The sequence below is a fragment of the Bombina bombina genome, chromosome 5, assembly GCF_027579735.1.
Source record: "Bombina bombina isolate aBomBom1 chromosome 5, aBomBom1.pri, whole genome shotgun sequence".
In the NCBI taxonomy this organism is placed as follows: domain Eukaryota; kingdom Metazoa; phylum Chordata; class Amphibia; order Anura; family Bombinatoridae; genus Bombina; species Bombina bombina.
In genome coordinates this window covers 326,166,058-326,238,146 of record NC_069503.1, presented here as the reverse complement: position 1 = coordinate 326,238,146, position 72,089 = coordinate 326,166,058, and positions in this window count along the sequence as shown.

Here is a 72,089-nt window from a genome sequence, read left to right as displayed (position 1 = left end):
GAGATTACCCATTAAGTCCTTAATTACATTACAAGGTTGTGATCAATAATATTCAAAGTATTTTAATGTATCCCACTGTATAACATAACTTTATATGTGTCATAATCCTTATTTCTGAGAATTTTAACTCTTATTATGTAAATCACTATATATTGTTTTAGTTGTCCATTTTCCATCAATATACTTATGATCATGTCTTTTAAACATATACTGAAAAATTGTTATAATCGTTCATACCATATGGTTTAACACAATTTAGTAGATGTATCCATCTACATTCCATGTGTAATAGAACTTTCTCAATGTCACCGCCTCTTATCCCTAAATAGGCTTATTGAAGTACTGCAAATTTTAGATTGGAATCATTACCATTATGTTTGTGTACAAAATGTTTGGCTACACTCGTAATAGTTTTGCATTTATCCAATTCCTTTTTGGCATTGCGGATGTTTCTACAATGTTCAGAAATCCGTACTCTGACCTGTCTAGTAGTCATGCCAACATAGAAAAGATTACATGAACATTTAATTACATATATTACTCCTGTTGAAGAACAGGAGAAATATGTAGGGATTACATGAGTCCAATCATATCTGTCTTCAATTGATTTTATTTTCCATACTTTATTGCAGGAATTGCAAGTGCCACATGGGTACATTCCTTTTGTTGTAGGTTCTTTCTTAGATTTGTGAACGTACTGACTCTGTCTTAACCAGTAAGTCTCTTAAGTTTTTAGGTCTTCTATAACCAACCGACACTCTTGTGTCGATTTGACTGGATAGGAGAGGTTCATTTTGTAATATGTGCCAATTTTTGTTGATTACCTCTGTGATTTTATGCATTTGTGGATTGTAGGTGGTAATCAAATGTTTGTAACAGAGTTTCCCGTTCTGTTTTCAAGGCAAAAGTTTGTGTTCTTTTTATTGATTTGCTACTATATCCTCTTTCCCGTAGTCTCGATGATAAATGTATGGATTCTTTTTTGAATCTATGAAGATCTGAACAGTTTCATCTTAGGCAAATAAATTTGCCTTTGGGGATAGCTTTTAAGGTATTGTAGGCATGAGCACTGTTATGGTGAAGAAGGGTATTGGTTGCAGTCTCCTTTCTGTAGATATTGGTGGATATGGATCCATCTGATTCTTTCATGAATTTTAAGTCTAAGAAATGAATCATAGTTTTGCTATATTCATAGGTTAACTTGATGTTAAAGTCATTATTATTAATGATCCCCATGAATTGATCCAGTTTTTCTACTGACTCCTCCCATATGAATAATACATCATCGATGTATCTTATTCATAGAGGTATGTGTTGTATGAATTCATCATTTTCATCATTGAATACCCTTTTCCATTCCCACCATCCCAGAAAGAGATTCGCATACGTAGGAGCTCATGCTGTGCCCATTGCTGTCCCCTGGGTTTGCAAGTAGAATTGGTCATTGAAGGTAAAAAATTGAAATGAAGCACAAAATGTAATAGTTTTAAAATAAAGATATCATGTTCTTTATTATCCGATTGGTTGGTAGATAGAAAGTATGCTACAGCTTTTTCACCTAGATGATGTTGGATGCTGGTGTACAGAGATTCTACATCTGCAGTCACCAGAAGGGCATTTTGAGTTAGAGAGATGTTATCCAGTTTTTTTAAAACCTCCATGGTATCTTTGACATACGATGGCAAAGTGTATAAGTATTCTCGTAAACTAAAGTCTACGTACTGGCTTGCTCTTTCTGTTAAGCCTTTGTTGCCTGATACTATAGGTCTCCCAGATGGTTTCTGAATGTTTTTGTGTATTTTGGGAATCAAATATAACGTGGGTACTTTGGGATGTGTCTGAGTTAGATATTTTTTTTCTACTTCTGTGATGATATTGTCTCTGAAGGCATTGACAATGATTTTATTGTAAATCTCTAAGTAATTCTGCATAGGATTACCTAGGAGTTTTTTTTATAGCATTCAGTGTTGTACAACGGCTTCATTATTTCTTCCAAATACATATTTTTAGGCCACAGGACTACATTACCACCCTTGTCTGATTGTTTGATGATGGTATCATCCCAAGTTTGAATCTCTTTAAGTGCTTTTTCTTCTCTTTTACTCATATTTCTATTTAGCCCTTCTTTGGGTATTTTTTCTATCTGTTGGCATACAATTTGATTAAAGACAGAAATTTCAGGGGATAGGTTAGTAGGGGGAATATATTTGGATTTAATTCTCAAGTTGGTTCTCCAACTGTCCTGATAAAGTATTTGTGGTTCATTTTCTTGCAGTAATTCTTGTAAATCATCCAAGATGGTTTGATCAGCTATCGTCCAGTCCTCTCCAAATTCCTTCTTTAGATACAATTTTTTTTAAAGCAATTTTCTCGTGAATAGATTGATGTCCTTAATTATTTCAAATTTGTCAAGATTGTTGGTAGTACAAAAACTAAGTCCTTTGGAAAATACAATGATATGTTCACAATTTAAATTATGTGTAGTTAAATTGATAACTTTTAAGTTCCCATTCTGAACTTCGAGAATGGTCTGGGCTGTCTCCTTCTGGTTTGTCTGGATGGAGGCATGGGGTCCTTCCTTTTGTTCTGTCTCGATTTGTATTGTGGCCGTGTTGTTGATTCCACTGCCTGTGGCCTGATCTAAAAAAGGCGATTGAATAGCTGATTATGTAGAAGGATTAACATTATCACCCACAGCTAGAATTTGAGATCTAGTGTATGCTCTAGGTAATGTAGTGCTTTCTGAGCTGATGTTACTAAAGGAAGCTTCCATGTCTGATAGTTCAGATTTACTATTAGAGGGAATATTGGTGGTATTTGGAGTATTTTTGGAAGTTATTCTATTTCTATATCTTTGTTGCCACCTATAAACTCTTTTATTAAGATAATATCTTGGTCTCTCTGAATTTTTTTTTTTTTATTTGGATTAGTTCATTTTCATTTTTCTATCTGTTCCAGAGTTTGTAAGCTCTCATTTTGCAATTTTATTTGTGCTTCTAAAGTTGCAATTTCCTCTTCATCAGATTCAATCAAGATTTGTATTAAAGTTAAGGAGCATGTAGTTAAGGCATTTTCCCATCTCTCAATATGCTCCTGTTTTTTTAAATCATAAGCTGGGAACATCTTGATTCTCAAACCTCTCGGGATGATTTTATCCTGCTGATATTTTTTAAAGAAATGCAGATTCCACCATCTATTGGAATGTTTGTACAGGGTTTTATGAGATTGTCTGAAAAAAGAAACACAGAGGCGCCCAATGGCCTAATACCACAATACCAAGGGACAAGTGAAATATGTAAGACTAATACTCACAAATGAATAGCACCAAAAAGCAGACTGGAACCTCACAGTTGCCCAGCAAACTGAACAGACGCAGAGATAATTCTGTAGTACTTCTTCACCAGTGAGGTCCTCCTGGTTCCTAAAGGGGAGGATATAGAGCCAACATAGCCCAGTACAGTTTGTACAAATATATGTGTATCCAGGGAATATGCACACTAACATGTAGCCAGGGTGGATTCATGGAATAAACTTCCATTTGAGGTGGTAAACACAAAAACTGTAAAGGAATTTAAAAATGCCTGGGACATGCATAAGGCTATCCTAAGGAAAAAGTAACATGTAATATGGGTAGACTTGATGGGCCTTTTTGGTTCTTATCTACCGTCAAATTCTATGTTTCTATGTTTCTATGTTTCTATGTAGCAAAACACCTCCAGGTGCAATATACACAGACTGGGACTTCTCAGCCGTCCAGCTGACTGTTTCAAAGGTTTCAGCAAATAAGATAGCTCCCAAAACTGATGCAGGAGTATAGATGGATTCCCAGATAAAATCCAGCAGCAAGTGTATAAGTTAAAAAGAATATTTTTATTTTAAAAGCAACATGTTTCTCAGCCTACAACTGGCTGTTTCCTCAGGCTATGATACATACAATTGAAATACACTTGCTATATAAAGGGTAACAGACATTCTCTGATAGGTCTAATAATTAATTAATTCCACCTGTATGTGTTCACAAATAATTGGTGTTCATAGAAACAAAGATAAACAATGACCTCACAGAAAGCATATGGCTTACAACATAGTCAGTTGACATGGCAACCAAAATAAACTATGGCTTAGCATATATAGATATCATCAAAATATACAACTAACAGGATAGAAAAAAATGCAATTAAAAATATAAACAAATATATAAAAAAATATATATAAAAATATATAAAGAGCGTTAAAGCTGATCTAGGTGAGGAGGAATCACGTGTTTGGCTATGACTCTAATACAAGTCTAACTTACTGCGCTTCCGTTGCATGATTGTGTTGTAGCCCTGGAATAATATAGGGTGATGTTGTGGTTTTTTTGGCAGCTTCCTGCAAGTAACAAAGACAAAAGCTCAGCTGAGAATAACATTTTGATATCAAGATATCAGTGGAAATCTAAGAGGCTCTTGTAGTACATCTGATTGCAGCGAACAAAGCGACTTTCTTTGTGTATTACTATTTGTGGAAAGTTAGCAGACCACCATTTCTTGTGATCATGGAAGAGGATTTCTGTGCCACAGTACTGACCCAATTTGCTGGATTTGAGCGGCAGATCCTTGATAGATTCGATGGTCTACTGAACAGGATTGAAGCCGGATGCATAAAAGGGAGGATTCCTCTGATCGATGGGGAGAGAGAGATAGATGATGGCGCGAGGCCAGGAGCCGTACAACTGAATGCTGAAAACTCTCACATCGCACCCGTTCTCCCTGAGGTGCAGCTGCTATGGTCCGGTAATGTGGGAGGTCTTGGTGAGGCTTGTGGATCATTGGCCCTGCTGGGTGGCAACTTACAGGCTCCTGTGATCAATGCCTGTGTGTCCAAGGGGCTTTCTACCAGTGGCTATGAAGTGGTGAGAATTACGGACATTTGCCCCTGGGGGGATTATTGATTGCTGCCGCTGGATTGATTGCTGAGGGGCAGGAGGCCAACTTCAGTGGTTATGGCCTTGCTGTTATGAGTGGATTGTTGTTGGCCCCCTGTAACTACATCGCCCCAGAGATTTTCATGGTCTGGGGTATTGAGGAGTGCAGTGTAAAGATATTGCTTACAGGCGCTGCCTTTCGCGTGAGGATCTTGCAATGTGATGATTCTTGGCTCTCTGAAGCTAACATAAAAGCCGGAGTGGGGTGATACATTTTACTGCTACAATAGATCCTGGACACTTGGACTCACGAAACCATTTGGCCTATTGTATATGCTCCTAACTTGCTATGGTCCCTGGACCCAGTAGATGACTGTATAAGAGTTGAAGCTATAGTAATGAAGATTAATATCTAATAATGTGTGGATTTTATGACAGAATCACCTCTGTGTTTCTCTTATGTGTAGAACTAAAGGGGATTTCTGTGTGTATTATATTCTGCCCTTTCTTATGTTTTTATACCTGTTTTATAGGAAACTATTTGTTTTATATGTATGGGCTATCTCTCTAACATTTCTGGTGAAGTCTGAATGCATTTTTACTGGTCAATGTGTGGTTTTGTGTTGTGAACTGTTAACTTGAGTGTTTTAACTTGTTCTTTATGTTTGGCTCTGACAATTTATAAATGTACGACAGGGAGAGGTGTTTATAGCAAAGCAATGCCAACTTGAGCCAGGCCCCACTACATATAGTTGTGAGTCTAATATAGCAGTTGTTTTATAGTATAGTTTTAGCCTGGGTTTAGCCGTTATCCTGTTCCTTTATGTTCTTTAGCGATAGGCGGAGCCTCAGAGAAGTTAAGAGCTGGGTTCATAAATATGTTGTTTAGGAAGTCATAACTCCAGCGCCATATTTTCTTATCAGGAGGTCCCAAGTCTTGAACTGTTCTAGTGCTTTGTGTGGTATTTGATTAATTACCCCAATATGTGTGCGGACCCCCCAGGACTGTGGGGATTTTTGTGGGGTTGTGTCTCAACGTCCATACACTTATAAGAAAACTAGCACGGGTTGACTCTCCTTGCCCCCCACTAGCTACTCTAGTAAAATGCTATTTCTCAGTCTATGGCAGCACTAGAGAGACTTAGCTATTGGTAGTTATATTATGTTTCTTACCATTTCTAATATCTCGCTTAGAGGTCATACAAGCATAAATCTATTGTGACTATATCCCTTAGATAGGCAATATGTGCTGAAGTCAGTCTATATTATCTTGGAATTTGTGCAATTGGATACATATGCCACAAATACCTTTTGAATGCTTATTTATTTTAAATCACTAGATATGTAATTTAGAGCTGCAATATGTATATTTTAAGCATTATATTGATAGATGCTGGGAGGTTCTGTTCTTCTTTATACATATATAGGTCTAGTGACAGATGACCCCATATAAGCCTGATATGCGATTCTAGCGAGCACATGTAATAGGCTTTAACAATGTATTGTAGCGACTGTCTGGACCTTTTAATTGAATATAGCACTAGCTATTCATACTATACTTCTGTAGTGGGGAGAGGATCATTTTATCCCATCAAGACTACTTTATATTATACCATATTCTCGTACAGCCATCTATTGAGAGGTGTGGTTCCTTGCATAAGTTGGGGCTCAAATTTGACCTGTCCAGAAGTCCTGTAGCCTTATGAATCTCTTCTTGCTAGGTTACAACAAAGGTATATTTGAAAAAACTGTATAAGGCTAATATGTCAACCTTTAGGCGGCCTCCCATGTAGTATGCACTAACTATTTAATGCTCTAATTTACTTCTACCAGGAATGAGTTACCCCTTTTGTTCTTATGGAGCCCTTATATAATTCACTAGTATGTTATATCTGAAGAAGTTCCCAGCATTACTGCTCTATCTCACTCTCTCAAATTTTATTAGAGATCAGCATTATAGATATTCCCAGTCCCCGTGCGGTAAAGATTATGTAAATTATTCCCTGCATTATCCCCTCATTCCCCTTTTGGCAGAGTTACGTAGCCTCTGCCCTGTCCAAGGAGTCTTAGTTGCTCTTTGGGCCCTAACATAGATAATTTAGCTGTGTTTACATGTATACTCTTTACTACATATAGTTTGTCAGTTGTTGTATTTTTCTTTTCTACTTAACCTTTAACCTAAAGATTGCTTAAAATGAGAATGTTTTCCAGTTTTCTTTATGTGACTTAAATTGAAACTGTTGTTTTATGTGCCCTCCTCTAGCCAACAAAGTATTTGGACCCATCTGTGGTTCGGGTAGCCATTGACGGCACAACAAATATTCTTGTCTAGAGTGATAGTTTTGCTAATATATATGTTACTGCAAATGTTTTACAATGTATACACGTTGTTCATATAAGCTTAGTCTAAGCTTGTAACCCTATTGGTTTTCCTAACATATAATAAAGAATCTTTGAATTCTTGGAAGATGTCTTCAGATAGGCCCAGTCTCCAGATCCCATGAGTTGATCTCTATTATATTGAAGACGCCAGAGTGTTTAATCATTACAAAAAAGAGGCATTAATGAAGGGTGATACTTTGCCTCAATTAACGTCTTGCTCAATTATATATTACTGTATGAGACTATAGACCTACATTATTGTTATGGAGATGTTACCCTTCATTCTTTGATTGTTATATCTGTTTGTTTGCCTTAATAAAAACATTTTTGGGAAAAAAAACCCCATATAAAACCTAAAGTCACTCCCTCCCTCCCCTAATATTTTATGAAGCATTACCTTGAAGGGACGTTAAAGTATACAAATACATTGCTTATATGTGTTAAAATGCTTTAGTACTGCACTATTAATTCCATATAACTGCACAGATTTCCGCAGTTCTAGAGCAGCTATGCGCCACTGGGAGCTAGCTTAATTCAATTGTGAGAGAATGACAAGAGGCATATGTGTACCAATTAGCAGCTAGCTCACAGTAGTGCATTGCTGCTCATAAGCCTACCTAGGTATGCTTTTCAACAAGGATACTAGGAGAACAAAGTTAATTTAATGACAAACCTAAATTAAAAAATCCTAGAATTAAATATGGTAGCTTATACATGAAAGTTAAAAAGAAATAAAAGGGTAATAACAGTCAGTAATTCTAACTGTGTATAACTATCTTTGTGACGTATTAGGAGACTAAACAGCTAAAAGTGACTACTACATAATAAATAAATACCCATTTGAAAATAAGTTTTTAAATAGGATTTGTGTACAAAGTGATCTAGTCAATATAATAATAATCTGAGATAGACCTAGTTAAGGTCTACTCTAACGGGATATTCACATATGAATAAGAGGTGTGTGTCTGTAGATCCAAACCTCCTATCTTATGCCCCAAAAAAGAAATGAATGCTAGTGCCTAAGTGCATAAGGTGTAAAACACTAAATATAGTGTATGTACTAGAAAAGGGGGGCAGACTAGCCGTGGTGTACTACATAAATAAGTGAACTATAAGGTATGCTATAGTGGTGGCTATAAAATGCTAAAAAAAAAGAAGAAAAAAAGTATGTGATACTGGTAATATCACACATGTATATACTAGTGTACAGACAATAATCATGATATAATGGTGTCTCTAATAACTAATATAAATCAAATGATAAAATTAATATTCTATAAATCAATCAAAGTTTATTGATGGTATAAACTAAGATGTGTATACTAAATATGTGAATGTGATAACCTAATGTATGAAACATACTTGGTTGTGATGATAAGGTAGTGAATCGGAGGTGTGTAATGTGAAAACACCAGCTAAAATAAAAACTATACAGGTGCTAAATATTGCGACTGAGAAGACACAGTAATGTCAAGAACTGAAATTATGTATGATGAGGGAAGTTCAGAAGAGAACCATGATATAACCAATATGGTGAGTACTTATACAAAAGCAGTCATATCCAAGTTCTCATTTAGTCCTTCAGGTTGAAGGGTTCTCAACTTGGTAATCCAAAAGGATTCCCTATGTCTAAGGGTAAGAAAGGCATCCGGTTGTGATCTACTTATTTGCTCTATGGGAATAATTTTCATTGTGTTAATATTGTTATTATTATTATTAATACCATTGTGTACATGAACACAATGGTGGGGCACACTATGAGATTTGCTCTTTTTCTTGATATTGTAAGAATGTTCACTCCACCTCCTTTTAACCTTTCTGCAGGTATGCCCTATATATTGGATCCCACACTGGCAATTGAGTAGAAAGACCATGAAAGTTGATTTGCATGTCATATTACTCTTGATGGGAAAAGTTTCATTCGTTGTGTGTGATCTAAATGATGTTCCATGAGCTATATATTTGCAAATTCCACATCGTTTTTTAAAAACATTTAGATACTTTGTTTCTATGAGGATGTTTATTTAAATTCTTGAAATGAGATGATATCATGTTGGGTTTTTTGTCCCTCACTATCTTACTTGGAGCGAGTGTAGTTTTTAGTGTGGGTGCCCTTCTATATACCATTTTGGGCTTAGTGCCAACAATCTCCCGAAGTATGGGATCACTTGTTAGTACTGCCCAATGTTTACAAAGGATCTTACGAATTTCCCTATGATTAGAATTATATTTGGTAATAATCAAGAAATTATTAATCTTTTTGAATTTATCTAGTGTGGCCTTATCTTTATTATTGGTAAAATATCTGTCTCAGTCTTCCTCTCTAACTTTTTTATAGTTCTTATCAATCAGACTGGCAGGATAACCCTTCTCTAGGAACCTATTGCTGATTACTTTGACCTGCTCGTCATAGTCATGGATGGTGGAGCAGTTTCTTCTAATTCTCCTAAATTGTCCATAGGGGACATTATCTTTCCAACAGCTATAATGATTGCTCTCATAGTGCAAAAAACTATTGAAATCAACGCTTTTAAAGTAGGTTTTATAAGAGACTGCTCCACCAACTACCCTTCTCAATGAAAGGTCTAAGATTTGTTTCTCTGGTATTCTGCTGTTTATTTTTAGTGTTGTTTTATACATTATTATTGTTCTTATTACATTGTGTTACATTTGTTTTGATTGAGAGCACCCCCTTAAGGATTGGTGTGCTTCCACACACCATATGTATATATTTTGTTTTATGAGATTGGCTTAATATGTTTGTAGGTGTATCAGTTGAAGGGTTAAATAACAGAAATCAGCTAAACATTTTTGCTGTCTAGCAAGTAAATCATTTTGTAGATTCATTTTAAGATTATTTAAAGAAATAGTATATTTGACGCCACAGAAACCTAAACTTACTAGGTATAAATAGATTAATTATATGATGAAGTGTAGCTGGGTAGTGTATATAGCCACTCAGGAGCCTTGTCCAAAACAACAATTTCTTAATAATGGGCTAACCTAAATGGTTGTGTATAGGCATGTATTGTCAATTCTTAACAAAAAACCATCCCTAGAGTGGGATGGAAGAGAAAGTATGTCTCTAAACACAAATTATATGAGTATAAAGAGATGAATAAAATTAAAATGTAACTTTTTATATGAACTAGTAAAAAGACAGCCACATGTTGGTTACCTGGTTAGCTGCCCGCACAATAACTAATAAAAACACTTAAATTCTGGTGAAATTCTATATGCTGAAAAGCAGTATTAATGTTCCATCTTTACATGTGTGTGGGAGAATGCTTGGTGTTTACTTGTTGGGATAACTATCCCCCAATATGGGCCCCGGAAAGAGGTCAACCGGCTTATATCAAGTTAAATTCAAAAGGAAGAAACAATTGTAGATGTCAATATTGTTGATTGTATTTAACTAATAGTGTACACAATATTTTTTTCTGGAACAAACTGACAGATTAAACTCCCAAAATTTGTTTAGCAATGTTATTTAGATTATACAAAAATCCAGGGTTCAGATACATAGTAACGACATAGGCAGTGCTGTATCAACACATTTATTGATGGTATTTTCTACATGTTTAACTTAAGTTTAATTGTGAACAGCTGAATTATGCCCTGAGGGTTAATACCCCAACACTACTGAAATATCTTGTACCCACACTTTAAAAATAATATTCTAGGATTGGGTCAAGTGACCTTCTGCGGTTAAATCCGCTGTATCATAAAACACAATCAAGTAAGCCTAATTATATCTGTATTCAACAGTTCGATTAAGTTTGTAGATTGAGTAGCACTATTTATTGGCTTGCTGATTGTAACAGCAACATACAACACTTAAAAGTTAATATGATGATTCTAGACAACCCAGATTTCGTTGTCAGATTTTCTTATTGATAAATGTTATAAACAACGTAAGTTAACTAGCGCAATTCTGAACTTAACAGAGTATAATAAATGACATTGTTTGTATATCGAGAGCTGTTGTTCTAGGTCTAATATAGGCTGTGATTACTAAATATCTCTAGCGGTGTAGATATTTGTGTACATCAGTTGTCTGGCATAATCAAATTGCCACCAGTAAGTAAGGCAGTATACTGCTATATGATAGTTAGATACAATGAATATATCAACCTATATGAATGTCTTATAAATCTCTAAGACCCAACATACAAAGTCTTTGTGTCAAGACTTTGTTTGTTTTTATTTTTACATTTTTTTTTCTAAATACTGCAGAGGAAATGCAGAGTTTTACATTTCCGTCCAAAGAGTTTAATTAGTCTTATTTGTAAGTATATTTTTTTCTTAATATATGGTAGACTATATTCTATTAGTAATTATATTTATAAAACAGATGTCAAGAAACTTTTGAGCCTATTAGAAATTAATTGTGAAAGATATACTAGGTTTACTTACGCAAAATAAAGTCAAGAAAGAGATCCTAATATTATGAGGAAGATATTATTCCTAAAAATAGTCCTAAAGCCAATATAACATATAGCATTCCATTTCTCTCCAAATAATGATGAATGTTAATAAGAGATACATCCAGTGGATATCCGTACTGTCAAAACCTTCTTCTTACCAACTTATTGTAGAGCTATCAATTTGTACTGTATACTTTAGATCTGTAGTATATATTTGTGTATATATATATATATATATATATATATATATATATATATATATATATTTATATATATACTGTATATATATATATATATATATATATTTATATGTGTAAAATAAGTAGTATCCTGGCATGCAGATTATAGTTGGTATCAATAAAGATTAAAGAAAAATATTTAAATTTGCTACACAAAAAAATAATGATTAATTATTATTACCATATCTTTATGGTAAGCACTGGTATAATGGTGTGACTAGCATCTCATGGAAATACATAGGCATTTTTTCCTGGTCTTTGGGTGTTAATGTCATCCAAAATAGTAAAACATAAAAACATTTTTCATGCAGAAATGGTGTTTAAAATAAATGATTATTCTGTGTGCCACTAGTAATGAAGAAGGTTAAAAAAACTTGTACATTTGACTAGTATTCAAGGGGGTAGACAAAACTCTTTTCTGTATAAATGACAATGAATTTCTATGGTTAAAGGGACATAATACTCATATGCTAAATCACTTGAAACTGATGCAGTATAACTGTAAAAAGCTGACAGGAAAATATCACCTGAGCATCTCTATGTAAAAAAGGAATATATTTTACCTCACAATCTCCTCAGCCCAGCAGAGTAAGTTCTGTGTAAAAAGTTATACTCAGCTGCTCCCAGCTGCAGGTAAAAAAAAAATAAAAAAATGAAGAAATGAACAGCAGCCAATCAGCATCAGCAGTGCTGAGGTCATGAACTCTTTTAGATCTCATGAGATTTAACTTAACTCTCATGAGATTTCATAGTAAGCTTCCTTTAACCTGAATAGGGAAATAATACGAGAGTGCACGAGGCTCATCCCCTTAGCTGTCCCAGGACAGACATATTAATATGCTGCTTAGAAATCCTTTACAATGGGATGTGGCTACTGAGGAACTTTTGAGGTAAAATATCTTTCTTTTTTACATAGAGATGTTCAGGTGATATTTTCTAGTCAGCTTTTTACAGCTATACTGCATCACTTTCAAGTGTTTAAACATTTGGGTATTATGGCCCTTTAATCATTACTTCAGTGTGTTACTGGTACCTATGTAGCTTAACAAAAATGGGTTACTGACATGCTGTTTTGACAAATAAAAACACATTTCTGTGTCTGTTACCGGCAGCACAAGGATAAAATCCCTACTTTGTGTAGATTATTGGTAGTCAGGAAAAGGAAAGTCATTGCATATTTGTGAGAAAGACAGATGTCAGGCATTGAAGCTGAACTGGGGCTAGACAAAAAGCAAGTTTGGTTATTTTTAGTATAATTTCATTGGCAAAAAATGCTTTTGAGAAAAGCTATCACACATTCATCGCTAGAATACATAATTCTGCCTGTCTGACCTGTCCAGGTAATGTTTCTGCTGCTGAGAGAGACCTCTGACTTTAACTAATAGATATCAGAAGTTTAAAAAGATACAAAACTAATTATGTTCATTAAGTTACTTAGTCTAGATGTCCTAAATGTTAACTTTATTGTTGAACACAAATAATATGTATCATGTGGTGTTTGCAGGTCAACTCACATGGTCCAAGGAATTCACACTGATGCCCATAAAGGGTAATGAGCAATACAGCATCCTGTTTATCCAAGCCTCCTGTTCATCAGTGGATGAAATAGCAAGTCGGCTTAGCTTATTGCTAGGCACGAAGAAATGCAGCTTCTTCCAAACAGTAAGAAACAAAATGATCAACTTGTGTTTGATGTCTCAGTAATAATGTAGTCATTGCAAAGTTGTTATTATGATGTCATAATATGGACACTTCAATGAGTACTTGGATTCTATTGTGATGATTTAATAATAAAGCTTGCAAGTATGGAAAGTCTTGCAATTAAGACATCTTAGCTTAAATATTATCTTAGGTGGGCATTATAAATAATGAATCATAATAATATATATTTTATTTTTTAATTATAAACATTAAGGAATTGTTCTTTAATATTAAACTGAATGAAAAAATAATGAGTGTACACATGTGGTAGAGTAGTGCACATGTTAAGCAGTGTCTATGATAAGTAACATACGCCTAGATTTAGAGTTTTGCGGCCAAAGGTGTGCGTTAGCTACGCTGGCTTTTTTCTGGCCGCACCTTTTAAATATCGCTGGTATTTAGAGTTCACAGAATGGCTGCGTTAGGCTCCAAAAAAAGAGCGTATAGCATATTTACCGCAACTTCAACTCTCGATACCAGCGGTGCTTACGGACGCGGCCAGCTTCAAAAACGTGCTCGTGCGCGATTTCCCCATAGAAAACAATGGGGCTGTTTGAGCTGAAAAAAACCCTAACACCTGCAAAAAAGCCACGTTCAGCTCCTAACGCAGCCCCATTGTTTGCTATGGGGAAACACTTCCTACGTCTGCACCTAACACTCTAACATGTACCCCGAGTCTAAACACCCCTAACCTTACACTTATTAACCCCTAATCTGCCGACCCCGCTATCGCTGACCCTTGCATATTTTTTTAACCCCTAATCTGCCGCTCCGTAAACCGCCGCTACTTACATTATCCCTATGTACCCCTAATCTGCTGCCCCTAACACCGCCGACCCCTATATTATATTTATTAACCCCTAATCTGCCCCCCACAACGTCGCCTCCACCTGCCTACACTTATTAACCCCTAATCTGCCGAGCGGACCGCACCGCTATTATAATAAAGTTATTAACCCCTAATTCGCCTCACTCCCGCCTCAATAACCCTATAATAAATAGTATTAACCACTATTCTAATAAATGTATTAACCCCTAAAGCTAAGTCTAACCCTAACACTAACACCCCCCTAAGTTAAATATAATTTAAATCTAACTAAATAAATTAACTCTTATTAAATAAATTATTCCTATTTAAAGCTAAATACTTACCTGTAAAATAAATCCTAATATAGCTACAATATAAATTATAATTATATTATAGCTATTTTAGGATTTATATTTATTTTACAGGTAACTTTGTATTTATTTTAACCAGGTACAATAGCTATTAAATAGTTAAGAACTATTTAATAGCTAAAATAGTTAAAATAATTACAAATTTACCTGTAAAATAAATCCTAACCTAAGTTACAATTAAACCTAACACTACACTATCAATAAATAAATTAAATAAAATACCTACAATTACCTACAATTAAACCTAACACTACACTATCAATAAATGAATTAAATACAATACCTACAAATAACTACAATTAAATAAACTAACTAAAGTACAAAAAATAAAAAAGAACTAAGTTACAAAAAATAAAAAAATATTTACAAACATTAGAAAAATATTACAACAATTTTAAACTTATAACACCTACTCTAAGCCCCCTAATAAAATAACAAAGCCCCTTAAAAAAAAAAAAATGCCCTACCCTATTCTAAATTAAAAAAGTTCAAAGCTCTTTTACCTTACCAGCCCTGAACAGGGCCCTTTGCGGGGCATGCCCCAAGAAATTCAGCTCTTTTGCCTGTAAAAAAACACATACAATACCCCCCCCCCAACATTACAACCCACCACCCACATACCCCTAATCTAACCCAAACCCCCCTTAAATAAATCTAACACTAAGCCCCTGAAGATCTTCCTACCTTATCTTCACCTCACCGGGTATCATCGATCGGTCCTGGCTTCAAAATCTTCATCCAACCTAAGCGGGGGCTGGCGATCCATAATCCTGCGGCTGAAGAGGTCCAGAAGAGGCTCCAAAGTCTTCATCCTATCCGGGAAGAAGAGGCAATCCAGACCGACAACCATCTTGATCCAAGCGGCATCTTCTATCTTCATCCGATGAGGAACGGCTCCATCTTGAAGACCTCCAGCGCGGACCAATCTTCTTCCGACGACGTCCAACTGAAGAATGACGGTTCCTTTAAGGGACGTCATCCAAGATGGCGTCCCTCGAATTCCGATTGGCTGATAAGATTCTATCAGCCAATCGGAATTAAGGTAGGAAAATTCTGATTGGCTGATGGAATCAGCCAATCAGAATCAAGTTCAATCCGATTGGCCGATCCTATCAGCCAATCAGATTGAGCTCACATTCTATTGGCTGATCGGAACAGCCAATAGAATGCGAGCTCAATCTGATTGGCTGATCGGATCAGCCAATCGGATTGAACTTGATTCTGATTGGCTGATTCCATCAGCCAATCAGAATTTTCCTACCTTAATTCCGATTGGCTGATAGAATCCAATCAGCCAATCAGAATTCGAGGGAACCGTCATTCTTCAGTTGGACGTCGTCGGAAGAATATTGATCCGCGCTGGAGGTCTTCACGATGGAGCCGTTCCTCATCGGATGAAGATAGAAGATGCCGCTTGGATAAAGATGGTTGCCGGTCTGGATCGCCTCTTCTTCCCGGATAGGATGAAGACTTTGGAGCCTCTTCTGGACCTCTTCAGCGGCAGGATTATGGATCGCCAGCCCCCTCTTGGGTTGGATGAAGATTTTGGAGCCAGGACCGATCGGTGCCGATCGGTGATACCCGGTGAGGTGAAGATAAGGTAGGAAGATCTTCAGGGGCTTAGTGTTAGGTTTATTTAAGGGGGGTTTGGGTTTAGATTAGGGGTATGTGGGTGGTGGGTTGTAATGTTGGGGGGGGGTCTTGTATGTGTTTTTTTACAGGCAAAAGAGCTGAATTTCTTGGGGCATGCCCCGCAAAGGGCCCTGTTCAGGGCTGGTAAGGTAAAAGAGCTTTGAACTTTTTTAATTTAGAATAGGGTAGGGCATTTTTTTATTTTGGGGGGCTTTGTTATTTTATTAGGGGGCTTAGAGTAGGTGTAATTAGTTTAAAATTGTTGTAATATTTTTCTAATGTTTGTAAATATTTTTTTATTTTTTGTAACTTAGTTCTTTTTTATTTTTTGTACTTTAGTTAGTTTATTTAATTGTAGTTATTTGTAGGTATTGTATTTAATTCATTTATTGATAGTGTAGTGTTAGGTTTAATTGTAGGTAATTGTAGGTATTTTATTTATTTATTGATAGTGTAGTGTTAGGTTTAATTGTAACTTAGGTTAGGATTTATTTTACAGGTAAATTTGTAATTATTTTAACTATTTTAGCTATTAAATAGTTCTTAACTATTTAATAGCTATTGTACCTAGTTAAAATAACTACAAAGTTACCTGTAAAATAAATATAAATCCTAAAATAGCTATAATATAATTATAATTTATATTGTAGCTATATTAGGGTTTATTTTACAGGTAAGTATTTAGCTTTAAATAGGAATAATTTATTTAATAAGAGTTAATTTATTTCGTTAGATTTAAATTATATTTAACTTAGGGGGTTGTTAGTGTTAGGGTTAGACTTAGCTTTAGGGGTTAATACATTTATTACAGTAGCGGCGAGATTAGGTCGGCAGATTAGGGGTTAATAATTGAAGTTAGGTGTCGGCGATGTTAGGGAGGGCAGATTAGGAGTTAATACTATTTATTATAGGGTTATTGAGGCAGGAGTGAGGCGGATTAGGGGTTAATAACTGTATTATAGTAGCGGTGCGTTCCGCTCGGCAGATTAGGGGTTAATAAGTGTAGGCAGGTGGAGGCAACGTTGAGGGGGCAGATTAGGGGTTAATAAATATAATATAGGGGTCGGCGGTGTTAGGGGCAGCAGATTAGGGGTACATAGCTATAATGTAGGTGGCGGTGGTGTACGGAGCGGCAGATTAGGGGTTAATAATAATATGCAGGGGTCAGCGATAGCGGGGGCGGCAGATTAGGGGTTAATAAATATAATATAGGGGTCGGCGGTGTTAGGGGCAGCAGATTAGGGGTACATAGGGATAACGTAGTTGGCGGCAGTGTACGGAGCGGAAGATTAGGGGTTAAAAAATTGAAATATAGTGGCGGCGATGTGGGGGGACCTCGGTTTAGGGGTACATAGGTAGTTTATGGGTGTTAGTGTACTTTAGAGCACAGTAGTTAAGAGCTTTATAAACCGGCGTTAGCCCAGAAAGCTCTTAACTACTGACTTTTTTCTGCGGCTGGAGTTTTGTCGTTAGATTTCTAACGCTCACTTCAGCCACGACTCTAAATACCGGCGTTAGAAAGATCCCATTGAAAAGATAGGATACGCAAATTACGTAAGGGGATCTGCGGTATGGAAAAGTCGCGGCTGGAAAGTGAGCGTTAGACCCTTTCCTGACTGACTCCAAATACCGGCGGTAGCCTAAAACCAGCGTTAGGAGCCTCTAACGCTGGTTTTGATGGCTACCGCCCAACTCTAAATCTAGGCCATAGTCTAGAAGCTTCAGACATGGGGAATTCACTGGTTCTTTTCCAAAACCTCAGCCTAGTCTCTGAAACCCATCCTAGAGTTTTTCCCCAATTATAATATATATATATATATATATATATATATATATATATATACATATATACATACATAGAAGAAAATTTTCTTTTTACTTTTAAATATACTGTATATTTCTATATACATGATTAATTTTCTGTAATATATTTATCTATACCCATATATGTATATGAATATATACAGGTATATATATATATATATATATATATATATATATATATATATATATATATATACACACAAACAGTATATATACAGTATATGTGTGTGTGTGTATGTATATATATATTTATACCTGTATATATTTATATAGATATATAGGTATAGATACATTTTTTACAGAAAATTAATCATGTATGTAGAAATATATATTTAAAAGTAAAAAGAACATTTTCTGTAAAGTAAATAATATTGGATTGTGAAATATTTACATTAAAGAGACAGTGTACACCACTTTTCATATAACTGCATGTTATAGACACTATTATAAAGAAGAATATGCACAGATACTGACCTAAGAATTCAATATAAAAGCTTTTAAAAACTGATTTAGAAGCTCTCAGTTTAGCATTGTTGATGAGGTTAGCCTCGGACACCCACTGAAAGAGGCTGGGAAATCAGGAAGAGCAGACTCTCCCCACTCCCCCTTCCATGCATATGAAAAAACATATTATAAAATAGGAGCAGCAGGAATTTGAAGACTTCAGTCTACATCTGATACTTTGGGGCTTAAAATCAGCACAATGTTATTAAAAAATAAGCAAACTGGACATTGTTACAAAAACACTCCCAGATGAGCTATATAAATGGATCATCTACAAAACATTTATGCAAATAAAGATCTAGTGTACAATGTCCCTTTAAAAACACAGTTAATCACATTATTAATGATTAAAATTGATTAAAATTATTTTTAGTTTTAAGGTATTTTTAAGGTAACATAGATCTAAGCCTTTGAGCAGTCTACTATAAGTTTAAAAATCGTCATTTCACTTCTTTCACTCCCCCTGAGAATGCTGGTTGGCTAGAAAATGTCATAGACTTCCACTGACAGGCTGAGAGAAAATGTTAATCTATTCTGCTGCTCCTTCCTGGGGCGAGATTACAAAACTCGGCGTCAACAATTTTTACTCGAATCGATAAATCACTTATATGGCGCAGCATACAAGTTACGTGCGTATATTTTACCCTTCGCCCGCAGCTTTTAGTGCCATAAACTAATATAGAACCAACGTCGCTATTTGGTATCACATATTCAGCGCAAGGACTCACGCGCAAAGAATGGAGAAATTTTACTCCAATTCCACCTCCCACACATAGGCAGGCGCCACAAGCCTTGCACTGACTATGAAAGTACCGTAACTCCCAAACACCTAACGCATGCACAATATCAACCTTTAAACCTCCACCCCTCCCACACTGCAATAACTAATACAAGTATTAACCCCTAATCCGCCAACCCCCATATCTCAAACTACCTAATAAACATATTAACCATTTTTAGTATAATATCATTGGCAAAAAAAGCTTCTGAGAAGAGTTAGCACACATTCTGTGATTAGCTTTCTTGTATAAATGGCATCTCTAGAATACATTATTCAGCCTTTTTTGATCAGTCCAGGTAATGTTTCTGCTGCTGAGAGAGACCTCTGACTTTAACTAATAGATATCAGAAGTTTAAAAAGATACAAAACTAATTATGCTTATTAAGTTACTTAGTCTAGATGTCCTAAATGTTAACTTTATTGTTGGACACAAATACTATGTAACATAACCTCATGTGATGTTTGCAGGTCTACTCACATGGTCCAAGGAATTCACACTGATGTCCATAAAGGGTAATGAGCAATACAGCAAGTATCCAAAGCATCCTGATCATCGGTGGATGATAGAGCAAGTCCGCTTATCTTATTGCTAGACACAAAGAAAAACCAGCTTCTTCCAAACAGTAAGAAACAAAATGATCAACTTGTTTGTTGTCTCAGTAATAATGTAGTCATTGAAAAGTTGTTATTATGATGTCATAATATGGACACTCCAATGAGTAATTGGATTCTATTGTGATGATTTTATAATAAAGCTTGCATGCTGTATGGAAAATCTTGCAAGTCTTGCAATTAAGGCATCTTACCTTTAATATTATCTAAGGTGGGCATTATAAATAATGAATTATAATAATAGTTTTTTTACATTACAAACATTAAATGAATTATTCTTTAATATTAAACTGAATAAAAAAATGTATGTTTGTACACATCTGATAGAGTAGGGCACATGTTAAGCAGTGTCTATAATTAGTAACATAACGTATAGAGGCATCAGACCATGGCGAATTCGCTGGTTCCTTTCCAAAACCTCAGCCTAGTCTCTTAAACCCACCCTAGAGTTTTTCTCTAACTATAAAATATATATATACTGTATATATATATATATATATATATATATATATATATATACACATAGAAGAAAATTTTCTTTTTACTTTTAAATATACTGTATATTTCTATATACATAAATAATTTTCTGTAAAATATTTATCTATACTTATATATCTATATGAATATATACAGGTATATATTCCGTATTGTTCTGAGTATAGGCCGCACTTTTCCCCCCTTATGTAAGTCTTGAAATCAGGGGTGTGGCCTATAATTGGGATGCTACCTTGAATAGTCTGGTTGGGGTTGGGCGGAAGCGCTGTTATTAGAGGGAGTGGTTTGGGCAAACACACAGCAACTTCCTATTTGAATGTATGGAGTGCGAGTGACGTCAGATGCCGTTCCTGATAACCTGTTCCCGGAAGAAATGAGGAGGACACTTGCCTTGGTCAGATAGAGCTAGGACCGTTGTGGTTAATCACCAGGAGCAGGGAACTAAGACAAGTGTGATTCGTGGTTAAGAGCTATCTGGGGTAGATGCTATACGTAGCGGCACTTGATGGAAGAGTTAACCGCTGTACTGCTAAGGACCGGGCACGATCAGAGGCGGTGTAGACAGGGTAAGTCACTCATTGAGTCCCTAACAAAAATACAGTATAAGGTATGTGCATTGATATGAAATGAAACACTGGCAGAATGTTTGAGATACACATGTTCTGTACTACTTTTTTGGTTATCTTGCACACCGACTTGGAAACATTTTTATTTTGGTATTTCACCAGCAACATCGATGTGCTCAGGATGGGAATGGCAGGGGTTTAAGATAAGAGTGGGAGCTTCTGTGAATTATAAGCTGTGATGGGAGGGTGAGTCAAGATTGGTGAGGAGGGGGTTGTGTGAGGAAGAAGGGGGCTAAGAGGGTGAGGAAGGCTGAGGGGAGGCTTGTGTAGGGTAGGTAGTTAATAGGGTGAGTAGTGGGCACTGTGTGAGGGAAGGAGGCAGCCTGTGAGGGTTATGAGGGGGCTGTGTGTGTGTGAGGGGGGAGGGTAAGGAAACTTATCTATCAGAGAGGGAGTCTAAGAGTTAAAAATGTAATTTCTTTAAAATGGCACCAAACTTTAAGGGTGCGGCTTATAATCAGGAGCAGCCTACAATACGGTATAGATATATATATAAATATATATATACACATTCACAGACACACAGTATATATATATATATATATATATATATATATATATATATATATATATACACACACACACAGTATATATACAGTATATATATATATATATATATATATATACCTGTATATATTCATATAGATATATAGGTATAGATAAATATTTTACAGAAAACATCATGTATATAGAAATGTATATCTAAAAGTAAAAAGAACATTTTTTTAAAAGTGAAGAATATCGGATTGTGAAATATTTACATTAAAGGGACTGTTATAGACACTACTATACAGAAGAATATGCACAGATACTGATCTAAAAATCCAATATACAGTAAAAGCTTTTAACAATATGCAGTATTTAGAATCTCTAACTTTAGCACTTTTGATGAGGTTAGTCTGGGACACCCACTGAAAGAGGCTGGGAAATCAGGAAGAGCAGACACTCCCCACTCCCGCTTCCCTGCATATGAAAAGACAGATTATACAAATAGGAGCAGCAGGAGTCTGTACACGTGTGTATACATCTGACACCATGGGTCTTGGTTAGGAGTCTTAAAATATTAAAATATAATCAAAAATACTGCTAGATTAGCTATATAATTGGATCATCTACAAAACATTTATGTAAAAAAAAAACTAGTGTACAATGTCCCTTTAAAAACACAATATTAATTATTAAAACTGATTAAACGTCACAGACTTCCACTAACTGAGAAACTGCACTCATTTGATTTTTTCTTTTTTTTCAGTCGGTTTAGTTTTTAGTAAAGCAAGGAATATAACAAAAAGGCTATTTTTGTTATTTTCTTTGATTCTTCTAAAAACGAATGCAGATGTCTACATTTCAATATTATTCTCAACTATGATATAGACATAATGACCAATAAGAAGCTACATCTACAATTGCTAACAATTAATATTTTAGCACAGGTACAGTGTAGACCTTTAATGCTGACCATTTTATAAAAGGTTTGGCCTTCTTTAGCCCCTCAGTGAAAATATTAAAATGTTTAAATGACTCCTTTGTAAGAGATGTATTTTCTGACTGAACAGAATTGCATTTCTAAGCACAAGTTAAATACTGGTAACAATATCACAAGATGGGTATTTATTTAAGGCTACAGATATGTGAGATGATTCCAGAATAACTGTGAAAATAATGAAAATGTGATTAGAACTCCATGTACTAATCCATGCCTTCACTACATACGGGCAGCATATCTGTTTGTCCGCTGGCCCATATGTATTATTACACACTCATCGCAGTGTGTAATGCCCATCCCTTCTTTCGCACAACCAATTGTGTGACTGAAGGGGCTGTCAATCACAGAGAGCAAGTGTGCTCTCAGTGATTTTCTCTCGCCACCTCAGAGGTGGCGCAAGGTGTAAGAAGCAGCGGTATAAAGACTGCTGCTTCTTACATTGCTGAAAGCAGGCTTGCATATACAAAACTGCCCTGCAAGGGCTCCAGAGCAGCTCTCGCTGCTTCGTACATGGACCTCTAAATTCTTATCATCTTTTGTGTTTTTCAAAGTCAGGTGTAATATGAGGTTTCTATTATAGGGCTCCATTTATTACCACTTCTTGACCAATATGCAACTTCAAGGGTGTTGGAGTTTAATCATCCTAGTCAGGACATTCAGGGAAGATTGTCAAGAACTGCTCTTGTATGATTGCAGATGAAATAGGAAAAAGAAAGAAGGCGCTCCAATGGCGTATTATCTCAGGAGAATGGTCCCTCTCACCACACACAATGGCCCCAACAGGAGATATACTCACAAGCTTCAAACATTTATCACAAAGTGCAATAGAACACGGTCTGGGAAATTAGGAACTTCCCAGCTAGCTTATATACAGGATCAGTGATGTCAGGGGATTCACAATGCCAAAGATTACCAAACAGGAATCCCAATACAAAAATGTGATAAACTTCGGAATTGCATAGGTATAGAATACAAAATTTTTCAAAAAGTGCAACAAAGCACAATAAAAACAAGCTGACTTTTTTGAAGAAACTCTTGGATATTAACTGGCCACTTGGATCCCATTTAAGTGATACATCCAGAAATTCTATATGATCGAATACAAATACATGAGAAAAAGAAATGCCCCATGTATTGGAATTTAAATGATCCATAAATTCTAAAGCCAATTCTCTAGTACCCTCCCAAATGAACAGCAAGTCGTCTATAAAACGGCCATAGAAGACAATGCAAGCCCAGAACGTTATAAATATTATCCTGCTCAAAATACCCCATAAAGAGGTTTGCAAAGCTCGGGGCAAAGCATGTCCCCATGGCCATTCTACAAATCTGTAAATATAACTTATCCAAATAAACAAAATAATTATGAGTGAGAATAAACTTAATAGCATTAATCAAAACATCACGCTGTCTGGCTGGGAGATAACAATCACCATTCAAAAAATATTTCACTGCCCATATATCCATTTCATGTTAAATATTGGAGTATAATGCTATAACATCACAACTGATCCAAAATTAATCAGTCTTACTAATAGGTATTTTCCCAACCTTATCCAGCAAGTCAGTAGTGTCCCTAATATAAGAATCCAGATTTGAAACATATCTCTTAAGTGTTCCTAATATAAGAATCCAGATTTAAAACATATCTCTTAAAGTACCAATCTTTATACATCGAAAGGTTGCTCGTGAGGCAATCCACACCAGGTGGGTGGGACAAACTCTTATGTATTTTCAGAAGATGGTAATAGTAGGCTACCCCAGGTTTCTCAAGAAGGAGAAAATTCCTTTCCTTTTTGGTCAAAATATTGGAGTAGCCCACCATCAACCAATCTAATTAATTCTTTAGTGAATTTCAAAGTGGGATTCTGGTCCAAAACTTTATAATAAGTTATATCTTGTAATATCCGATTGGCTTCCATAATATAGTCTTACCTTATTTTGACCAAAAAGGAAAGGAAATTTCTCCTTCCTGAGAAACCTGGGGTAGCCTACTATTATCATCTCCCGAAAATACATAAGAGTTTGTCCCACCCACCTGGGAGACCTATAATTTCTGGTGTGGACTGCCTCACGAGCAACCTTTTTATGTATATAGATTGGTACCTTAAGAGATATGTTTTAAATCTATATTAATAATTTATACTCCAATATTAAACATGAATTGGGTATAGGGGCAGTGAAATAATTTTATGATGGTGATTGTTATCTCCCAGTCAGACTTTTTGATTAGTGCTATTAAGTTTTTTCTCACTCATAATTATTTTGTTTATTTGGATAAGTTTTATTTACAGATTTGTGGAACGGCCATGGGGACATGCTTTGCTCCGAGCTTTGCAAACCTCTTTATGGGGTATTTTGAGCAGGATTATATTTAAAAATCCAAGTTCTGAGATAGCCTTGCTGTTCATTTGGGAGGGTACTAGAGAATTGGCTTTAGAATTTATGGATCATTTAAATTCCAATACATGGTGTATTTCTTTTTCTCATTTATTTGGATTTGATCATATAGAATTTCTGGATGCATCACTTAAATGGGATCCAAGTGGCCAGTTAATATCCAAGAGTTTCTTCAAAAAAGTCAGCTTGTTTTTATTGTGCTTTATTGCACTTTTTAATAAATTTTGTATTCTATACCTATACAATTGCAAAGTTTATCTCATGTTTTTATTGGGATTCCTGTTTGGTGATCATTGGCACTGTGAATCCCCTCACATCATTGATCTTGTGTATGAGCTAGCTGGGAAGCTCCTAATTTCCCAGACTGTGTTAAATTGCACTATGTGATAAGTGCTTGAAGCTTGTGAGTATATCTCCTATTGGGGCTATTGTGTGTTGTGAGAGGCACCATACTCCTGAGATAATACACCATTGGAGGACTTTTTTTCTTTTTCCTTTTTCATCTAGAATCATCTTTCCTTTGAAGAGCTGCCTTTTGGTGGGACTACCAGAATCATCCATTTATCAGCCTTGGGTGGCGCCTCAAAGATTCTTATTAACACTGTCTTTGCGGTGTGAACTGAGTTTCTACATTCTTGCATGATTGGTTGCACAACAGCAGGAGATGCAGTTGCATGAGTCTTTGCTCATGTAATGATAACTGTGAACACTGAATTCTGCCTGGTTGCCATGGGATCATGGGAGAACAGGTTTTGACAGTGAATCTTGTTCACTTGGCATTTGATAAATTCAGCCCATAGTGTTGAGAGCAAATAAAACTATTAAAATAATAATTATCAGTATTGGGGCAACTTTTTGATGTGTTTTACAGTCTACTTGGAGGAATGAGTATATATAAGCATCTTTGTCTTTGTTGATAATACTAGACTGTTTAAGGTGATCAGGTCAAAGTAGGAGATAATTGCTAATAAATGAGATTTGCAAAACATTGAAGAATTGCTGGTGCAATGTTAAATGAGGACAACGTATGCTGTCCACTCGAAGCAAGGTCTGTTGAATTATGTCTGCCCGACCAATAGTAAATGGAGCCCAAATGTGGAAAAGTATTCAGGGGATTCTAAGGCAAATAAGTTCTTATGATGTATACAAACTGATATGGTAGCAAAAAATAAATAAACTCAATTCAACCTCTGTATAAATCCTTGGAAATATATTATGGGCTAGATTACAAGTGGAGCACAAAATATAGCTTTCACAAAAGCAACATTTGTGCTCTACTTAGTAACACCAGCACATCAAATGTGTACTGGTATTATAAATTGAGCACAATGCGAACGCAACCTTGCATTCACATTGCAGGGAAGCATTTCACTCATGAGAATGCTTTTCAATAGGCTCCAATGGGAGCCCTATTCTCATGCCATGAGAACCTAGCGCAGCAAAGGTTGTAGTTCACTCAGCAATTGGCAGCAAATGTTAAATATATACATGTTTATGAATATATACATATATATTTATGTGTTTATATGTGTGTATACACATACAGTATTAACACATAAGTATATATGTACTGTATATAAGCATATACATATATATTTACAGGGAACAGACAGTTCCCTATAGACCGCAATGTAAAGGCACCCCCACACCGCCAAATTAAACCCCTAAAAACTGCTTAGTGCAGTTGTTTTTTATTTTTAAAAAATGCAAACACTCTAATATTCTAAAATGTGGGTCCAATTGGGGCACAGCTGCTCAGGGATTCTGCAGGCCCTGCACACTGACAAAAGAAGTCCTTGCGTTATAGGGCAAGGGAGGTATTTCAATACTCTTCATGCCAAAAGTGCACTCAATCACTGACAGCACAGAAGGCTGGTGGGAAGGTCAGCAGCAACAGTGGAACTTCACAGGGAAACTACAAACATAGGAACAGACATTGGCAAACCTTAAAGGGACACTCAGGTTTTATTACATTTTCATGATTCAGATACAGCATGTAATTTTAAACAACTTTCCAATTTACTTCCATTAAAAAAAATGTGCACAGTCTTTTATATTTACACTTTTTTTGAGACACCAGCTCCTACTGAGCATGTGCAAGAACTCAGACTATACGTATATGCATTTGTGATTGGCTGATTGCTATCACATGGTACAGGGGGAGTGGAAATATACAGAACTTTAAAATGTGTTAAAAAAGAATCTACTACTCATTTGAAATTCAGAGTAAAAGCTATTGCATTGTCTTGTTATCTTGCATTTGTTGATTATGCAAATCTGCTGTGTTTACTGGTCCTTTAAGAGTGTTGACTTTATCTTCAGGAACCAAAAACCTTCAGACTGTAAGCATTCTCTATTTATGTGTTTCACATACATGATACTGTGTTTGTGACATAATAGAGGCAGACATTTGGACAGAGGAATTGAGCCCAGTATTTTAGGGAATTGGTACTTTGTATTGGAAGATTTTGTCATACATTAATTTTTACATGTACATGTCTTACTTTTTAATTAAGCCTTTGTTGGAAATATAATCACTGGGATCATCTGCAATGGATCATATTACTAAATGAGATGTATCAAGCAGATGTGGGTGAAATTTGGAAAACATCTTTTGGGACAAATAAAAGGTATATGACTTGGTATAATGACAGAATGTAAATGTAGCCTTGCACAACCCAGTGACTTATATGTACAGCTAGCACAAGAGAAAACGCAAGTGACAGGCCGCTGTAAAATTAAAATGTGGTGCAGGACATAAGTCACTTTAAAGAAAGCATTTTTACTAAAGTGCTTGAAGCATGGCAATTTATATATATATATATATATATATATATATATATATATATATATATATATATATATATATGGTATAGCACTCACAATGTTCATCCTTCGACCGGGGTGCTCAGCACATACAGCACAGTCCCCAACAAAAGCAAGCACTCACCGGATTTAAACAGCAGAATTTTTAATCCCAAAATGTGACGTTTCGGGGTTTAAATCCAATGAGTGCCTGATTTTGTTGGGGACTGTATATATATATATATATATATATATATATATATATTATATATATATCTATTTATTTATTTTTAAACTCATAGTTCTACATAAAAACATTTTCTAAAAGGAAGAAATCTACTGCAAGTCGACCATAAACATCCTTTTTTTAATGAGTGCCCTGAAGGATTGCTCAGTATCAAATGCATGTTGAAGTAACTGAATTTGCATACTTTGATCTTTAAGGATTATCTTGAAATTATTATGCACACATTTCCTTAAGTGGTACAAATCTGTAAAACTTAGTTCAGTTTCTGTACACACATCAGAGTTTGTAGGCTCAGCTTGAACATCCCTTTCCTCAAACTCTGCAAATGTTAAAAAATGGGTTAATGTAATTTATGTATTAATTAAAAGACTTTTTATAGTCTTTAAAATTACCTTTCACAGCAGAAACTTGTACATAGTCAAAAGGTTGTTCTTCATCTATTAATTTACAGATTTTTTTAAAAAATAAAATCTGAATGATTATCGGAAATTATATATTTATATATTTTTTATTTTAGTTTTTAGCAAACAATTACGAACAACATTTGCTGTGTCAGAATACAAGGAATTTCTAACACAAAGACAGATTTCAGAACAGGTTAACAAAATTATAAAATTAGGATGAAATTCCCCCATCTCCACTCTCTGGGGGATTCAAGGGGCGGAGTCAATCACTGAGTTTCACTTGCAGTGTATGCCGGAGGATCAATGGTGCTTTGTAACAATCCTCTGGCATCCACCCCCAGTGAATCTTGTGGATTAATGCTTCACCTCCCTTAAATCCACCAGAGAGTGGAGATGGGGGAATTTCAGCTTCTATAGTACAAAAACGGACAAAAAATCTATAGCGTGATTTGCTGGCAGTGGTGGTCTGCTAATGGAAAAGTACCCTATATTATTTGTTATTAGAAGAATATAGGTAGTAAAGATTAGCTAGTAGTCCATATATATTGCTAAATAGTTAAAGTGAAGGTAAACTTACATTTATGCCTATCCAGGATTTCATTGGTTTCACAAAATCAATATCACTTTCATTCATGATTCTTTCTAAATCTAATTACAAACCGAGTTATCATCATTATCGTTCCATTTGCGATTGTACACAAATGCAACCCTTAATTTGTATTTTTTTTTTGCTGCCGATCACATTTCTGTAGCAGCCAATTGAATTTCTGGCCGTTAGGTGCCCGTCAGTGCACGTCATCCGCATATTTGACCATGTGCGCATGCGCTATTGTTGGCTTCCGTGAGCGTTCACGATTCGCGCATGCGTATTCCAAATATTCAGGAATCCATCATAGAACTTGCCCATTCTCGCTTGCGCAGAACACTGTAAAATCGGCAATCGGCGCATGCGCTGTTTCACTGAGCCTCGTGAACGCGCTTTAGGAAGACGTAGAAAGCGGGTGGGACCGCTCTCTATGTCAAACACAAGAAAAGCCGGAACTGGTGTGTGGGAGGATTTAGAGATCGCATAGGTAGGGAGATAACAATGTAAAAATAAGAAAATTGTGAAAAAAAAGAAGAAAAAAAAGTTAGCGATTAGATTAGGGTAATATTAAAGAATGCATTCCTGTATTTCATATGCTGAAACTTAACCTTCACTTTAAGAGCTTAAAGTAAGTAGTTCATAGTTAATAAGAAATAGTTATTTGGTTAGATTTGTAAATAGTTAAGAAATAGTTAATAGTTATTAGGTTAGATTTGTAAATAGTTAATAGTAAGTAGTTCATAGGCAGTAGGTAATAGCTGTTAATAGTTAATATTTTACATACCTTCATCCTTTGTTATTTCTTTATGCTCATATATGTTTTCCTCTATGTAAATTTAATTTTTTTAAACAAAGGGGGCCATTTATTAAGCTCTGTATGAAGCTTGAAGGGCTGTGTTTCTGGCGAGTTATAACCTGTCCGCCTGCTCTGAGGAGGCGGATAGAGATCGCATGAAATCAACCTGATTGAATACGAGTTGATTGACATCCCCTGCTAGCGGCCGATTGGCCGCAAATCTGCAGGGGGCGGCGTTGCACCAGCAGTTCACAAGACCTGCTGGTACAATGCTGAATGCGGAGAGCATATTGCTCTACGCATTCAGCAAAATCTGACGGACATGATCCGCTGATCAGATCATGTTGGACAGACATTTCATAAATAGGCCCCCAAGTGTTAATTGCCAAAAATCTGCATTTGCAAATAAAAATATAAATATATGTCTATACTTGTGAATACATTTATATTTTTGTTTGTTAATGTTTGACATTTTACATTTCAGACAGTTAATAAAATATCAAGTAACCAGAGGAATCAGATATCAGTATAGTGAAATTTGGCATTTCTGGCGAAATGAGTCCTAAAAAATATTGCCATGATCCAGAATGTCTGAAACATAAATTAAACATTTTTTGTAGCCAAACGATTTGTACATAATTTGACAATGGACATTTTAAAATAGGCTCTTATGTGTTGAACGCCAATTTTCATTGTGTATAGTTTTTTTTCAATATTTGCAGGATGGGAGGGGTCCTCAGAACAAATATTACTCTTTTGTGAAATGTCGGAAACTGGATTTTGCAACATCAAATGGTTCAGGAAATCTTTTTCATACTGTTTAAAATTTGAATTTTCTAATTTTTCCACTTATGTTCTTAGCTTTTAGTTTTTTAAATTTGTGTTATTGGTTTTTCTTCCTTAAAACCTTCCTTTTGATGTTGGAAATTATTTTCCGACATTGCGGAACAGCTTTCTCATTCTGCTTAGTCAGGTTGACAATATCTGCAATGTCACTCCACATGACATCCTTTTTATGTGGATTCTTATCCCTCCTCCGCGATCCCATTCGGTAGATATATTGTGGCACTAAGGTACTTAATTTTCTTTCAGGGTAAAGTGTGATGCCAACCTGGCAATATTTTTCAAGACTAATGGGATTTAAGGAAGTGATCCAATTTATATACGGCTAGATTTAGATTTCTGCGGCCAAAGGGGTGCGTTAGCTACGCGTGTATTTTTCCCCCGCACCTTTTAAATACCGCTGGTATTTAGAGTTCACAGAAGGGCTGCGTTAAGCTCCAAAAAGGGAGCGTAGAGCATAATTTACCGAAACTGCAACTTTCAATACCAGCGGTGCCTACGGACGCGGTCAGCTTCAAAAACGTGCTTGTGCACGATTCCCCCATAGAAAACAATGGGGTCGTTTGAGCTGAAAAAAAAACGTAACACCTGCAAAAAAGCAGCGTTCAGCTCCTAACGCAGCCCCATTGTTTCCTATGGGGAAACACTTCCTATGTCTGCACATAACACCCTAACATGTACCCCGAGTCTAAACACCCCTAACCTTACACTTATTAACCCCTAATCTGCCGCCCCCGCTATCGCTGACCCCTGCATATTATTATTAACCCCTAATTTGCCGCTCTGTACACCGCCGCAACCTACGTTATCCCTATGGACCCCTAATCTGCTGCCCCTAACCCCCGCCGACCCTATATTATATTTATTACCCCCTAATTTGCCCCCCCCAACGTCACCGCTACCTACCTACACTTATTAACCCCTAATCTGCCGACCGGACCACACCGCTACTCTAATAAATGTATTAACCCCTAAAGCTAAGTCTAACCCTAACCCTAACACCCCCCTAAGTTAAATATAATTTTTATCTAACGAAATAAAATAAATCTTATTAAATAAATTATTCCTATTTAAAGCTAAATTCTTACCTGTAAAATAAACCATAATATAGCTACAATATAAATAATAATTATATTGTAGCTATTTTAGGATTAATATTTATTTTACAGGCAACTTTGTATTTATTTTAACCAGGTACAATAGCTATTAAATAGTTATTAACTATTTAATAACTACCTAGCTAAAAGAAATACAAAATTACCAGTAAAATAAATCCTAACCTAAGTTACAATTAAACCTAACACTACACTATTATTAAATAAATTAAATAAATTAAATACAAATACCTACAAATAAATACAAATAAATACACTAATTAAAGTACAAAAAATAAAAAAGAACTAAGTTACAAAAAATAAAAAAATAATTTACAAACATTATAAAAATATTACAACAATTTTAAGCTAATTACACCTACTAATAAGCCCCCTAATAAAATAACAAAGCCCCCCAAAATAAAAAAATGCCCTACCCTATTCTAAAATAAAAATTGTAAAGCTCTTTTACCTTACCAGCCCTTAAAAGGGCCTTTTGCGGGGCATGCCCCAAAGAATTCTGCTCTTTTGCCTGTAAAAAAAAACATACAATCCCCCCCAACATTACAACCCACCACCCACATACCCCTACTCTAACCCAAACCCCGCTTAAATAAACCTAACACTACCCCCTGAAGATCTTCCTACCTTGAGTCGTCTTCACTCAGCCGAGCCGAATTCTTCATCCAATCCGGGCGATATCTTCATCCATGCGGGGGCTGAAGAGGTCCATCATCCAGCTGAAGTCTTCATCCAAGCGGGGGCTGAAGAGGTCCATCATCCGGCTGAAGTCTTCATCCAAGCGGGGGCTGAAGAGGTCCATCATCCGGCTGAAGTCTTCTATCAAGCGGCATCTTCAATCTTCTTTCTTCCGGCTCCATCTTCATCCCGCCGACGCGGAACATCCTTCCTCCATGACGAACTCCCGACGAATGAAGGTTCCTTTAAGGGACGTCATTCAAGATGGCGTCCCTCGAATTCCGATTGGCTGATAGGATTCTATCAGCCAATCGGAATTAAGGTAGGAAAATTCTGATTGGCTGATTGAATCAGCCAATCAGATTCAAGTTCAATCCGATTGGCTGATTGGATCAGCCAATCAGATTGAGATCGCATTCTATTGGCTGATCGGATTGAACTTGAATCTGATTGGCTGATTCAATCAGCCAATCAGAATTTTCCTACCTTAATTCCGATTGGCTGATAGAATCCTATCAGCCAATCGGAATTTGAGGGACACCATCTTGGATGACGTCCCTTAAAGGAACCTTCATTCGTCGGGAGTTCGTTGTGGAGGAAGGATGTTCCGTGTCGGCGGGATGAAGATGGAGCCGGAAGAAAGAAGTTTGAAGATGCCGCTTGATAGAAGACTTCAGCCGGATGATGGACCTCTTCAGCCCCCCGATTGGATGAAGACATCACCCGGATGATGGATCTCTTCAGCCCCCGCTTGGATGAAGACTTCAGCCGGATGATGGACTTCTTCAGCCCCTGCTTGGATGAAGACATCGCCCGGATTGGATGAAGAATTCGGCTCGGCTGAGTGAAGACGACTCAAGGTAGGATGATCTTCAGGGGGGTAGTGTTAGGTTTATTTAAGGGGGGTTTGGGTTAGAGTAGGGGTATGTGGGTGGTGGGTTGTAATGTTGGGGGGTTATTGTAATTAATTTATTTAATAAGATTTATTTTATTTCGTTAGATAAAAATTATATTTAACTTAGGGGGGTGTTAGTGTTAGGGTTAGACTTAGCTTTAGGGGTTAATACATTTATTAGAGTAGCGGTGAGGTCCGGTCGGCAGATTAGGGGTTAATAATTGTAGGTAGGTAGCGGCGACGTTGGGGGGGGCAGATTAGGGGTTAATAAATATTATGTAGGTGTCGGCGGTGTTAGGGGCAGCAGATTAGGGGTACATAGGGATAATGTAGGTGGCGGCGGTGTGCGGTCGGCAGATTAAGGGTTAAAAAAATTTAATAGAGTGGCGGCGATGTGGGGGGATCTCGGTTTAGGGGTACATAGGTAGTTTAAGGGTGTTAGTGTACTTTAGAGCACAGTAGTTAAGAGCTTTATGAACCGGCGTTAGCCCAGAAAGCTCTTAACTCCTGGCATTTCTCTGCGGCTGGAATTTTGTCGTTAGAGTTCTAACGCTCACTTCAGCCAAGACTCTAAATACCGGCATTAGAAAGATCCCATTGAAAAGATAGGATACGCAATTGGCGTAGGGGGATCTGCGGTATGGAAAAGTCGCGGCTGGAAAGTGAGCGTTAGACCCTTTCCTGACTGACTCTAAATACCAGCGGTAGGCCAAAACCCCCTAATGCTGGTTTTGTGGCACAGTTAGAATTGCAAATGAATTGTATTACCTTAGGCGTATGTCACACACCTATAGACTGACCATATACTTTATTAGTGTATTAGCTTATGGATTATAATACCACAATATAAGAACTACAGACAATTACCAAGCACATAAAAATCAGGGGGAAAATATGCTTAATTAAATCATTATCACTAGCATTATTGGGACTGTTTTGAGATATCCTTACAGCCAATGATTCTTGCAGAGGCCTAGTTGATGTTAACTGTAAGGACTAAGAGAGAAAGTATGACACATTGCAGAACTGAATGGGCACAACATTTTTGCCTTGGTTTTGGTGCTGGTTGAAGTCACAACATTCCCTTTGGACTTTTTTGTAACCTTATTTTCTTGAGTATTAATTAAAATATGCCAGTGCTACAAATATTTAAATATATGTTCCAAATGATAATACATCTGTGTTTTTATTTGTTTAAGTTTATAATAATGTGACGTTTTTAATGACACTTGCTTAAGGTACAGTGTAGTGTACATCCTGAATGTGTTTGCACTGTGTTTTTAAGCAGCTGTAGTGTATATCTATCATTTTTGGATGTATCTTGCAATTTGAATAAAACATTTTAAGTAATTCATAACACTTTGATAATGATTCAATATTTAAAATAATCAAATGCAATTTAGTAGCACTAAATGAAAATGTATAGTAGGATGTGTGCATTCATTATAGAACACTGTCCCTTTAAATCCACCCATCCCAAGCAGTGGCCTATGTATTTACTTAAAGGTAACTTCTTTCTGCTATATAGCAAATGTAAGAGTAAAATCCCCTCGTTATAATATACATGTTTCTACTTTCAATTTGTTATTCCATGCCAAAACACCATGCGCAAGGTTCGTGATAGAAGAACCTTGTCAACGCAATTTACGACTTTGTGTAAATGCTATTTTACTCTCCAACTGTAATCTAGCCCTAAGGATGATATCAGATGTGATAAATATTTGAAACACAATAATTCTGACAGCACAGAACAGCCAGCCAATCCCTCCACAAACAATAAATCAAACATTAGATACTGTTTCAGGACAAAGACATTTTTTTTAGTTATACATAATTATAACTAATATGAACACTTGTTAGGTACAATCATTATTGCTGAAATAAAACTCAAAATAGATATTTGCTTTATTTAATCATATTAATACTTATTACATTTAGAAGTGGGAAAACATAATTTATGCTTACCTGATAAATTCCTTTCTTCTGTAGTGTGATCAGTCCACGGGTCATCATTACTTCTGGGATATTAACTGCTCCCCTACAGGAAGTGCAAGAGGATTCACCCAGCAGAGCTGCATATAGCTCCTCCCCTCTACGTCACTCCCAGTCATTCGACCAAGGACCAACGAGAAAGGAAAAGCCAAGGGTGAAGTGGTGACTGGAGTATAAATTAAAAAATATTTACCTGCCTTAAAAACAGGGCGGGCCGTGGACTGATCACACTACAGAAGAAAGGAATTTATCAGGTAAGCATAAATTATGTTTTCTTCTGTTAAGTGTGATCAGTCCACGGGTCATCATTACTTCTGGGATACCAATACCAAAGCAAAAGTACACGGATGACGGGAGGGATAGGCAGACTCTTTATACAGAAGGAACCACTGCCTGAAGAACCTTTCTCCCAAAAATAGCCTCCGATGAAGCAAAGGTGTCAAATTTGTAAAATTTGGAAAAAGTATGAAGCGAAGACCAAGTTGCAGCCTTGCAAATCTGTTCAACAGAGGCCTCATTCTTGAAGGCCCAAGTGGAAGCCACAGCTCTAGTAGAATGAGCTGTAATTCTTTCAGGGGGCTGCTGTCCAGCAGTCTCATAAGCTAAACGAATTATGCTACGAAGCCAAAAAGAAAGAGAGGTAGCGGAAGCTTTTTGACCTCTCCTCTGCCCAGAGTAAATGACAAACAGAGAAGACGTTTGTCGGAATTCCTTAGTTGCCTGCAAGTAAAATTTTAGAGCCCGGACTACATCCAGGTTGTGCAGTAGACGTTCCTTCTTTGAAGAAGGATTTGGGCATAAAGAAGGAACAACAATCTCTTGATTGATATTCCTGTTAGTAACTACCTTAGGTAAGAACCCAGGTTTAGTACGCAGGACTACCTTATCCGAATGAAAAATCAAATAAGGAGAATCACAATGTAAGGCTGATAATTCAGAGACTCTTCGAGCCGAGGAAATAGCCATTAAAAATAGAACTTTCCAAGATAACAACTTTATTTCAATGGAATGAAGGGGTTCAAACGGAACGCCCTGTAAAACATTAAGAACAAGGTTTAAACTCCATGGTGGAGCAACAGTTTTAAACACAGGCTTAATCCTGGCCAAAGCCTGACAAAAAGCCTGGACGTCAGGAACTTCTGACAGACGTTTGTGTAACAGAATGGACAGAGCTGAGATCTGTCCCTTTAATGAACTAGCAGATAAACCCTTTTCTAAACCTTCTTGTAGAAAAGACAATATCCTAGGAATCCTAACCTTACTCCAAGAGTAACCTTTGGATTCACACCAATGTAGGTATTTACGCCATATCTTATGGTAAATCTTTCTGGTAACAGGTTTCCTAGTCTGTATTAAGGTACTAATAACTGACTCAGAAAACCCACGTCTTGATAAAATTAAGCGTTCAATTTCCAAGCAGTCAGCTTCAGAGAAGTTAGATTTTGATGTTTGAAGGGACCCTGTATCAGAAGGTCCTGTTTCAGAGGTAGAGACCAAGGCGGACAGGATGACATGTCCACCAGGTCTGCATACCAAGTCCTGCGTGGCCACGCAGGTGCTATTAGAATCACTGATGCTCTCTCTTGTTTGATTCTGGCTATCAATCGAGGAAGCAACGGGAAGGGTGGAAACACGTAAGCCATCCTGAAGTCCCAAGGTGCTGTCAGAGCATCTATCAGGACTGCTCCTGGATCCCTGGATCTGGACCCGTAACGAGGAAGCTTGGCGTTCTGTCGAGACGCCATGAGATCTATCTCTGGTTTGCCCCAACGTCGAAGTATTTGGGCAAAGACCTCCGGATGAAGTTCCCACTCCCCCGGATGAAAAGTCTGACGACTTAAGAAATCCGCCTCCCAGTTCTCCACTCCCGGGATGTGGATTGCTGACAGGTGGCAAGAGTGAGACTCTGCCCAGCGAATTATCTTTGATACTTCCATCATAGCTAGGGAGCTTCTTGTCCCTCCCTGATGGTTGATATAAGCTACAGTCGTGATGTTGTCCGACTGAAACCTGATGAACCCCCGAGTTGTCTACTGGGGCCAAGCCAGGAGGGCATTGAGAACTGCTCTCAATTCCAGAATGTTTATTGGCAGGAGACTCTCCTCCTGACTCCATAGTCCCTGAGCCTTCAGGGAATTCCAGACGGCACCCCAACCTAGAAGGCTGGCGTCTGTTGTTACAATTGTCCAGTCTGGTCTGCTGAATGGCATCCCCCTGGACAGGTGTGGCCGAGAAAGCCACCATAGAAGAGAATTTCTGGTCTCTTGATCCAGATTCAGAGAAGGGGATAAGTCTGAGTAATCCCCATTCCACTGACCTAGCATGCACAGTTGCAGTGGTCTGAGGTGTAAGCGTGCAAAGGGTACTATGTCCATTGCCGCTACCATTAAGCCGATTACCTCCATACATTGAGCCACTGACGGGTGTTGAATGGAATGAAGAGTGCGGCAAGCACTTTGAAGTCTTGATAGCCTGTCCTCTGTCAGGTAAATCTTCATTTCTACAGAATCTATAAGAGTCCCCAGGAAGGGAACTCTTGTGAGTGGAACGAGTGAACTTTTCTTTTCGTTCACCTTCCATCCATGTGACCTTAGAAATGCCAGCACTAACTCTGTATGAGATTTGGCAGTTTGAAAGCTTGAAGCTTGTATCAGAATGTCGTCTAGGTATGGAGCTACCGAGATTCCCCGCGGTCTTAGTACCGCCAGAAGAGCACCCAGAACCTTTGTGAAGATTCTTGGCGCTGTAGCCAATCCGAATGGAAGAGCCACAAACTGGTAATGCCTGTCTAGGAAGGCAAACCTTAGGTACCGGTAATGATCTTTGTGAATTTGTTTAGGATCTTTAAGTCCAGGATTGGTCTGAAAGTTCCCTCTTTTTTGGGAACCACAAACAGATTTGAGTAAAACCCCTGTCCCTGTTCCGATCGTGGAACTGGATGGATTACTCCCATTAACAAGAGCTCTTGTACGCAGCGTAGAAAAGCCTCTTTCTTTGTCTGGATTGTTGACAATCTTGACAGATGAAATCTCTCTCTTGGAGGAGAGTATTTGAAGTCCAGAAGGTATCCCTGAGATATTATCTCTAGCGCCCAGGGATCCTGAACATCTCTTGCCCAAGCCTGGGCGAAGAGAGAAAGTCTGCCCCCCACTAGATCCGATCCCGGATCGGGGGCCCTCAATTCATGCTGTTTTGGGGGCAGCAGCAGGTTTCCTAGTCTGCTTGCCCTTGTTCCAGGACTGGTTAGGTTTCCAGCCTTGTCTGTAGCGAGCAACAGCTCCTTTCTGTTTTGGTGCAGAGGAAGTTGATGCTGCTCCTGCTTGAAATTACGAAAGGAACGAAAACTAGACTGTCTAGTCTTAGGTATCATCTTCTGAATCAGACATGTTTAACACACTAGCAAATAAACTTGCAACTTGGAAATACAATTCAAATAGAATAATATTAAAACGTACTGTGCCTTTAAGAAGCACAGAAGATCTATGACAGTTAAAAATTAATAAATTGAAACAGTTATAGCCTCAATCCTTGTAAACAACACAACTTTAGCAAAGGTTTAATCCCATTAGCAAAGATAACAATTTCTGAAAGCAGGAAACAAATTACAGAATAAAAGTTTTTATTTCAGTCAAACTATAATTCTCACAGCTCTGCTGAGAGAAATTACCTCCCTCAAAATAAGTTTTGAAGACCCCTGAGCTCTGTAGAGATGAACCAGATCATGCAGGGAATACAATGAGTTGCTGACTGAAATATTTGATGCATAGTAAAAGCGCCCCTCCCCCACACACACAGCAGTGAGGGAGAACAGAAACTGACAGAAAAAACAGATTTAAGCAACTGCCAAGTGGAAAAATGGTGCCCAAACATTTATTCACTCAGTACCTCAGCAAATGAAAACGATTTTACATTCCAGCAAAAACGTTAAACATAATCTCTAGTTATTAAACAGCTTTATGTCTTTCTTACAGTGTAATTCTAGTGAAGTACCATTCTCCCAGAATACTGAAGTGTAAAGTATACATACATGACATTATATCGGTATGGCAGGATTTTCTCATCAATTCCATTGTCAGAAAATAAAAACTGCTACATACCTCTATGCAGATTCATCTGCCCGCTGTCCCCTGATCTGAAGTTTACCTCACTCCTCAGATGGCCGAGAACAGCAATATGATCTTAACTACTCCGGCTAAAATCATAGCAAAACTCTGGTAGATTCTTCCTCAAACTCTGCCAGAGAGGTAATAACACACTCCGGTGCTATTTTAAAATAACAAACTTTTGATTGAAGATATAAAACTAAGTATAATCACCATAGTCCTCTCACACGACCTATCTAGTTGCTGGGTGCAAGAGAATGACTGGGAGTGACGTAGAGGGGAGGAGCTATATGCAGCTCTGCTGGGTGAATCCTCTTGCACTTCCTGTAGGGGAGCAGTTAATATCCCAGAAGTAATGATGACCCGTGGACTGATCACACTTAACAGAAGAAATTATGTTTTATTACAAACAACCAATCTTGAATAATGATCAGTGAAAGAATAGTTGTCAAATAAAAGCAATTTGCATACCACAAATTAGGCTACGTTAAAGCTATTAAGTTGGAGTAGCACAGAACAAAGGACGAGTTACCCATAAGCTGTGTGACTTGAAAGTGATCTAACATATAAGTAAAAAGCTGATTAGAAAATATCACATGAATATCTCTTTGTAAAAAGTAAGATATCTAACTACAAAATTCCTAGTAACCACTTTCCATTGTAAAGAGATGTTAAGCATCCAATCTGATTGCTTGTCCTGAGACAACCAAGACCACAGTAAAGCAAAGTCAAAACTCACATTGGTGATGCAAATTAGCTGCTTTATTTTCCACCATGCAGAAGAAACAATGAATATAAGCTGAATCGTAACTGCTCACAGAGCAGTTCTAGTGGGTGGGCAAACTGGTAGCAGCAAGGAGTTTGAGCTCTATAACAAAGTTTCTTGCAACCATTAAGGCAGTGAAAGTTTGATGGTGCCCAAGTTTGGAGCCTTGGTTGGTAGTATAGCTACCCGGACCAGTGGACACTGTTTGTCACAACTGGAATTAATTTATACTGTGTTCTTGCTGCAGTTACAATGAGGCTTCTTTAACTGGAGTAAGGAGACCCAGTTCTTTAAATATGAATGAACAAATGTAAATAAAAAGTAAGCTCATTTACTGAGCCCAGCACCTTCTCAACAACTTGTTTTACTGTTGGCACACTGGATAACCTTAAAGTCCAGGTCTCTGGTATCTAGGCTTATGGAAGTGGGATGAGTGCCGAGGATTCCCAAGTGATGTGTACTCCTGTACTTACAGCCTTCTTCAACATTCAGACATTTCTACCTTGTTGCTTATTTGTGTAATGGCGGCAATACCACCCTCTCCTAGATATTTTGTGTGTGTGTGTGGTCTTTACAGATAAGAGTGATGAAGTGAGGGCAGGTGTAATCTAAATTATTTTGTGGTCCACTACACTAACAGTGCTTGTACATTATATGCAAGTTTTACCATTTACAATGTGTTTCTGTTTCTGCCTATTTCAGAAACACATTGTTTCAGCTATTTACCACTACAATGCTATCATAAAGTAAATGTCTGTTTCTAATGAGATCAAGCACCATCAAACTCTGGAAAACTGCTGTGTTATAAGTATGTGCAGAGTGATGTAACTCTTTGGATGAATTTTATTGCTCATGATAACTACTATATTTTAAGGAGGGTTTTGTGATCTTTTAAAACAGTTACACTTCCACCTCAGTTGAATTACACCCCAAGTGAAAATGGCAGCTGTGCATAGTATAGTATTATGTCATTTTATTGCTGTTGAAAAATTCCATACAGGCTTCAACTGTTAAATGAATCATTATAATATGCATTAGAAGATAACTTATTTAGAAGTAGATTACAAGTGGAGTGCTATTTATCGCTAGAAGGAGGCTTGTGTGCGTCTGGTAGCAAGCACTAACCTGACATGCACAAAAAAGCTGAGCTTGGAATATCATTCTATTTATACTTAAATATAAATATATATATATATATATATATATATATATATATATATATATATATATATATATATATATATATATATCTATTTAAAATACATACAACTTATCAACTTATTCCCCTATGTGAAAAACATTGGAATGTAAATTATTTACACTGTTAAACACTTTATTAGATAAGAATATTGCATACTTATTATTTTTATTTTTTTCTGCTACTTGACTGGAAATGGCTCCATATGTATACATATGTATGTATTTATGTATTTATATGTGTAGATATGGCCGGAAATACATATATACACATACAATATGTGCGCACAAGTATATATATATATATATATATATATATATATATATATATATATGTATGTATACAAAGTAGAAAACTCCTCTAGCTAGCAGAGGGGTCAGCTTCTGATAAGGGGCGCAAGCACTGTTTGTAAAATAGAAGGAGCCACACAAAGGGATATGAAGGGAAGGGAATAAAGATCCAGGAGTATTCCAAATGGAGCCGTATAAGGGACCAGTATAAAGATCCGCAAGCACATTAACTCATCCTACCTACATACACAAGGACCGATTGAAACACAGATTCCACCGCTTCAATATTACCTCATATTATTGGGGTATGAGTCTGTAAGTAGATTCACAAGAGGGGAAGAACTGCGGGATCTCTGTGATTTTGGTTTTACACATCTCTGAATTTTATATGGAAATGTCTGAACTTTTTTAACTATCGTGGTCTATTACTCATTTAATCATTATTCATTTATTCATGCATATTTGTCGTACCCTTGAATACATTATTGTTCTGTTACTAGCTATCTAGATTTTCTATTTGATACTTACCCCGAGCCAATTCATTGCTATCTATCTCACATATATTGGGTTATAATCTTCAGTGTGTATTGCGATACACTATTAGAAACCACCCACTTATTAGATACATCTTATAACTGATCTGTAACTGATTTGCATCTTGTTCATTTTTATCTTCCTGATTTAGGTCAGCGCTTAATACACTCCAGCCCCTCTGTAATATATATATATATGTATCTCTATGTTAAACCCTTTTGCAGACCTGAGACCTCGGGGGGTAGTTATCAACGTGTCAACTTTCCTGCCTTCGCCGGCCCAATACGCCCGCCTAAGCTCGCCTTACATCGCCGCCGCGGACCTGAAAAAATTCGCCTAAGTTATCAAATAAAGCTGTCAAAAAGCCGCGCACCAAGTACGGGGCGATGAGCAGCGGACTGTGAGAGTTATCACTCATCCGATCTCGCTGCTCTTCGGCTTTTTCCCAGCTTTATTGCTAGCCTGTCACTAAGCACCCACACTATCTACACTGTTCTACCCCCTATACCGGTGCCCCCGGAGCCCCCCGCAACTAAATAAAGTTATTAACCCCTAAACCGCCGCTCCTAGACCCTGCCGCAACTCTGATAAATGTATTAACCCCTAAACCGCCGCTCCTAGACCCTGCCGCAACTCTGATAAATGTATTAACCCCTAAACCGCCGCTCTCGGACACCGCTGCCACCTACATTATACCTATTACCCCCTATCCTGCCCCCCCTATACCGTCGCCCTCTATAATAAAGTTATTAACCCCTATCCTGCACCCACTACACCGCCGCCACTGTAATAAATTTATTAACCCCTAAACCTAAGTCTAACACTAACCCTAACACCCCCCTAACTTAAATATTAATTAAATAAATCTAAATAATATTTCTATTATGAACTAAATTAATCCTATTTAAAACTAAATACTTACCTTTAAAATAAACTCTAATATAGCTACAATATAAATAATAATTATATTGTAGCTATCTTAGGATTTATTTTTATTTTACAGGCAAATTTCAATTTATTTTAACTAGGTACAATAGCTATTAAATAGTTATTAACTATTTAATAGCTTACCTAGCTAAAATAAAGAGAAATTTACCTGTAAAATAAAAACTAACCTAAGTTACAATTACACCTAACACTACACTATACTTAAATAAATTATTCCTATTTAAAACTAAATACTAAGCACCCACACTGTTCTACCCCCTATACCGGCGCTCCCGGAGCCCCCCGCAACTTAATAAAGTTATTTACCCCGGTATAGGGGGTAGAAGAGTGTAGATAGTGTGGGTGCTTTAAAATAAACCCTACTATAGCTACAATATAAATAATAATTATATTGTAGCTATCTTAGGATTTATTTTTATTTTACAGGTAACTTTGTATTTATTTTAGTTAGTTAGAATAGTTATTAAATAGTTATAAACTATTTAATAACTACCTAGCTAAAAGAAATACAAAATTACCTGTAAAATAAATCCTAACCTAAGTTACAATTAAACCTAACACTACACTATGATTAAATTAATTAAATAAATTACCTACAAATAACTACAATTAAATACAATTACATAAACTAACTAAAGTACAAAAAATAAAAAAGCTAAGTTACAAAAAATAAAAAAAATAAGTTACAAACATTTTAAAAATATTACAACAATTTTAAGCTACTTACACCTAATCTAAGCCCCCTAATAAAATAACAAACCCCCCCAAAATAAAAAAATGCCCTACCCTATTCTAAATTAAAAAAGTTCAAAGCTCTTTTACCTTACCAGCCCTTAAAAGGGCCATTTGTGGGGCATGCCCCAAAGAATTCAGCTCTTTTGCCTGTAAAAGAAAAATACAACCCCCCCAACATTAAAACCCACCACCCACATACCCCTAATCTAACCCAAACCCCCCTTAAAATAACCTAACACTAATCCCCTGAAGATCATCCTACCTTGAGTCGTCTTCACTCAGCCGAGCAGCGATGGAACCGAAGAGGAGACCCGGACCGGCAGAAGTTATCCTCCAAGCGGCGCTGAAGAAATCTTCCATCCGATGAAGTGATCCTCCAAGCGGCACTGAAGAAGTCTTCCATCCGGGCGATGTCATCTTCCAAGAAGCGCTGAAGAAGTCTTCTATCCGGGCGATGTCATCTTCCAAGCGGGGTCTTGAATCTTCATCCCGCCGACGCGGAACATCCTTCTTTACTGACGGACTACCGACGAATGAAGGCTCTTTTAAGGGATATCATCCAAGATGGCGTCCCTTCAATTCCGATTGACTGATAGGATTCTATCAGCCAATCGGAATTAAGGTAGGAAAAATCTGATTGGCTGATTGAATCAGCCAATCAGATTCAAGTTCAATCCGATTGGCTGATCCAATCAGCTTGAGCTTGCATTCTATTGGCTGTTTCGATCAGCATCATTTAAAAGCATCATTTGCCAATATAATTATAAAACAACACTTAGATATATTATTGTACTTCTAATAATTAAGATATTTCAAATCTGCCTAGTTGTGGTCAAGGTGGAAAGGTCCCTTGAATTGGGGTATTCTTTGGGTGTTGGCAATGGGACTACAGACCTGATGAGAGGGGTAATGTCCAATTGGACTTAGGCCTACTTGGACCTACTTAGGCACCATTGGCTACCTTGCACTGTGTAAGGTTTACAGTTGGGTTTAATAAGCATGGGGAGAAATGGTTAGGACAAATATGATAGGTAATTACAGAGTAAATAGGAAGTTTCAGTCATAAGATATAATATAGTGTGGTTTTGTGGCAGTGTATGGGGTTAATAAGATTAGTTGATATTGCAGTGGGGGTATTGTAGAGGTGCATTGGTTAAGACAAGTGTAATGTGATGGCTTATGGATTAATCAAAGTATTGTAGAGTCAATACATATACCTACTTATATTGTTTTAGGCTTTATTCAGTATTTATTGAAATAATTTGACCTGAAATGCAGATAATCCAGATGTTATGAAGAATATTGCTAATATATCAAAGGGTTTGTACTGTTTCTAAATCTTAGGTTGCAACAGGATTACCATACTGTCTAGAGTACCAGTTATTTTTTAGATGATTTTTATTGAAATTTTCAAATAAGTGCAAAACAGCAAATATGAGGTACAGATAACAATATGCAAATACCAATTATACTTTAACCTTACATTGCACAAAGTGCTTAAAAATGAAACAATTGGAACCACTGTTGGACTTTGGTAACATTTAGGTAACCACCAACTAAAAGAATGGCTGTCAACTGTGAAATAAATGAGATACAGAATGGAGATTCTGAAGTTATGAAGCTAACCTTTTGGATCCCTACTATGATTTTTACTCCACAGATGAGGATATTAAAGAGGAAAACTTTCAGGGAGAGAGTGAAGTTAATCCTGAGGCTAACTTCTTGGATCCTGACTATAAATTTTACTCCACTGAGGACATGGAAGAGGAAGATTTACAGACCACTAGTTCCTGATTATCTGTCACACCTAAGACCATTGCTTCTACCTTTGCCGCTCTGAAAAATAACCCACTCACAATGTATCAACAAGTCAGAACCATTTTGTACCGCCTCCTTATACTGTCCGTGTTTCCCAGTTAAACCATGATGCTATTGAGGAAGATATTCATTATATGTTATTTGAGTTAACCGTTACTGGACTCCATTTCCTTGAGAGTAAGCCAGCATAAGAAAGATCTTGTTTTGTAAGGTTCCCTGATGAAACTAAATTCATAAGGGCATTGACGTATTATTGCTTTTCCTTTGGAGAAGACCATGTCAAAGTGAACAATGCTAATAGCTCTCTATACTCCATTACACAGTAGTCTCAAACTCATTACATTTTAACCACCTGTAATGGACTCACTGTTCCTGTCAGTTCTAGTAATATATCTTCTTCTGGCTCTGGCTGCAATATTTTAAACTATCAACAAACCAAAGAGAAACTGCCTTTCTGGTATTGTTGGCCTTAGTCTGTCAATGTATTATAAAAAAGGGGATGGACCCACTAGAGATTGGTGAAGTATCTCCCATAGGATATAATAGGGAGCACTATGTCATCAAAACATCGCCACTTGTCAGCACATTAAGCAAGCAGGGGGTGTCTGTATTTAAAATGTTCCTACACAGCACAGACTGTGTGTTCATTGAAACCAAACAATGTTTCTGTGTAGGAACACTTCAAATAATGCCTGTGTGATCTTGCTGTAACTACGCCTACACTACCTGCCTCATACTGGAAAGTCTAGCCACTTAAAAGGTGGCGAGACAAACAGGGTTGACACCCTATTCATAACCTGTACTTCAAAGATTGAAATATATTGCACTGCTGGCAATGTATCTCAATAAAAGTGCAACAAATGGCTCTCTTATTCCGTAATTTTTTCACAGACCTTTATGCATCACAACAACCACAAGCAGAAGAGATTGATCGATTTTTAGATTCTATTGAGGTGCCATTGATATCAGGAACAGACTTGGAAGCTCTGGACAAGCCTATAAGTGACCAGGAAATAGTAAGTGTCATTAAATCATTAGCTAGAGGAAAGTCCCCTGGCCCAGATAACCTGCCCTTGGAGTTTTATATGGTACTATTAGAAAAAATTACTCCAGTCCTAAAGGACCTATACAAAGGGTATTTTGAAGAAAACATCAAGGTATCGGAAGATTTTAAGAGGACAAACATCGTATTAATCCCTAAACCTAATAAAGATCCCTTAGATCTTACAGCTTACAGACCGATATCCCTGCTTAATCTTGATTATAAGATTATGATGAAGATTTTGGCAGAAAGATTAAAGCTAATCGCACCTAAAATCATACACGAGGACCAGGTGGGATTTGTGAGTGGAAGATCATCTGAGAAAAGTATTAGAAAGATACTCCATGCTATTTCCCAGTACAGTGGCGGGGGTTCTGCTCTGCCGGAGGCCTTCCTGCTATCTCTGGATGCAGAGAAGGCCTTCGACAGAGTGGAATGGCCATTTATGTTCAAAGTTATGGTTAGATACGGATTTGGAGAAAAGTTTTGCACCTTTATTAGAAACATCTATTCAGATGCCAAGGCATCAATTATGATCAACAATGAGTTAACTCATTCTTTTACACTTTCAAGAGGTACGAGACAGGGGTGTCCTCTTTCACCCCTACTTTTCAATTTAGTTCTGGAGCCATTGGCAATTAAATTGAGGGAACTTCTTACAGGAATTAATATAGGCAAGGAATTGCTAAGGGTATCTTTATTTGCGGATGATTTACTCTTGTATGTCAGCAATCCAAAAGATACCATTGACATAGTCTTAGAACTTTTAAAGGATTATGGCAATGTCTCAGGGTACAAAACTAACTTGGCAAAATCAAAGGTAATCTGGCTGAAAAGGAGTAACAAACAGCAAACCTACAAATTTATTGAATCCAATGCCTTGGAATATCTGGGCTTGAAACTCTCTGCTAACCCAGATGACTGGTATCGCGATAACATTCTTTCAGTCCTCCAAGAAACTATTATAAAATTAAGAAGCTGGGCAGCGTTACCGGTTTCAATGTCGGGTAAAGTTAATCTTTATAAAATGTTCATAGTTCCAAAAATTTTGTACCCATGTAGAATGCTTCCCTTGCTTATAAAAAAAATGGATTTATGGCGCTTTAATCGGGCACTGAGATATTTTCTTTGGAGTGGGAGAAAACCTAGAATAAAATTTGAAATACTATACCAACCATATATGGGAGGGGGGTTATCACTTCCCAACCTGGAATGGTATAATTTAGCAACACTAATAAGATTTCCAATTGATTGGCTTTTTCAGTCATTTAAATTATCCAAAAGGTATTTAGAAGAACACATATGTGCCCCTTATTCCATGGGCTTTCTATTACATGCAACAAATAAGATTTTGGGCAATACAATTGCTAACCACCCCTTACTTAAGGACATCTTAAAAGCATGGAGGAATACCATGAAGCTGTTTGGACACCCTACAGCGGTCTCTAAATGGCTACCTATTCAAGGAAACTGGCACTTTCCATTAGGTAACTCAGTTAACCCTTTTAGTCTATGGTCACCTACCAAAGCTCTTACGGTTGCAGAGTTCTATGATTTTAAGGCTAGAAAATTTCATAACTTTGCTGAATTTCAAAATATCTTTCCGGCAGCACAGAAGAAACATATGTTTTACTTCTTGCAAGCTATAGACTATATACGAAAGCTACTGTATCTGTTTCCCCAGACTTTCCAAGATCACCCATTAATGGATCATCTTAAAAGGGAAAAGTGTTCCTTGTCTTCTATATATAAAATTTTAAGATCGGCAGAGACAGAAAAATATATAGTACGGGCAAGGACATATTGGGGAAAGGTAGTAAGTTTGACGGACCCTATAGATCAACTAGAGAACAGTTTAAGGACAGCGTTAACCATCTCTCCCTCAACTTATCTAAGAGAAACGCAGTTTAAGATCATCAATAGAGATTACCTCACCCCGCGGCGGGTAGCTAAGTGGAATTGTAATGTTAAAATTTTTTGTATTAAGTGCCATTTAAACGATCCAGACTTGGGACACCTACTGTGGGAATGCCCGAAAGTAAATCAATTTTGGCATAAGGTAGCCTATCTTCTTTCCCAAATGACAAACATTGAAGTGAGGCTCTCAATAAATTCTATAATACTACTGAACCCCTGTATTTCATGGGGGAATAAAAAGAGATTCATTCTAACTGCGATACTTAACCTCAGAAAACTTATTTTCGACAACTGGTGCAAACCACGAGCTCCATCGATTAAAGAAGCAAAAAATCTTCTTTCTGATAGTGCAATAATAGCAGCTTATGACTATAGGCTGGAAAGGAAGAAAGATAATTTATATTTAAAGGTCTGGAAAGACTTTATTCTAAACCAGGGTAGAGACTTTATTGCTAAAATAGAAGGTATCATCAACATTCAAATATAGCGAGTATGCCCCGAGTTGGAGGTCTAAATGGATAGGATTGGATGGGGCGGTGAGAAGGGAGGAGATTATGTTAACTTCATTTTTTTTTTTCTGTTTGTCTTTTCCTTGTTTTTTTCGTTTTTTTTTTTTTTTTTTCTTTCTTTTTCTTTCTTTGTTTGTTTCCTTTTTCATCCTGGACTCTCTCTATGAAAGATGTTTGAACATTGTAATATAACACTATACAAGATAATGGACTCTTAAGTGGCCCAGTTGGGCATAATAGACTCTCAATACCCCCCCCCACTTCTAGATTGTTAACATGTATGTAAATTTTCGACAAATGTAACTGGATACATGTGAATATCCTACTTGTAATGTTTATACTGCCATTGTACTCTATATTTTTTCAAGATTATAATAAAAAAATAAAATTAAAAAAAAAAAAAAAAAAAAAGTGCAGGTTACTCCCCCTGGAACACATAGCTAACTCCCACAGAATGCCTACACTGACATCATACTTTAACTATACTCCCCCTGGAACACCCAGCTAATTACTTGATACCGCCTACACCTATATCATGTCTTAGCTGCACTCCCTTGGAATGCCCAGCTAACTTCCACAGACTGCCTGCACCTACATAACGTCCTCCCTATAGTCCCCCTAGAATTCCAAGATATCTCCCACAGAATGCCTACACCTACATCATGTCTGCAATGCAATCTACCTTATTAATAAAGTATACAAAATAAGCCTCCCTATTATAACTATAGGAGCTCTGTTGCTAGATTTATATATAATGTTAAAATGAGTGCCCTCACCCCCAGCACAACCTACACTATTAGCCCCTAATTTGCCATATCATTAAGACCTAACCACCCCTAAACTATTAACCCCTAAACCGCCACAAACCCCATAACAATAAGACCCCTAAACTATTAACCCCTAATCTGCCACAACCCATATCACAATAGGACCCCTAACCTATTAAACTCAACATCTGCCACAGCCCTGCAATGCAAACTACCCCTACACTACTAAACTAAACAGCTAACCCCCCAGACCTCTAAGCTAACACCCCCTTAGTTACACAAAATAACAAACACAGTGGGGTCGATTTATGAAGCAGCTGGTGCTGCTTCCGACCCACTCCACTTCAGTTCCGCCTGAAGCAGAAGTTAAGAAGCAGCAGTCCTAAGACCGCTGCTCCAACTCATCCGCCACCTCTGAGGTGGTGGACAGCAATCAGCCCTATTGGATACGATCGGGTTAATTGACACCCCCTGCAGGGGGCGGTATTGCACCAGCAGTTCACAAGAACTGCAGGTGCAATGATAAATGCTGACAGTGTATGCTGTCAGCATTTATCAATGTGCGACGGACATGATATGCTGCATCGTATCATATCCGTCCACACAATAATACATTTACCCCTAAAACTACACAAAATAATAAGCAAATTACCAACAAAAAAAAATCATACCAAAAATTAAAAAAATTGAAGACCCCATTAAAAAAAAAACTAAAAAATAAATAAATGAATACTAATGCTAAAAGTTACTATAGCAATAGCCCTTAGCCCTTTTCTAAAAAAACCACATTCTACAATAAAAGTATTTTTTTGGGGGGTGGGAGGTTACTTTTATTGTAGAAAGGGCTATTGGTGGTTTATGGGTTAGTAGGTTAAGAAGTTTATTATGGTGGGCTATTTGCAGTATAGGTTTAAAGGGACATGAAACCCACATTTTTTCTTTCATGATTTAGAAAAAGCATACCATTTTAAACAACTTTCTAATTTCATACCATTATCTAATTTGTTTTATTCTCTTGATATTCTTTGCTGAAAAGCATATCTAGATAGGCTCAGTAGCTGCTGATTGGTTCCTGCACATAGAAGCCTCTTGTGATTGGCTCACCTATGTGCAATGCTTTTTCTTCAACTAAGGATATCTAAAAAATGAAGCAAAATAAATAATAGAAGTAAATTGTAATGTTGTTTAAATTTGTATTCTCTATCTGAATCCTGAATGAAAATTTTTGGGTTTAGTGTCCCTTTAAGTAGTGTAGGATTAATTTGCAGTGGTAGGTTATGTCAGTTTAAGGGTACATAGGTATATTTATTAGGTTGTTTGCTATATATTTAAAAGGGATTCTTTACTTTACATCCTCAATGTCAGTGCTGATGCCAGTACTTTAGATCATTGGGGCCTGTGTGAGGGCATCAGATGACACCTGTGTTCTTATTAAAGATCTTGCCTGCTATGAAAGGCTTTGTTTGCCCGGAGGTCACCCATTGGGGGGTACTGTCAGGATTCCATAAGGTAATGTCAAGATCCCATAACCTCTGTTTGTGCTAAAATGCAAACTGCATGGTGGAAACCCCACTGGTGACTTTCCTCACGGTGTCCTTACTGGGATTGAACCAGGGACCTGCAGGTTCAGATTCTGTCTTGCAATGTTTGTACTACTAAAGGTTGTTGGGATTTGTGGAAGAATATTTTCATCCATACGTGTGTCTCCCAGTTCCAACGCCTCTTGATGCTAGCCAATCAGGGTAGTGCTCTCTGACTACATATTGAGCAGCTTATGCCTTCACTCCTTGCTCTGACAGAGTCTTAGCTATGCCTGCTTTGTTTCTAGATTTCCTGCATGTGACCTTAACTAAGTTTGGATAGTTGCTGCCATCTTGGACTGTCCGGACTTTGGTCTACATGTGGCATGGTTAGTACTATTGCTTGGACTTTCCCTGTTGCAGTTTCCCAGCTCCAGTACCTTACTACCTGCAGTACCAATTTGTTAAAAAACAACAAATTTGAGGAGCACTAGATAAAAGCAGCTATAGAGATCATACCGGTGGTATTAGGCAATTGTATTGTTTCTTAATAAATATTATTATCTATTTTATACTATTAACAGACCCAGTCTTGTTTATCTTGTATATTTTATTATTATGATATCTATAGCTGCTTTTATCTAGCGCTCCTCAAATTTGTTGTTTTTTTATACAGGGAGTGCAGAATTATTAGGCAAGTTGTATTTTTGAGGATTAATTTTATTATTGAACAACAACCATGTTCTCAATGAACCCAAAAAACTCATTAATATCAAAGCTGAATAGTTTTGGAAGTAGTTTTTAGTTTGTTTTTAGTTATAGCTATTTTAGGGGGATATCTGTGTGTGCAGGTGACTATTACTGTGCATAATTATTAGGCAACTTAACAAAAAACAAATATATACCCATTTCAATTATTTATTTTTACCAGTGAAACCAATATAACATCTCAACATTCACAAATATACATTTCTGACATTCAAAAACAAAACAAAAACAAATCAGTGACCAATATAGCCACCTTTCTTTGCAAGGACACTCAAAAGCCTGCCATCCATGGATTCTGTGAGTGTTTTGATCTGTTCACCATCAACATTGCGTGCAGCAGCAACCACAGCCTCCCAGACACTGTTCAGAGAGGTGTACTGTTTTCCATCCTTGTAAATCTCACATTTGATGATGGACCACAGGTTCTCAATGGGGTTCAGATCAGGTGAACAAGGAGGCCATGTCATTAGATTTTCTTCTTTTATACCCTTTCTTGCCAGCCACGCTGTGGAGTACTTGGACGCGTGTGCTGGAGCATTGTCCTGCATGAAAATCATGTTTTTCTTGAAGGATGCAGACTTCTTCCTGTACCACTGCTTGAAGAAGGTGTCTTCCAGAAACTGGCAGTAGGACTGGGAGTTGAGCTTGACTCCATCCTCAACCCGAAAAGGCCCCACAAGCTCATCTTTGATGATACCAGCCCAAACCAGTACTCCACCTCCACCTTGCTGCCGTCTGAGTCGGACTGGAGCTCTCTGCCCTTTACCAATCCAGCCACGGGCCCATCCATCTGGCCCATCAAGACTCACTCTCATTTCATCAGTCCATAAAACCTTAGAAAAATCAGTCTTGAGATATTTCTTGGCCCAGTCTTGACGTTTCAGCTTGTGTGTCTTGTTCAGTGGTGGTCGTCTTTCAGCCTTTCATACCTTGGCCATGTCTCTGAGTATTGCACACCTTGTGCTTTTGGGCACTCCAGTGATGTTGCAGCTCTGAAATATGGCCAAACTGGTGGCAAGTGGCATCTTGGCAGCTGCACGCTTGACTTTTCTCAGTTAATGGGAAGTTATTTTGCGCCTTGGTTTTTCCACACGCTTCTTGCAACCCTGTTGACTATTTTGAATGAAACGCTTGATTGTTCGATGATCACGCTTCAGAAGATTTGCAATTTTAAGAGTGCTGCATCCCTCTGCAAGATATCTCACTATTTTTGACTTTTCTGAGCCTGTCAAGTCCTTCTTTTGACCCATTTTGCCAAAGGAAAGGAAGTTGCCTAACAATTATGCACACCTGATATAGGGTGTTGATGTCATTAGACCACACCCCTTCTCATTACAGAGATGCACATCACCTAATATGCTTAATTGGTAGTAGGCTTTCGAGCCTATACAGCTTGGAGTAAGACAACATGCATAAAGAGGATGATGTGGTCAAAATACTCATTTGCCTAATAATTCTGCACTCCCTGTATGTCATTAAGGGAAGTGATTTGGGTTTCACTTTTATTGAGGTAGCATAAGCTATAACTTTTAGGGTTTATATACTTTTTAGAGTGCCAATTTGTTGTCCTGTCTTCACCACTGCCTTTGCTGCTGTTTGCAGCTTGTATTCAGCACCTTGTTTTCATTTGCTTAGCCGAGTAGCAGTCATTCCCTTTGCTTTGCCAAGGAGCAGGCATTTCCTTCACTTAGCCCAGGAGCGGGCATTTCCTTTATTTATCACTAAAGTGGGTCTTCCAGTACTTGGTTCTTTTCTGTCTGAACTTGCACTTGAACATCAGATATAATGGTTTGTATAGTTTTCTTCAATTAACTCTTGCTTTTTCCTGTTTCCTGCTTCCCAGTATAATCCACTCCAGGACAATACTTGCTATTTGCCTGTGTAACTTTCTCCTAATAAACAGAACTGATGTATATATTTGAGTCTCTAGTTTATTGCTACGCAATCTTCCCAGTTTCTTGCTAACCCTGCCATTGGGCTCTATCCTATTAAAGAGGCCAGAATCATGATAGCAATACAAAGCCAAAGGGCAACTAGAGAATGGTATTAGGAGTGCCTGATAGAAATTTCAAATATGTTACTAGATTAATGTGGGAGCATCAGAAAGAATTGCCTCTGTAAAATAATTACTCTTGAAACTGCCAGAAAAGTATTTAGGTACTCCATAGACTATGTTAATCGGAAACTGTAAAATAATAGAGAGCAGAGACTACTTCTCAAAAAACAGAGCCAACTGAACAACAAGAAAGCTCCACTATCACTAATATGAATGTTTACTATGATTGCTCTATCCCTTTAAACTATAGGGAGTGCTAAAGAGATAATGGCTGCACTAAACATTCTCTGGTAATTCTGTTTAACCATTCTCTTGTAATACCAGATAGTGATGTCGCGAACCTAAAAATTTTGGTTCGCGAACAGTGAACGCGAACTTCGCCAAAAATTTGCGAACCGGCGAACCGGGCGAACCCCCATTGACTTCAATGGGCAGGCGAATTTTTAAACCCACAGGGACTCTTTCTGGCCACAATAGTGATGGAAAAGTTGTTTCAAGGGGACTAACACTTGGACTGTGGCATGCCGGAGCGGGATCCATAGCAAAACTCCCATGGAAAATTACATAGTTGATGCAGAGTCTGGTTTTAACCCATAAAGGGCCTAAATCACCTAACATTCCTAAATTGTTTGGAATAACGTGCTTTAAAACATCAGGTATGATGTTGTATCGATCAGGTAGTGTAAGGGTTACGCCCGCTTCACAGTGACAGACCAAACTCCCCGTTTAAAGGGACAGTCTACACCAGAATTTTTATTGTTTTAAAAGATAGATAATCCCTTTATTACCCATTTCCCAGTTTTGCATAACTAACACATTTATAATAATATACTTTTAACCTCTGTGATTATCTTGTATCTAAGCCTCTGCAAACTGCCCCTTTTTTCAGTTCTTTTGACAGACTTGCAGTCTAGCCAATCAGTGCCTGCTCCCAGATAACTTCTCATGCACGAGCACAGTGTTATCTATATGAAATATGTGAACTAACACCCTCTAGTGGCAAACTCCCCATTTGCACAAGGTTGGATACCAAGCTAGCCATGTCCCGTTCCTTATCCTCACTGATGTCATTGAAGGTCTCTTCCTCCACCCAGCCACGTACAACACCAAGGGTCCCCGAAAGGTGACAACAAGCCCCCTGGGACGCCTGCTGTGTTTGGTCTTCCACCTCCTCAAAGCCACCTTCCTCCTCTGACTCCTCTTCTTCAGACTCCTCTCTCTTCGTTGCCTCTCTCTGCGTTATTGTTATTATAAGGTGTGTTAAGTAGTACTATTCCTATCAGTTTAATCCCTGTTCCGTCCCCTATCAGGAGACGTGTATATGGCATGGATTTTAGGAACCGGGAGATGGAAAAAGATGCTTGGTTGGTCCTCCTACTTCAAATTTTGGGCACTGCACGTGCAATCTAATGTGCCACCAGATAGGAGTGGTGTGTTAAGTAGTACTATTCCTATCAGTTTAATCCCTGTTATGTGTCTTTTTTATTGGTTTGGTTTTTGAAGCCACAGTGCTGCACCAGAGGCTAGAAAAATTAGGCATGTACACATGCCTGAAAAATTAGGTATTGTTGCAGCCGCTGCTGTTGCAGCGGCCAGAAAAATTGATGTTTGTTTCCCAGGCAGAAAGTGCCCTAAACATTGCGGCTTGAACCCTAGTTGGTGGCGGATAAGTCACGCAAGTCATCCGGCATTCGAAGATAAAATACAGCAGCGTGTGGACCATTTTTAGCCCAAGGCAGCTCATCTCAGAGTCATCAGGCCTTTTTTACTCGAATGTATCGCCCAATGTCAGTCCCTTCGGGATCCATCCCTCATTCATCTTAATAAAGGTGAGGTAATCTAGACTTTTTTGACCTAGGTGACTTGTCTTCTCAGTCATAATACCTCCTGCTGCACTGAAGGTCCTTTCTGACAGGACACTTGAAGCGGGGCAGGCCAGAAGTTCTATTGCAAATTGGGATAGCTCAGGCCACAGGTCAAGCCTGCACACCCAGTAGTCAAGGGGTTCATCGCTACTCTGAGCGTCGAGATCTGCAGTTAAGGCGAGGTAGTCTGCTACCTGTCAGTCGAGTCATTCTCTGAGGGTGGACCCCGAAGGGCTGTGGCGATGCATAGGAGTTAAAAAGATCCACATGTCCTCCATCAACAACACATCTGTAAAGCGTCCTGTCCTTGTCGGCGTGGTCATGGGAGGAGGAGGATTACTTTCACCTCTTCCCCTGTTAGATTCCTGTTGTGCTGTGACATCACCCTTATACGCTGTGTAAAGCATACTTTTTAATTTAGTTTGGAACTGCTGCATCCTTTCCGACTTGCGGTAATTTGGTAACAATTCAGGCACTTTATGCTTATACCAGGGATCTAGTAGCGTGGACACCCAGTACAGGTCGTTCTCCTTCAGCTTTTTTATACGAGGGTCACTCAACAGGCACGACAGCACCCATTTGCACAAGGTTGGATGCCGAGCTACTCATGTCCCATTCCTCGTCCTCAGTGATCTCACTAAAGGTATCTTCTTCCCCCCAGCCACGTACAACACCACGGGTACCAGATAGGTGACAACGAGCACCATGGCATGCCTGTTGTGGTTGGTCTTCCTCCTCCTCCTCAAAGAAACATTCCTCCTCTGACTCCTTTTCCTCACAATCCTCTTCCAGCGTTGCCGCTGGTCCAGCAAGCGATGCTGATAAGGATGTTTCTGGTGGTGATGGTGACCACAACTCTTCCTCTTCCTCTTCACGCTAATCTATGGCCTGATCCAGCACTCTTCGCAGGGCACGCTCCAGGAAGAAAACAAATGGTACGATGTCACTAATGGTGCCTTCGGTGCAACTGACTAGGTTTGTCACCTCCTCAAAAGGACGCATGAGCCTACAGGCATTGCGCATGAGCGCCCAGTAACGTGGGAAAAAAATTCCCAGCTCCGCAGAGGCTGTCATAGCACCCCGGTCATACAAATACTCGTTAACGGCTTTTTCTTGTTGGAGCAGGTGGTCAAACATTAGGAGTGTTGAATTCCAATGTGTCGGGCTATCACAAATCAAGCGCCTCACTTGCATGTTGTTTTGCCGCTGGGTATTGGAAAAGTGCCTTGTAGGAACGCCTGAAATGGCCACACACCTTCCTGGCCTGCTTCAGGATGTCCTGCAAGCCTGGGTACTTATGCACAAAGCATTGTACGATCAGATTACACACATGTGCCATGCACAGCACATGTGTCAACTTGCCCAATTTCAATGCCGACACCAAATTACTTCCGTTGTCAGAAACCACTTTGCAGATCTCCAGTTGGTGTGGAGTCAGCCACTGATCCACCTGTGCATTCAGGGCGGACAGGAGTGCTGTTCCGGTGTGACTCTCTGCTTTCAGGCAAGTCAACCCCAAGACGGCGTGACACTGACGTATCCAGGATGTGGAATAGTACCTGCGGAGCTGGGGGGGTGCCGTTGATGTGGAGCAAGACGCAGCAGCAGAAGAGGACTCAGCCGAGGAAGAGGTTATGGAAGAGGATGGAGTAGGAGGAGTAGAGGAGGTGGCAGCAGGCCTGCCTGCAAGTTGTGGCGGTGTCACCAACTCCTCTGCAGAGCCAAGCATTCCATGCTTAGCAGCCGTCAGCAGGTTTACCCAATGCGCAGTGTAGGTGATATACATGCCCTGATGATTTGCAGACCAGCTATCAGTGGTCAGATGGACCCTTGCCCCAACACTGTGTGCTAGACATGCCATTACTTCCTTTCGCACAATTGAGTACAGGTTGGGGATTGCCTTTTGTGCAAAGAAATTTCAGCCGGGTACCTTCCACTGCGGTGTCCCAATAGCTACAAATTGTTTGAACGCCTCAGACTCCACCAGCTTGTATGGTAAAAGCTGGCGGGCTAAGAGTTCAGACAATCCAGCTGTCAGATGCCGGGCAAGGGGGTGACTTTGGGACATTGGCTTCTCACGCTCAAACATGTCCTTGACAGACACCTGACTGTGGGCAGATGAGCAGGAACTGCTACGGAAGAGAGACGGAGTGGCGGATGGTTGAGAGGGGGCAAGGAGGACAGCAGTGGTTGACGTGGCTGAAGATGCTGGACCAGGAGGAGGATGGCGGCTTTGAGTTTGTGTGCTGCTTCTACTCATGTGTTCATCCCATCGTCGTTTGTGATGTGAGATCATGTGCCTTCGCAAAGCAGTTGTACCTAGGTGGGTGTTGGACTTCCCACGACTCAGTTTCTTTTGGTTGCAAATGGCATCGCTGTAGTCAGAGGCAGACACACAAAAAAAATGCCACACTGCTGAGCTCTGCGATGACGGTATTCTGGTGGTGGCAACAGCATGCGTTGATTGGCGTGCTGTCTGGCTGACCCCGGGTGCCGATGCATGCTGTCTTACTTTGCCACTAGCTCCTTGCAACGACCTCCCCCTGCTTCCAACTCGTCTCCTCCTCTCTGTCTCCCCATCTGAACATTCCCCCTCTTCTTCTTCTCTTCTAGCGGGCACCCACGTGACATCCACGGATGCATCATCATCAACCGCTTCACTTGTATCTGACAAATCAACAAAGGAAGCAGCAGCGGGTACAACATCATCATCATCACACCGTACGTCCATGTCTGTAATGCTGCCTGACTGAGACATATCACTGTTATCTACATCCTCTGTCAATGATGGTTGCGCATCACTCATTTCTTCAAACTGATGTGTCAATAACTCCTCTGACAGATCAAATGAAGCAGCTGTGGTGCTAGAGGTGGTGGTGGCGGCAGGCGGGCGAGTGTTCACTTGAGAGGTGCCTGAAGCTAAGCTGGAGGTGGATGGTGCGTCAAGGTTCTGAGCGGATGCTGTAGAAGATTGGGTGTCCTGTGTTAGCCAGTCAACTAGGTCCTCCTCAGAACTTTTCATGTTGATGGTACGTGGCCTCTGAACACTGGGCATTATTGTAGGGTCAAAGGGAATCACAGCACTACGACCACGACGGCACCTGCGGGGTGGCCTGCCTCTGCCTGTCATTTTTTTTTAATGTACACTTACACTACTATTAAACAAAATATGAGTGGTGCCACTGGGCAAGTGGGCACAGTATATGCTGTGAGCCTGACACAAAAAAGCAGACTGATGTTTCACAGTCAAAAAGTTTATTTTTTAAATATTTACACTACTGTTACAACAAATATGAGTGGTGGCACTAGTTGGCAAGTGGGCCTGGCACACACGCTGGCAGGCAGGCAACTGCAATTAGATTACACTAGCAGACTGATGTTTCACAGTCAAAAAAGTTTTTTTAAAATATTTACACTATTGTTATAACAAATATGAGTGGTGGCACTAGTTGGCAAGTGGGCCTGGCACACACGCTGGCAGGCAACTGCTATTAGATTACACTAGCACACTGATGTTTCACAGTCAAAAAAGTTTTTTTTTTTAAATATTTACACTACTGTTACAACAAATATGAGTGGTGGCACTAGTTGGCAAGTAGGCCTGGCACACACGCTGGCAGGCAGGCAACTGCAATTAAATTACACTAGCAGACTGATGTTTCACAGTCAAAAAAGTTTTTTTTTAAATATTTACACTATTGTTACAACAGATATGAGTGGTGGCACTAGTTGGCAAGTGGGCCTGGCACACACGCTGGCAGGCAGGTAACTGCAATTAGATTACACTAGCAGACTGATGTTTCACAGTAAAAAATTTTTTTTATATATATATTTACACTACTGTTATAACAGATATGAGTGGTGGCACTAGTTGGCAAGTGGGCCTGGCACACACACTGGCAGGCAGGCAACTGCTATTAGATTACACTAGCAGACTGATGTTTCACAGTCAAAAAAGTTTTTTTTTTATATATTTACACTACTGTTATAACAGATATGAGTGGTGGCACTAGTTGGCAAGTGGGCCTGGCACACACGCTGGCAAGCAGGCAACTGCAATTAGATTACACTAGCAGACTGATGTTTCACAGTCAAAACGTTTTTTTTTAATATTTACACTACTGTTACAACAAATATGAGTGGTGGCACTAGTTGGCAAGTGGGCCTGGCACACACGCTGGCAGGCAGGCAGGCAACTGCAATTAGATTACACTAGCAGACTGATGTTTCACAGTCAAAAATTTTTTTTTTTAAATATTTACACTACTGTTACAACAAATATGAGTGGTTGCACTAGTTGGCAAGTGGGCCTGGCACACATGCTGCCAGGCAGCAACTGCAATTAGATTACACTAGCAGACTGATGTTTCACAGTCAAGAAAGTTTTTTTTTAAAATATTTACACTACTGTTACAACAGATATGAGTGGTGGCACTAGTTGGCAAGTGGGCCTGTCACACACACTGGCAGGCAGGCAACTGCAATTAGATTACACTAGCAGACTGATATTTCACAGTCAAAAAAGTTTTTTTTTTTTAATATTTACACTACTGTTATAACAAATATGAGTGGTGGCACTAGTTGGCAAGTGGGCCTAGCACACACGCTGGCAGGCAGGCTGGCAACTGCTATTAGATTACACTAGCAGACTGATGTTTCACAGTCAAAAAAGTTTTTTTTAAAAAATATTTACACTACTGTTATATGAGTGGTGGCACTAGTTGGCAAGTAGGCCTGGCACACACGCTGGCAGGCAGGCAACTGCAATTAAATTACACTAGCAGACTGATATTTCACAGTCAAAAAAGTTTTTTTTTAAATATTTACACTATTGTTACAACAGATATGAGTGGTGGCACTAGTTGGCAAGTGGGCCTGGCACACACGCTGGCAGGCAGGTAACTGCAATTAGATTACACTAGCAGACTGATGTTTCACAGTAAAAAAAATTTTTTATATATATATTTACACTACTGTTATAACAGATATGAGTGGTGGCACTAGTTGGCAAGTGGTCCTGGCACACACGCTGGCAGGCAACTGCTATTAGATTACACTAGCAGACTGATGTTTCACAGTCAAAAAAGTTTTTTTTAAAATATTTACACTACTGTTACAACAAATATGAGTGGTGGCACTAGTTGGCAAGTGGGCCTGGCAAACACGCTGGCAGGCAGGTAACTGCAATTAGATTACACTAGCAGACTGATGTTTCACAGTCAAAAAAGTTGTTTTTTTTATATATTTACACTACTGTTATAACAGATATGAGTGGTGGCACTAGTTGGCAAGTGGGCCTGGCACACACGCTGGCAAGCAGGCAACTGCAATTAGATTACACTAGCAGACTGATGTTTCACAGTCAAAACGTTTTTTTTAAATATTTACACTACTGTTACAACAAATATGAGTGGTGGCACTAGTTGGCAAGTGGGCCTGGCACACACGCTGGCAGGCAGGCAACTGCAATTAGATTACACTAGCAGACTGATGTTTCACAGTCAAATTTTTTTTTTTAAAATATTTACACTACTGTTACAACAAATATGAGTGGTTGCACTAGTTGGCAAGTGGGCCTGGCACACATGCTGGCAGGCAGCAACTGCAATTAGATTACACTAGCAGACTGATGTTTCACAGTCAAGAAAGTTTTTTTAAAAAATATTTACACTACTGTTACAACAGATATGAGTGGTGGCACTAGTTGGCAAGTGGGCCTGTCACACACGCTGGCAGGCAGGCAACTGCAATTAGATTACACTAGCAGACTGATATTTCACAGTCAAAAAAGTTTTTTTTTTTTAAATATTTACACTACTGTTATAACAAATATGAGTGGTGGCACTAGTTGGCAAGTGGGCCTGGCACACACGCTGGCAGGCAGGCAGGCAACTGCTATTAGATTACACTAGCAGACTGATGTTTCACAGTCAAAAAAGTTTTTTTTTTTAAATATTTACACTACTGTTATATGAGTGGTTACACTAGTTGGCAAGTGGGCCTGCCACACACGCTGGCAGGCAGGTAACTGCAATTAGATTACACTAGCAGACTGATGTTTCACAGTCAAAAGTGTTTTTTTTAAAAAAATATTTACACTACTGTTACAACAGATATGAGTGGTGGCACTAGTTGGCAAGTGGGCCTGGCACACACGCTGGCAGGCAGGCAACTGCTATTAGATTACACAAGCAGACTGATGTTTCACAGTCAAAAAAGTTTTTTTTTAAATATTTACACTACTGTTACAACAAATATGAGTGGTGGCACTAGTTGGCAAGTGGGCCTGGCACACACGCTGGCAGGCAGGCAACTGCGATTAGATTACACTAGCAGACTGATGTTTCACAGTCAAAAAAGTTTTTTATAAAATATTTACAGTATTATTACAACAAATATGAGTGGTGGCACTAGTTGGCAAGTGGGCCTGGTACACACGCCGGCAGGCAGGCAACTGCAATTAGATTACACTAGCAGACTGATGTTTCACAGTCAAAAAAGTTTTTTTTTTTTTAAATATTTACACTACTGTTACAACAGATATGAGTGGTGGCACTAGTTGGCAAGTGGGCCTGGCACACACGCTGGCAGGCAGGCAACTGCAATTAGATTACACTAGCAGACTGATGTTTCACAGTCAAAATTACACAGGCAAAAAAAAAAAAAAAAAAAAGACTGATGTTCTAGCCCTAAAAAGGTCTTTTTGGGGTGCTGTCCTTACAGCAGAGATCAGATGAGTCCTTCAGGACTGTAGTGGACACTGAATACACTAGCCTAGCTATCAATTTCCCTAAAAAATCAGCAGCTACACTGTCCCTCCTCTCACTAACAATGCAGGATCAGAAGGAATCTAAAATGGCTGCTGCCAGGAGCTGGGAGGGTCTGGGAGGTAGTGCCTGCTGCTGATTGGCTGTAATGTGTCTGCAGACTGTGAGATACAGGGTCAAAGTTTACTCAATGATGATGAATAGTGGGCGGATCGAACATTGCATATGTTCGCCTGCCGCTGCGAACGCGAACAAGCTATGTTCGGCGGGAACAATTCGCGACATCACTAATACCAGATTGTGCACTATTCATAGCGTGGTACCGCAATATTGATAACAGACCCTACACTTTCAATAGTGCTCCACTTGTTTTTGGAGCCATACTAAATTGGTGCTGAAATATAGCAAAATATAGTTGTAATGAGGTTCAAACAGATTCATAACAAAATCATAAAAAATCTTGACTCAATCAGTAGGGAAATCCCTCAAACCCCTGTCACTGAAAGGGTTAAAATTTGTGTCATATAACCTCAGCTTCCAAGAAGATCAATAATCACAGGTGCCAGCTGGAGTTTTACAATCCTCTTTAACAGAGATAGTACACTTGGCATCTGAAAAGTGAAAATCCCAGGGGTGTCTGAGTAACTTCTTTATTTAAGAACCAGATAGATATTTAATTAAAAGTAAATGGGACAAAACTTTTAATATATGTGCCCCATAGGCATCACTGATAACGTCATACAGAATATTACAATGGATATAATCAAGGAAAGTCTCAATAGACATCATAAATAGCTGTTCATATGACTTGCTTTTTGCCAGAGGTGAAGGAGCGTTAGTATGGGATGAGAGGTTATTGGCACAAGGATACTTGAGAACCCCAAGTATATGTTATTTTAAAGTTCTTACCTCCATGTATCAGAGCTCAGAATTGAACCAGAGACCTATGTTAACCTTAGATTTTACCTTTTAGGAAAATAGAAAGCTAGTGCTAGCGGCCTTTATTATGTTTACATTTAAATGTTATTCGTTTATATAAAAGGAGGTGCAGACCGTTTGTTAAGAACTAGAGATAAGAGAAAAACTAGTAAACTTGTAACCCTTAGTTTCTTCTGTTAAGTGTGATCAGTCCACGGGTCATCATTACTTGTGGGATATTAACTGCTCCCCTACAGGAAGTGCAAGAGGATTCACCCAGCAGAGTTGCTATATAGCTCCTCCCCTCTACGTCACCTCCAGTCATTCTCTTGCACCCAACGACTAGATAGGATGTGTGAGAGGACTATGGTGATATATTTAGTTTTTATATCTTCAATCAAAAGTTTGTTATTTTATAATAGCACCGGAGTGTGTTATTCCTTCTCTGGTAGAATTTGAAGAAGAATCTACCTGAGTTTTTCTATGATTTTAGCTGGAGTAGTTAAGATCATATTGCTGTTTCTCGGCCATCTGAGGAGAGGTAAACTTCAGATCAGGGGACAGCAGGCAGATTAATCTGCAAAGAGGTATGTAGCAGTTTATTATTTTCTGACATGGAATTGATGAGAAAATCCTGCCATACCGTTATAATGTAAACTCAGCCTTGAATGCAGTAGATGTAGCTGATATCAGGCTGTCATGTATGTATATTTTACACTTCAGTTTTCTGGGAAATGGTACTTCTCTGGCTTTTAAACTGTATACATAGACTTAACCTATTTTGCAGGGACTTGCAATAGGTTTTAAATGACAATTAATTATTGAGGTAAAACGTTTTTTTGCTGGCATGTAAAAACGTTTTTTTCTCTGAGGTACTGGGTGAAAAAATGTTTTGGGCACTTTTTTTCCACTTGGCAATAGTTTTGATTTAAATTAGAGCAGTTCACTGATCCCTCTCACTGTTATGTGTGTGGGGGAGGGGCCATTTTTGGCGCTTTTACTATGCATCAGAAAAACTCAGTCAGAGGTTCATTTTCTTCCTGCATGATCTGGCTCATCTCTACAGAGTTCAGGGATCTCAAGAGTCTTTTTTGAGGGAAGTAATCATTACAGCAGAGCTGTGCTGATTGTATTGACTGTGATATAAAAAACGTTTATTTGTGTATTTTTTTCTGCTGCCTGGGTTAGTTATCATTTGCTGAGGGGAACAATCCTTTGCTAAAACTGTATATTCTGACAAAGATTGATGCTATAACTTAATTATTTTATCTGTTATAATATTTTTCTGTGCTTCTTAAAGGCACAGTTCGTTTTCATATTATTTGTAAATTACTTTGAAAAGTATTTCCAAGTTGCTGTTTATTTGCTAGTGTGTTAAACATGTCTGATTCAGAGGAATATCTCTGTGCTATATGTGTTAATGCCAAAGTGGAGCCCAATAGAAATTTATGTACTAAATGTATTGATGCTACTTTAAAAAATAGTCAATCTGTACAAATTGAACATATTTCACCAAACAACGAGGGGAGAGTTATGCCGACTAACTCGCCTCACGTGTCAGTACCTGCATCTCCCGCTCAGGAGGTGCGTGATATTGTAGCGCCGAGTGCATCTGGGCGGCCATTACAAATCACATTACAAGATATGGCTACTGTTATGACTGAAGTTTTGGCTAAACTACCAGAACTAAGAGGTAAACGTGTTCACTCTGGGATGAGAACAGAGTGCGCTGATAATGCAAGGGCCATGTCTGATACTGCGTCACAGTTAGCAGAACGTGAAGACGGAGAGCTTCATTCTGTGGGTGACGGTTCTGATCCAAATAAACTGGACTCAGACATTTCAAATTTTAAATTTAAGCTTGAGAACCTCCGTGTGTTACTAGGGGAGGTATTAGCGGCTCTGAATGATTGTAACACAGTTGCAATCCCAGAAAAAATGTGTAGGTTGGATAAATATTTTGCGGTACCGACGAGTACTGACGTTTTTCCTATACCTAAGAGACTTACTGACATTATTACTAAGGAGTGGGATAGACCCGGTGTGCCTTTCTCACCCCCTCCTATATTCAGAAAAATGTTTCCAATAGACGCCGCCACACGGGACTTATGGCAAATGGTCCCTAAGGTGGAGGGAGCAGTTTCTACTTTAGCTAAGCGTACCACTATCCCAGTGGAGGATAGCTGTGCTTTTTCAGATCCAATGGATAAAAAATTAGAGGGTTACCTTAAGAAAATGTTTGTTCAACAAGGGTTTATATTGCAACCTCTTGCATGTATTGCGCCTGTCACGGCTGCAGCAGCATTTTGGTTTGCATCTCTGGAAGAGACACTTCAATCATCCACACTAGATGACATCACACACAAACTTAAATTCCTTAAGTTAGCTAATTCATTTATTTCAGATGCCGTAGTACATTTAACTAAACTTGCGGCTAAAATTTCAGGATTCGCCATTCAGGCACGCAGAGCTCTGTGGCTAAAATCCTGGTCAGCTGATGTTACGTCTAAATCTAAATTGCTTAATATTCCTTTCAAAGGGCAGACCTTATTCGGGCCCGGCTTGAAAGAGATTATTGATGACATTACAGGAGGTAAAGGTCATGCCCTGCCTCAGGACAAGGCCAAAGCCAAGGCTAGACAGTCCAATTTTCGTTCCTTTCGTAATTTCAAAGCAGGAGCAGCATCAACTTCCTCTGCACCAAAACAGGAAGGAGCTGTTGCTCGCTACAGACAAGGCTGGAAACCTAACCAGTCCTGGAACAGGGGCAAACAGGCCAGAAAACCTGCTGCTGCCCCTAAGACAGCATGAATTGAGGGCCCCCGATCCGGGACCGGATCTAGTGGGGGGCAGACTTTCCCTCTTCGCCCAGGCTTGGGCAAGAGATGTTCAGGATCCCTGGGCGTTAGAGATCATATCTCAGGGATACCTTCTGGACTTCAAATCCTCTCCCCCAAGAGGGAGATTTCATCTGTCAAGGTTGTCAACAAACCTAACAAAGAAGGAAGCGTTTCTACGCTGCGTACAAGATCTTTTATTAATGGGAGTGATCCATCCAGTTCCGCGGTTGGAACAAGGACAAGGGTTTTACTCAAATCTGTTTGTAGTTCCCAAAAAAGAGGGAACCTTCAGGCCAATCTTGGATTTAAAGATCCTAAACAAATTCCTAAGAGTTCCATCGTTCAAGATGGAAACTATTCGAACAATTTTGCCCATGATCCAAGAGGGTCAGTACTTGACCACAGTGGATTTAAAGGATGCTTACCTTCACATACCGATTCACAGAAGTCATTACCGGTATCTAAGGTTTGCCTTTTTAGACAGGCATTACCAGTTTGTAGCTCTTCCATTCGGACTGGCTACGGCTCCAAGAATCTTCACAAAGGTTCTGGGCACTCTTCTGGCGGTACTAAGACCGCGAGGAATTTCAGTAGCTCCGTACTTAGACGACATACTGATACAAGCTTCAAGCTTTCAAACTGCCAAATCTCATACAGAGATAGTACTGGCATTTCTAAGGTCGCATGGATGGAAAGTGAACGAAGAGAAAAGTTCTCTCTTTCCACTCACAAGAGTTCCCTTCCTGGGGACTCTGATAGATTCTGTAGAAATGAAGATTTACCTGACAGAGGACAGGTTAACAAAACTTCAAAATGCATGCCGTGTCCTTCATTCCATTCAAGAGACCAGAAATTCTCTTCTATGGTGGCTTTATCGGCCACATCTGTCCAGGGGAATGCCATTCAGCAGGCCAGACTGGTCAATTGTAACAACAGACGCCAGCCTACTAGGTTGGGGCGCTGTCTGGAATTCTCTGAAGGCTCAGGGACTATGGAATCAGGAGGAGAGTCTTCTTCCAATAAACATTCTGGAATTGAGAGCAGTCCTCAATGCTCTTCTGGCTTGGCCCCAGTTAGCAACTCGGGGGTTCATCAGGTTCCAGTCGGACAACATCACGACTGTAGCTTATATCAACCATCAGGGAGGGACAAGAAGCTCCCTAGCAATGATGGAAGTATCGAAGATAATTTGCTGGGCAGAGTCTCACTCTTGCCACCTGTCTGCAATCCACATCCCGGGAGTGGAGAACTGGGAGGCGGATTTCTTAAGTCGTCAGACTTTTCATCCGGGGGAGTGGGAACTTCATCCAGAGGTCTTTGCCCAAATACTTCGACGTTGGGGCAAACCAGAGATAGATCTCATGGCGTCTCGACAGAACGCCAAGCTTCCGCGCTACGGGTCCAGATCCAGGGATCCGGGAGCGGTCCTGATAGATGCCTTGACAGCACCATGGACCTTCAGGATGGCTTATGTGTTTCCACCTTTCCCGATGCTTCCTCGATTGATTGCCAGAATCAAACAGGAGAAAGCATCAGTGATTCTAATAGCGCCTGCATGGCCACGCAGGACTTGGTATACAGATCTGGTGGACATGTCATTCTGTCCACCTTGGTCGTTACCTCTGAAACAGGACCTTCTGATTCAGGGTCCTTTCAAACATCAAAATCTAACTTCTCTGAAGCTGACTGCTTGGAAATTGAACGCTTGATCTTATCAAAGCGTGGTTTTTCTGAGTCAGTTATTGATACCTTAATACAGGCTAGGAAGCCTGTTACCAGAAAGATTTACCATAAAATATGGCGTAAATACCTATATTGGTGCGAATCCAAAGGTTACTCTTGGAGTAAGGTTAGGATTCCTAGGATATTGTCTTTTCTACAAGAGGGTTTAGAAAAGGGGTTATCCGCTAGTTCCTTAAAGGGACAGATCTCAGCTCTGTCCATTCTGTTACACAAGCGTCTGTCAGAAGTTCCAGACGTTCAGGCTTTTTGTCAGGCTTTGGCCAGGATTAAACCTGTGTTTAAAGCTGTGGCTCCACCATGGAGTTTAAACCTTGTTCTTAACGTTTTACAGGGTGTTCCGTTTGAACCCCTTCATTCCATTGATATAAAGTTGTTATCTTGGAAAGTTCTATTTTTAATGGCTATTTCCTCGGCTCGAAGAGTCTCTGAGTTATCAGCCTTACATTGTGATTCTCCTTATTTGATTTTTCACTCGGATAAGGTAGTTCTGCGTACTAAGCCTGGGTTCTTACCTAAGGTAGTCACTAACAGGAATATCAATCAGGAGATTGTTGTTCCATCCTTGTGCCCAAATCCTTCTTCGAGGAAGGAACGTCTTTTGCACAATCTGGATGTAGTTCGTGCCCTTAAATTTTATTTACAGGCAGCTAAAGATTTTCGACAAACGTCTTCCCTGTTTGTCGTTTACTCTGGTCAGAGGAGAGGTCAAAAAGCTTCTGCTACCTCTCTCTCTTTTTGGCTTCGTAGCATAATTCGTTTAGCTTATGAGACTGCTGGACAGCAGCCTCCTGAAAGAATTACAGCTCATTCCACTAGAGCTGTGGCTTCCACTTGGGCCTTTAAGAATGAGGCCTCTGTTGAACAGATTTGCAAGGCTGCAACTTGGTCTTCGCTTCATACTTTTTCCAAATTTTACAAATTTGACACTTTTGCTTCCTCGGAGGCTATTTTTGGGAGAAAGGTTCTTCAGGCAGTGGTTCCTTCTGTATAAAGAGCCTGCCTATCCCTCCCGTCATCCGTGTACTTTTGCTTTGGTATTGGTATCCCACAAGTAATGATGACCCGTGGACTGATCACACTTAACAGAAGAAAACATAATTTATGCTTACCTGATAAATTCCTTTCTTCTGTAGTGTGATCAGTCCACGGCCCGCCCTGTTTTTTAAGGCAGGTAAATATCTTTTAAATTATACTCCAGTCACCACTACACCCTTGGCTTCTCCTTTCTCGTTGGTCCTTGGTCGAATGACTGGAGGTGACGTAGAGGGGAGGAGCTATATAGCAACTCTGCTGGGTGAATCCTCTTGCACTTCCTGTAGGGGAGCAGTTAATATCCCACAAGTAATGATGACCCGTGGACTGATCACACTACAGAAGAAAGGAATTTATCAGGTAAGCATAAATTATGTTTTTAAGAAATAGATAGGGAATTCAGCACACTTTGTTCAGATAAAACCTATACTTGGTTTTTATTCATTAAGTTATAATGTGCACAGAGGTAGAACACACATACAAAAAACACACATTAAAATATTGCAGCAATAGAACTCATACAGGTAGCTGTAGAAGTCTCCATAAAGTTCAATGACTTAACCACATGTGCATATTCTTCTTCCAACAATCGTCCAACATAGAGTAAAGTTAGTTCATGTATAAAAAAACAGGCAAGCTTATTAATTATACTGCTGTGTTTTGGAGATTAAGGAAAAGCAGCCAATGTTCCACAATAGATGCAGTTACAACTGATAGAGACAGAGTAGCTATGTATAAGTGTGTATGCAGGCAGAGCAGAATTTTAAGAAAGCCAAAGTTCTGTAAAGCATATCCTTCAAACACACAGACAAATCAACAGGAATACAGTTGTGGGGCTTACATGGTTACTTTCCTCTGATATACAGAAAACTTCCTCCAACGTACCTCCAAATCAGCACGGCTTTGACCACGGTTTTCGCCGCACTTTAGGTCAGTTACCTTCACAGCTGATGTGTCACGGCTCATGCTGTTTAACCTGTAATTACGATCCTCTCGTCTGTGGTAAGTGCTGTATACTTTTAGCGGCTTGAATTTGGGTACTGCTTGACTCTGGGATGCCTTTAGCAAACTTCTTGGCCATAGAGTTCTCTGCTTACCCTGTCAGTAGAAAGTTTTCTTTGTAGCAAACCTGCACACTCGGCTACCAGACAGGGAACTATTGCTGGTTACATTTGCTGGTTACATTTGCCGAAGCACGTTTCACCCATAATGCCTTTTGTGAGTTTGGGCTTCTTCAGGACTGTCAGGTGTTGGGATCCCCCAGCCTTTATTGCATATCTTGAGGCACCTCCCATTTTATTTACGCATTTTTGCGGTTTCGGTTGGAACTCTCATTTTACAAAAATTCCTGCAACATACTTGTATATTTTGTATACTTTTCAAAAATTCATGTATGGGGTTCTTAATGACTCTGAGAACAATGGTATCATTTTTACTAAATATATATTTACAACAGATACACAGGGAGCTTTTTCAAGGTAAAATATTGAGGCAGAAACACTCAAATTGTATCTGCCATATTTTATTTTTACACTGTTTCTTTTTAACTGGAGATTTCAAAACTGACTAAAGTTTTTGTTACATATTCCACATATTTGCAACATTTTTCATGTTTTTGCAACATAATATTTTTTCAAATTTTAACATTATAACAGCAGAGGTAAAATAATTTATGCAGTATTTTGTTTTCACTCAGTTTATTTCAAATAGGAGATTTTTTCCCTTTTTCTTAAAGTGGTCTTTAGAGAATTCACTAGGTCACTCTGGAATATTGATATAAATCAATCTTACTAGAAACTTCCAAATTCTAATTTTTTGTTTAATCCTATAGGGGATAGAGTCTGCAAGGTGAACATCCACCTAGATTCTTTTTGTAAAAGGCATTTGTCCTAATCTCCTCATCTCCCTGATGTTATGCCTCTATCAATTCCTACTATTCTTAGACAGTCAGGATTTGCCTCATGTGATTCTAAGAAATGTCGGCCTTCGCTGGTATCTCCTTTAAATTGAATGTCATCACGATGCTCTCTTACCTTATCTTTTATTTGTCTTTTCCTTTTCACCACGTAAAATTTTGGGCAAGAACAAGATAAAAGATAGACTACCCCAAATGTATCACAATTAATAAACAGGTAGATTATGAGTTATGTGTGCTTTAGGGAATTTAACGTACGCAACAAAAGTTGTGTTATTTCACCCTCTATAGCGTGTGTACGATATGGTTGTGTTGAGCTCCATACCGCACAAAATACAAGCGCTGCTTTGACATGCTCATGCACGCTTTCTCCATAGACATCAATGGGGAGAGCGGGTTAGAAAAAAACCTAACACCTGTGATCGTGGAATGAAAAGCTCCGTAACGGAGCCCCATTGATGTCTATGAGGTAAAAAAAGTAAC